Raw genomic sequence first — 72089 nt, forward strand, 5'->3', positions numbered from 1 at the left:
TACAAGTAGGAAACAGTGAGCTCATCCAGAACAAAAATTGGACTAGGAATGAAGTCGTAAGAACCTCAGTTAAAACTATCATAGTTAAACACAACTGATAGTTTTTGCTTTATTTCAAATTTTTGCTTTATTTCAAAATTTAAAGTCTCATAATGCTTACTTTTAAGTAATATGCAAAATGCTCTAGCATGAACCTTTAGCTTTGAAAATTGTGTTTTGAACTCAAAATATCGAATAGTAAAAGCCTTTGCAGATTTCTTTTTGAAAAAATTATATCGAAGGTAGCAAAACTCAGACTTCATGCACAAAGGTATAAGAAAACTTAGCATTTTTGTCTGTTAACTTTTCTGCGGAAAAGAATTGTTCATTTAGCGTTAAATTGGTAACGTGTATCCGATTAGCTCATTCTATAAATAACAATTTCTACTATCAGCTAAATTACATTATCCTTTCAACTTCCTAGTTTTTGAGTTAAAATTCCTCGGGTAAAGGTTGATCGTTTTTTTTTATCACATTTTCACGTGCGAATTCTATAAACTAGTTTTTTTACTAGTACCCTATTGCAATACCCTTGCTTGTCACAAGAATAATTGAAGTTGAAAAGGAAAGATCCTTCGATATGGTTAACATAGCCATCTCCTCTCCTCATCAAATCAATGGTATTTGTCGACCTTCCCTCAAATTATTTACTGCTGAGTAACAGGACTATAGCGCTTACCTTACTAAGCGTATTTCCAAGCAACTTAGATCAAAATCTGAAGTTTGACTGGTAAATAGGGCAGAATCTTTTGTGCTGCAAGGACCGAATAGCTGAAACTAAAAAGTAGTCATTCAGCATTGAGTATGCGAAAGCCTCAAGGAAAGAAAAATAACAGAAGACACTAACCAAAGTTAGCCAAGTTAAGTGCCATCGCAGCCGAGTAAAGTTCAGAGACAAAAACGCTGTTAACAAAATCCACTGGCGTTTATCGACGCGGAAAGGGTTAATTGATCAAATCTAGTTTAGATTGCGTTCCTTTCAGTGTAACAACCATCAGCAAATAGAAGCTTGTAAGTTTTATACGAGTCTGATTGGTTGAAACTGTTGGGGAATTGTTTCTTCTGTGATCAGCCCCCTTGACAGGCTACCAAAACATAAGTTTTCGTTTGCTTTCTATTTTCATTGGAAAGATGCGTCAGGACACTCCTAAGAATATTCTTCAGTTTTAAGGGTCAACGACTGAAGCGACGTAAAGCAGTTATTAATTAGTCCGCGAAATTTCCGAAATGATTCGTGCAATTTTGCCGTTGTGCGTTTACTTTAGAACTAGCCGAAAAAATGGTAAATTTTTTAGTTTTTCAAGTTTGGCAATGGTAGCACGAATCTTCTGAGCGAAACCTAGCAAGTTTTACTCATGCAACAGAGAAAATCATATAAAACAATTTCTCGAACTCAATTCTAGCAATGAACAAAAGATATATAATATTATTTAAAACTAAAACAAACCAAGAATTAAAAATGTGTCAAAAAGAGTTCCAATCAGTCTATTGAATCAGTCGCGTCTGTTCATGAAGCTGCCCACATTTGCCCAGTGAGTCTTGGAGTGGGCCAGTTTGTTCAGGTTTTTCTCTGTGTCTGTTTTGCCCCACGCACCCAATGGGACCACCAAAGCCGTGGAATTATCATCTGACCCGTACTGCAGTGCAATGTCTGTTAGGAGTCTAAATAGGGTAAAAATAAAACAGAAAAGCAAGTATTTAGAAAAAGTGGAACTATTCGCTAGAGCACTGTGGAGCGTTGCATTCAGGTTTCAAACGCAAAAATGACACATCAAACGAGAAAAGGTTGTCTAGCTGAAAAGACAGCTATTTCTTTCAAGCAAAAAAAAATGATGATTGATAAAAGTGTTAAAACGAGATTTCTTGCGTCTTAAGCAAAATTAATTTGAAAAGCACTTTTTAGAAGGGTTTGCCCAAAAAAATGTTTTTTTTTGGCGCGCGTTTTTTTTGCCATTCAAATTTAGAGTACAAAGCGTCTCTAGAAAAGAAAGGGAGTCCAAAAATGGATGAGAGTCACGAGTATGGAAGCAACCAAGAGTTCCAATTCCTGAGTTTTAAGAAGAATCATGAGCAAAATATATTTGAATAAGCGTCATTTCGTATAAAGATTTTGACTTTCAATTCACTGCATCGCATAGCCTGAAGGGCTAATATTTACCGACAAGAGTCTTGAGGATGCGCACAACTCATCACAATGTTGGCCATCTCCTGTTCTGACAGCACCTGGGAGACACCATCTGTCACTAACAACAGGAACTGGTCTTTGTGGTGTTTAATCTGAAACATTTTACCGATAAACATAGCCAAAAGAACATTGGAAAAATGTCAATGAAATCAAGACGTCTGAAAAAAATAACATACTTTTTGACACAGAGGCAAAACAGCAGCCCTATAAAGTGAAATAAGTTTTCATAAGGTAAAAATAAGCTTTGATAAGCCTTCTGCTGTGACGAATTCGATCCTACGACCAGGAGATTTAGAATCCCCTGTCTTCGCATCTGAGGCACGGTCCATTGACAGTTATTAAACACTAGCCACAAATAAAGCAGCTAATTATGCTAATAAATGGCCAATGCCATGCAGCAAAAGTGACACCAATTACAAATAGACTAGTTGCAATGCAACAAACTAAGTATCCACACTCACTTTTTATGTAAAAATTGGAAAGCATAAAATCTAATTATGTACTCAGAGGCGAAGCTGCGCTTCGCTCCATTTGCGATTCACAACCAGAAAACCGCAATATGAGGCCATTAAGTCGATATAATTTGAACCCGCAACCTATCAAGCTGAGAAAAAATAAAAGGCTGAAAAAATGTTGCCATGCAAACTTGCGCCATTATTTCTATCGGATTTATTTAGCTATTTGTGCAATCTGCAGTAAAAAAACCTGAATTTTTACTTGAAACAACTCGCCATTGCAAAAAATTGAGTTGAAAAAAATGCTTTAGAGAAGTGATATGTTTGGATTCGTGCTTACACGTGGTGAACTAACATGAGATTCGCTTAGTGTGTTGTTGGTATTGGTGTAATGGTTTATGAGAATTAGTTGTTTACCAAAATGAAACTTACTTGAAGGGAATTCGGAATCATAGCGTCGGTTAACATCAAAGGTTTAATTGCGAACATTTTTGCGACGCAAAACGAAATAACATGCAAGCTGCTAAATTCAGTTCATATTTGAACAGAAATGAACTTGCCGATAGTATAGACTTTGATTTGAGTTTGAAAACCAATCCGATCGGCATGATTCCAATTATTAACCAAAAATGATTAAATTTCTCCAAAATTGAACTTGATCTTGAAAGTAATCTTCCTAATAATAGATTAGACTAATTGGCTGAATTTGAATGAATTTTGGAAAAAAAACTGGTTGTGACTAAAACTTTGTTCGACCTAATCTAAGTTTTTTTCAAATGGCAATCATTTTAAAATAAAACTTAACTAATTTTTCCAACCATCTTAAGTTTGTTAATGTTTTTTGGAACTGTCCGCATACAACGCAATGTCTAAAGGGTTTGCCAGCCCTTAGTCTCAACCTAGTGTCCTACCAAAGGAGCGATTTTTCCGGGATTAAATTGCTGGAAACCGGATTTTTCAAATGCGAGTCATGACAAAAAAAAATATTTTACTTTGAAATATATACAAAGAACAAATGAACAAATGTTTAGCCATAGCGCGAAAGGAATGCAAATCAGTTCTCTTCGTAAACGTGCATAATATTCTGCACTTTTTCGTTTCGGACTCGGTATCTTTCTTTTTTTTTGTAAATTGGTGCCCGCTCGAGTCGTTTAAGAGACTAAGTGTTTGAAGGGAGGCAAGCTGGTTGGTTGTTTCGTACTCCTTTGTTAACCCGAGTTCCTCAACTTTTCTCATATAGTTATGAGATAAGATGAATAAAACATCCAGACAACTCTGGAAAGTTTTTTCGAAACGCTTTAAAAGCGGCCTGCTCGAAATCCAGCAAAAATTTTTCAGGTTTACTGTCCGGGTTAAGTTTTTAAGGGCTTCTAAGAAACGATGGTATGTTTTTTCCGTTTTAATCGGTAAGAAGGCATATATGCAAGCGGGGGTTATTTCTGAAAGACTAACAAGTACAGAGTAGAATTCAGAAAAGATTTTAGGAGTACCTTTGAAAGTTCCGTGAGCCAACCAAAAGTTTGAACTTTCGAGCACACGTATCATTTCTGGGTTGCTGAAGTTAAAAAAAATCCTTTCGTGATCATACTGACCACCGTCAAATCTTACAAAGTTCTCAATTAGCTCGAGTATTTCGAAATTTCTTGTCGCTGGTAAAACCTGTTCTCGCTGCTTGCACATGCGTTGTGCAGTTCGAACTAAATTTTCATTAGTTGGTAGGTAGGGCTAATTGAGTGGCAAGATTGTCTGTTATGGACTGGATTGCTGTGACGACTGCTACGGTCGGAGTATTACTCTCGCTCAGGTCCTTGATATTTTTCAAAACTTTTCCTGGTTTTCAGGTTTTCCTGTAGATATGTCGTGATTATGCTCACCCCATTTAAATGAAGTTTTCGCAATCCTTAGTTGTTGTTGCTCGGCATTTATGAGTCTGGTTTAGGCAGTTTCAATTAATAGTGGTTTTGCTCTTACGTTTAAGATAAAACTCCTGGCCTGATATCACTAATATTTGTTTGTCTTTGGAGGATAAAGTAAAATGGAAGGACGCTTTAAACATTTTAGCTCATAGAATGGTAAAACAATCGTTCAAGCGTAACGCAGTATGATTTTATGTACATTTTTTGAAATTCTTGCATTGCTTTCAATTAGCACCTTGTAGATTAGTTCTGTTTTAAACGCGCAAATGAGGGATTCAAATTCAGGCAAACTAATCGAAATGCGATTATTTTTGAGATGCTAGAGGCATCATGTAAATTAAGGCTGGCTTTTCAGGCCTCAATTAGTAGACCGAATTGGAATACTCCTGTACTTATAAAGAGGACTTAATATTAAACAAATTATCGGTAGTGAAAGGGAGTTATCGGTAGTAAAATTGTTATGGGGTTATCTTGTACGGGGTTATAAAGTAGGGGGTGTAAAATTTGGGGGTTAAATAGCGTGGGGTTAAAGAGTGGGACACCCGTCTGTACACAACCTTTATGATCTTTATGATAGATAAATTTCGACAAAACTACTCCGATTTCTGAAAACTTGATCAATAGCTAAATTCATTACGAGGCCAAACTGTGCACTGGATAGGCGCACAATTTTTTGTCTGTATGTTCCTGGATTCCAGAGACAAGTCTTTAAACATGTTAAAATTTTGTTAGAAGAATCGAGAAAATGAAAGAACCAAAGGAGAATAAAGGAAGCGTTCTTTTTGCGGAATCCGTTTACAATTCACAAAATGCACACTTTGCCCTCGTGATGATTTTTATTCAAATGAAAACTTTAAAAAAATACATTTTTGAAGCAGAATTTTTTTTGCCGTATTTGAAATTTCGTTATTGAACAGTGCATCGTATCGTACTTTCGATAGGTTAATTTGAATTGAACACCAGATTTGAATTGACCAGAAATCAAAAACCAAATAGCAAAAATGGCAAATCCAAAATTAAGTTAAAAGGCTTAAAAAAACTAGTAAGAATTAGCCAACTAAGGGATTCAAACCATCGAGCTAGGGATAATGCATGATTATCATTGGACTTCCTACTGGTCCAACTTTTCTTGTTGCCTTAGGAAGTTTTTACATCATCTAATAGTAGCTACCAGGCGATTAAATAAAACAAGTTTAATAAAAACAGAAGGGTTGAAATGAGGGAATAAAGAGGTTCACGTTTAACAAATGTTTACCGGTAGAACGGTCCTTTGGATCTAAGAAGTTAACTTTTTTTTGTTTTCCGCTTAATGGGGTAACTAAAAACGGGCCGTGCTGGCTTAATGGTGTTCTCCCATACGATTGCAATTTGTATTTGTAAATTTTTACAAATAACTGAACTAGATATCTTTTGGAAACAATTTATTATGATTATTATTAAAGCTGGTGTAATTTATGCTACAAAATTCCACGACATTGAAGTTCAGTTAACATGGTTAGCACACATTTGTGCAAGTTATGTTGGAAAAAGTTATCTTCTAATAACACAAGCATTTGATTTAGCAAAGAAAGAGACGCATAGGAGACAGGCTAGTCATTTTTTGTTCTCAAAATGTAAAGACCAACATGAACAATAGCACAAATCCAATAAGTTGTCTTAGGATGACCACAGAGAATTTGAAGATACTAACAAGAGGAGATCGCCCTTAATTGACTGCGCCCCAATCATGAAGGTCTCACAAGAAAAGATCCTTAAAAAAAACGAAGTTTACTTTTGAATTGACCTTCTATCAATTTATTTCCCGTTTGGAAACTTTTGAACAAAACTTTTCTCCCTGTTGTTAACGCAAATTTCATCTAGTAGCCAGCCTGAGAGAAGACCTCCGTTGACTTCAAAAACTTTTTAAAGATAAGAACGTCTTAGTAATAAGTTATTTATACCTTAGGACGTTTCTAGATTCGACATTTGACGTAATTTTGGCCATTGAGTAAGTTTGTCAACATCACGTGACGAAAAATATTATGCAGCTACTCACTTGTATAGATTTGGTGGAGGGCGTTGAGGTAACTCCATTGATATGTAGTTGCAAGTCACCCAGACTACGCGTCATTGACAGTCGGGCATTCACGAGAAGCTGACCTACATAGAAAACAATCAAAACCAGGTTAGTTGCATCTTCGCTTCCAAGAGTATTCAGTGATACACAAAAAAACTGTGCAGATGAGACAACAGATGCGCCGATGACTGGTTTGATTGATTCATTGTGGCGGTAAACTGCAAATTCAAAACTCTGGAAAACCAAGCAACCATTGATTCTTTAATTCAGTGACACGCATTGCTCGACTTTTATCTTTTTTACTCTTGATTGAAATAGATACAAAATTTGATCAAACGTATAGAGGAAACCCGTTCGGTAAACTCATAGAAAATGAGAAAGGATTGATAACCATTCGAGTATTGATACTCAGAGTACATGATTCGTACTCAAGAAAAATGTACAAAAACAATTAGGAATAATAGGCTACCAGTTGACATCATAAGAGGCTAATAGGGTATCAGTTACGCCTTCACTAAAAGTGATTACTTTCAGCAGAGTCGTAATCTTTCTGGTAGGATTTAACGTAGAGTTAAGCTCTTTACACCCCACAACAATATCTGCTCCGTCGTCTGCCGTGTTTTGCCTTGTGTATTGTGCTGCCTGTAAAGTTGGGTTATGGTATTTTCTCAAGTCGTTGTCCAGAATCAGGAGAACGTTACTTGTGCCACTGCTGCTTGTTTGATCACTGAGGTATCACTTATTTCCATTCCGTTGCTGTTTTCCTCATTCAGCCTAGAGATCGGCTCCTTCTTCAGTTTCCTAAATGAGCTTTTGTGCTTCGAGAGCAAATCGGTGAATTCGTCATGAAATTCCACTCCATGACGTGTTGCTCGTAGTCTTTTTTGTTGTTGTTTGGCGTCATCCAGTTTGTTTTGGCCCAAAGATTCGGCAAAATTGTTTTTCGTACCACGATATCCTTGTTCAAAACTTATATCTTTGCGCGCATTTCTTGAACTGCTTTAGAAGGCATTATACACGCGTAGTGATGTGTCGACTGATGTCACGGGTCCTAACCAAATTGTCGTTTGCTATGTATCTGCGTGGATGATGTGGTTCTATGTTGTATTTTGTGTACAACCGTTTTACAAAGGTTACGACTGCACTAAAAGTAATCACCTTTAGCGCAGGCGTAACTAATGCCATATTTGCCTTTTATGATTCAAAGCCTATTTTATTCGAAATTAATTTTTTTGTACACTTGTATTGAGTACCAATCAGGAACGAGTATCAATACTGGAATGGATATCAATCCATTCTATTTATCTATGAGTTTAACGAACGGGTTTCCTCCATAAGTTTGATCAATTTTTCTATCTATTTCAATCAAGAGTAAAAGGTTAAAGTCGAGTAAATGCATGTCACTGAATTAAAGGATCAATGGTAATAATAATAACAAATTGTTTTCATATGAGAAATTATTCAATAGACATTTGTCAATTTACATAATTCTGATATGGAAGGACATCAAATTATCAGAACCCTTAATTAAGCAGTACAATTTCTAAGAAGTACTCAGAAGTTTTAACTGTAAAGTACTATCAATTTTCCAAACCCTACAACCCCCTTTCTTTCAGAAAAAAAAGATCTATCATTTCTTAATTATTTGTGATGTATAAATTGCTAAAATTATGGCAAAAAAAAGTGTTTAATTGACTATATTTAAGATTGCTGACTGTATCAGCAAAACCTGCAAAAAAAATTTGAATAAAATTGAATAGTTTTCTATTCAAAGAATCAAAGGTTGCTTGGTCTTCTGGAGTCTTGACTTTTCAGTTTACCCCCCTAATGAATCAGTCAAATCAATCATCAGTGCATTTGACTTCTCATCTACACAAAAACAATTCGAAGATAAAAAGCTAGAAAAAAGACGTCAAGTTAAATAACACAGAAACCGTAAATCAATTATATTTAAATCGCGCTGGATTACAACAGTCGTCCTCCTTACTAAATTTCCCTGCACCTGAGGGACCGTCCATTATAGAAAATTATAGTCTGCTATCATTACTAACTGCGACACACGAGCTGGCTTTATAACAATATATAAAATAGTATTTTCAGATTTTAAAAAAATATATAATAATAGCTCTCTTCAACATTGTTGAAGTCTAGGTATTTCGAAGAACTTAGCAGAAAAAAAATTATTTGCCCTATGTCTGCAATTACGGGGCAAATAATAGTTTCTGCAAAAAAACGTCTCGTTTACAAATATTCTACTTCCGTAATAAGATGACTCAACTGACCTATACTGTTTGATGCAATGAATCCTCCCCTCGCCTGGATTCGATCCTGCTCTGCCTGGTCGGAGGGGGAGATGGGCGTTGAGAGGATAGGCAACTCCCCCTCTGCACAACACGGCTGAGGAGTCCCCCACTGAGCCGACAACCAACTCCTGGCTGTTGCGCAACACAGCCACTACTGCAGTTGTACCACTTCGCAATACTATACAAGAAAAATCGAGATCTAAACTTTTCGCGATATTATTTTGGGATAAAACTAATTTAAATATCCATAAAAACTGCAATTTTAATGGCCTTGTTTCGGCCAATTTTAACTATTCAAAGTGAACCCCACGCCATGAAGGTCTCGCATCAATTTACAGAGTTCGCATACATAAAACAATATCAACATTAGACATAGCCAACTGACAGTTGGAAAAGAGCAATGAATGCAAGGAAAGAGAAAAATAAATAGCTTTTCTTAAAAAAACTTCAAATTTCGCATTTTAAAGAATAAATATATTCCCTCAAAGCTCTTTGAATTTCAGGAAAATTTTGCAAAAATGGATCAATAGGTAAATTTTTACTTGCACTGGGAAATCTAAACATTTAAATCCTCTTCGAAACTAGAAGACGATCACTTGGTGACCTTTACACTTTTGACAAAAAAAATCAGCCGAACTGCGACAAATCACATTTGCGCCAGAACAAATGTTCAGACTTTTCCTTATAAAATACAAAAAACCGCCAATACCTATATAAGAGTCTTCAATACGTTCATTACTCTTAACAAAGGAGATCCTCACCTTAAAACCTTAAATTTACCAATGGATTTATCTTTTATCGATTTATTTCCAATTGCCAAAAACTAATTCCTGAAAAGCAATTGAACTAATTTTGTATCAATTCTTGGTATAGCTTAAGAAATCCTCCAATGGAACCACCAGATGAGAAACTTTTTGCCGGATGGGTTCAACATGACTCGTAAATACGGAAGTAACTAATCCTTGCCCCCTTCCCCTAATGTTAAATATGCAGAAAACGGAAGGAGAATAGGGATTTTTGAATAGGTTAAATTGTATGGCTTTTAACACCTTCATATGGCAAGTCTCTGTACATATATTAAACCCCTACAGATATTTTTTCCAAAACAATTCAAATCAAGCTAATAATCAATGAACTAACAAGCGATAACTAACATCTTTCAAACAATTCGTAATTGCCGTCAAGTAATGCTGAGTAGAGAGAGCGACTGAAGAGATTGTTCACATCTACGAATGTCTGTTTGAGACACACTTGTATATTGTGACTGTACTTGAGCCAAGAGTGCAAATGAGTAGGAATCTTGTCCAGGGCAAAATCGGCCGCATCTGCTGACCCGTGTCCGTCGAAGATGGCGAAACAGAGACAGTTCTGGCCCAGTTTGTTCACACTTATTCTGTCCTCGTTGACCAGTCTTCTGCCCAGCACACTGTGCCAGTAGGCCAAGTCCTCTGTGATCTAGAATTATTCAACAGATTTCTTCCATGATTTTTTCAGGTCCCTTTTGCATGTCCCACGCAACTTAAATTTGTACAAAATCGGAGTTCAATAACAAGGCTCCCTGTGACATGGGCAATTCTACTAAGAGAGACTCCACATATAAAGTTTTCTGAAGAGCTTTCAAAATAAATCTGGTTTCAGGTGTTGCGATGAATATCACTGATCGACTGCAGAGAAATAATTTTTGAAAGCAGAAGTGAATTACTTACATTAGGTATGGGTCGTCCCTTCTTCACACTTTGTTCCATATTGAGGCCCAGATTGAATTGACCATCAGCTGACCAGCTGTTCATACTCTGCTGACCCATTCCCCTTCCCCATGCTCCAGTCAGGTGGGGATTCAATTTCACACCCCTCTTGGTCATCACTCCAATCAGAGACCTTGTCTTCATCTTCATGTCATAGTTACGAAGTGCATTCAATTAAATACACGTTGCAAATTTCTTCACTAATCATTAAGTTGTAGTCAAGTTCAGCTGTGTTTGATATTCAAGAAAACGAGATAAACGATTTGGGTTTGACCTCGGCATAATCTAACTGAAATAGAAACCAACTACATAATCAATCAATAACATGCTTGCCTAACTCGGAATACTTCTGAGCATGCTAAATTAACTCAATTATTGATACGTATAATACCATTGAGAACTCAATTTCCTCTAACACGGATTTTCAGAAAACTTCTCACTCCGTTACTGCGCACGAACCAAATGATTCATTCATCACGCCAAATATTTCTCGAAGTGTTTTTCGCATCGTAATCTTACTGAGATAGCTCTAACAATAATTGTCATCGTAATAAACTGAAACTAGCTAGCAATGAAACTAGCAAGTCTTAAGGGTCCCAACTATTATACACGTACCTGAACCGGTTCGCAAAATTTTTCTAAGCAAGAAATAATAAAAAAAAAAACATTTAAAAAACGTTTAAGCTATTTCATTGGTTCGAAGAACTGTAGATTGGTTCGAAGAAAGTCAACTTTCTCTCAGTAGGCCACTCAAACTATGAAACTTTTTGTACACTAAAAGGATTGGTAAAAAGTAAGTTATTCGAATCAGGCTATTCAAGCGATAATTTAAAAAAAATGTAACATTATTCTTTATGATGAATCGATGGGCAAAAATTCCAGTATCAATTGAGGTTGGGTTTGACAAAAGACCATGAAATGACACTAACACAATCCGCTATCGGATCGGGAATTACAAACTTTAAGCAGTTTTTTAAAAGTGAAAAAATTTCAAAAAACGCCATGTAGAAGCCTAAAAAAATTCAAGCAGCCATAGTTGGAGGCAGAATTTGCAAACCCCGAGAGTACCCTGACAGCAACCCACTATAGGGTTTAGAATGTTGAATTTCATTAAGTTATGCAATCAGAGATTTTTGGAAAAATTTTGAGTTGAGAACGTCAATTTTTCAAATTTTTGTAATTTTTTTAAATCTAAGTTTTTTTTTTGAAATTGTATGTCTAAAAAACTAAAACTTAATGGTTATTCATATTTCGAAGCCAATTTCATAACCCTTGGAAAAACCCTGGCAGCACCCTACAAGGTTGCTAATTTCAAATTATGTACAACGTTTTAAATCTAAATTTTTTTTTACAAATCATAGAAAAAATAGAAAAACGTCATATCTAGGAAGCCAAAAAAGAATTGAGCAGACATATTTCGAGGCAAAAGTTTTCCATCCCAAGGATTACTCAGACAGCACCCAGCTATAGGACAGGAAGTTTCAAATTTTGAAGGAAGTTATGAAAAAATCACTCAGTGAAAAAATCTTAAGCTAAAATATTTGACTAATCCATTTAAGAGGTGGATTTTGCAACGCATGAGAGAACTTTGACAGCACCCTAACATAAGGTTGCTTATTTAAAATTTTGAGAAGTTTTTTATATCTAAATTTGCACTAAAGTCTTCGAAAAATCATAAAAAAACGTCATATCTGGGAAGGCAAAAGACTTTGAGCAGACATACTTGATGTCAAGATTCGTGAATCCTGAAATTTTTCTGACAACCTCTCAGCATAAAATTCCTAAATTTAAGTTTTGGTAAGCAATTGCAACCTTTTGGAAAAACCTGAGAGCATATAACTGCAGGGTTGTGCATTTCAAATTTTGTGAAGTTTTTGTTAATAACTTCTTTGAAAACTTTGAAAGTACCAAAAAAATCGTCAAATCTCGGCAACTAATAGCATTTGAGCGGACACATTTGGAGAAAAGATTAAAAACTCCTGGCAGTATCCTCACAGCACCCCACTATAGGTTTAAGAATTTCAAATTTTGGCGTTAGTCATTCAAATCTCGAATAGAAACTGAAAACGTTTTAAAAAATGTAAAGACAATCTGTCTAGGCATTTGGCCTTGACCTAAAGAAAGATCTTAAGTTGATACTTATCCGGGTTTTGGACTGAAAAAAAGCATCTAGAATATTTCGATTTTCGATTAAGCGTTGTCCCCATTGCCTTTTGTTAATCATTGTACCCTATGAAAATCGCTTTTACATTGCGTCCATAGACTTTTTGGCGTTGCGCTTAAAAATAGAAGATAGATTGATCTAATAATACGCCTAGTATCATCAAGCGTTTTGTGGGATACAAAAAAAAACTAGACAAAAACTCAATCGAATTGAAAACGGTCATATTGATAGCCTTTAAAATTCGATTGCAAACGAAATCGCAAGCTTACAAAAATATCTAAAAGTGTTAAAAACTCCCTCAACTATAAGCAGTTACATTAATATTTAAGACCATGAAAAGGTAGGCATATTTAGAAGAATTTAGAGCGGGGCAGGCGAAAATTTGACACAGGCATATCTGCACTTTGCAAACACCAGCAATTAAATGGAAAAAGAGAGTTTAGACACAGAGGTGAAGTAGCACTTCGCCTACAGAAGCAAAAACATGATCGAAAACGCTACTGGTAAAAACTGCATTTTGAGTCTACAAAATAAGTGGCGCACGCCAATTATGAGTGTACATAATTGCTAAGATGCAAGCCAATTAAGACGCATTCGCAGTACCAGTCAATTTGAAAAAAAAAAATTACCAACTAACATGCCTCGATTTATAGAGCGGACGCATTCAAACTAGTATACGAAAAAGTTCGTTAAACATACAACCCTGCCCAATTTCGAACCCTCTCATTTTGCAGCTGGTTTCCTTCCCTTCCTCTGCGCGACAGATCCATGATTCCTTGAAGCTAAAATGCTATTTGTAATATAAAAGTCTTTGTTAATATCCTTAGCATTGGCTGTACTTAATAGCTGGATCAAAATGAACATTTTCAAAATGAACACATTTTGTCGCAACAATTATCGCGACTTAGCTTGGAAAAAAAAGAAAGTTCATACTATAACAGAAGCTATGCTTTATTTTTAATACAAGAATAATTAAATGAGCTTTGGAAAGCAACAAATATTTTCCACTATGAGATTAGAACCCCAACCCCCAGAGTAAGAGTCTTAAGTCTTCAACTGCATCATTTAACCTTACAATCCACATACACCAGACACCAATAGGGCGAATGAAACACATACATAGGTGGAGGGATCAAATTCCAGGAGAAGGAGACAAACGTCACCCCCACTCTAAGAACCCCGCTGCGTACTGGTCTTTTCGCCGTAATATTATTTTTCTATCTCGAGAGAACCATAACTTGGAGGCGAGATTCGCAACCCCCAAGATTTCACTGACATCTTCCAATCGAAGGGTTGAGAATTTCAAAAACTCAAAAAAAACATTGAATTTAAGCTTTCTGAAAATTTTCCAAAAAATCACAAAAAACGTCATATGTCATGAACTGCAAAGATTCGAATAGTCATAGTTGGAAGTGAGATTCGCAACTCCCGAAAGTATTCTGACAGTTCCCAAATAAAGAATTGGAAATTTCACAATTTAAAAAATTTATAAAATTTAAGTTTTGAAAGTTTTTGAAAAATCACAAAAAACGTCATATCTCGAAAACTAAGAGCATTTTAGCAGTCGCATTAGGACGCAAGGTTTCGATCTTGAAACTCCTGAGAGTAACCTTACAGTACCCAATTACAAGATTAGGAATTTCAAATCTTTGAAATTTTTAAAATCTAAGTTTTCTGAAAATTAAAAAGAAATCATAAAAGACGTCATATCTCAAAAACTACAGAGATTTGAGCAGTCATATTTGAAGGCAAGATTCGCAATTCCTGAGAGTACACTTATAGCACCCGACAGTGTTGAGAATTTTAAGTTTTGTAAATGGAGTTTTCCGAAAAATTTTGAAAAAATCACAAAAATCGTCGTATCTCGTCCAATATAGAATTGGGAATTCATAATTGGAGACCAAATTCGCAGCCCCTGAGGGAACTCTGACAGCATCCTACTAGTGTCTTGCTAATTTTTAACTCAGTGGAACAAACACTAGATTGAAACTGGAAAATCGGAAAGCATTGCAATAGACGATTTAGTTATGCCCACGCATAGATATGTTATGCCTTTAACAGTTGCAAAAAAAAACGCTTTAACATGGCAAGATACGTGTCACACGCATTTAAATATAGTATAGATAGATAGATTTCAGTCAAACTAAACTATCTAAATTTTACTAAAATCCATTAAACTCAGAACTGTCCCAAATGAGTTGCTTGTTTCATCCATCGACCAAAACTTCTCGATATTATTTTCACATTTTTTAGTTTTGATAGGCGCGTAGGGTGGTGGCGGCGCAGACCATTCAAAAGATCCGTCCTTTTTCATCTTCTTCATGTGGCTTCGGTCAGAAGCAAAGTCGGCTAAAAACTGTTCGGCTTGAACAACTCGGAACCATCTGTGATACATTTTCTGAAGTTTTTCGTCGCTTCCAAAAGACTTCGATATATACTCATCAAAAGCACATGGAAACAGCAGATTCGTATCCAAATCAAATACCACTTTTTCAGCACCTGTATTCGTTGGCGAGCCTTGTAATTTAAATCCAATCCGTTCAGCCAGTGAGCTGGTTGTAACTGCTATAACATGATAATCCCATACAACTGGATGATCCGCATCAGCTTCCACGTTATAAAAATGTGAATTTCATTTAATATATTTGAGTATTATTTAATAATAATAAAATAATTTTATTTTCACGCCAAGGATATACATATACATACCTTTGCAGTTTTTTTTATAAATCGCATCATGATGGGCTACCAGGTAGGTAGTTTGCCCTTCAGGGGGTACCTGATGAGCAAGCAAGTTCATTTCACGTAACGGCTTGCCTAAATTCAATTTTGAATGATTTTGTAAAGCGGGATAATTCGCCACACAAATAATTCTCGTGTTATCTTTCAGCATCATAAATAAAACCTTCAAAGCGCGCATAAATTAGTTCAGAGCATGATCAAATTGACAATTTTCAAGCCGCCAGAACTTTACATAAAACAGAGTCAACATCTTCAATGGGCTATTAAATTTTTTTGGCAAAAATCATTATTTCTTTCGCTGAAATATTAATATTCGGCACCCCTTCGAAAGTTGGAACAATGAGATACCTAAATTTAGCAAGTGTTTATATAGTTTTCTAATTCGCCTCAAAAACATCCTCAAATGGAGAGAATTTACAGATCGCAAAACCTCGAGAAGTACAGATGCAGAAAAAAAGTTGCTTAAAAATTGGAATTAGACTGAAGTATTGAGTAATTTTTAGCAAATGGGTTTCATAACATTGACTAGATTAATTCAAAGAGCCATTAGTTTTAAGCAACTGATTCGTTTTTTATCTATTTCAAAACCAGTTGAAATACGGCAGTAATTTCCCGGGGAAATAAAATAAATAAAATCTACTTTTTGAAACTAAAAGTCACATTTATAACTCACAATTGAGCATGAACCACACATACAAAACAGCTATTAGAAAAATGAAATTTAAAACAGTTTTTTTTCTTCAAAAAACAGTGATCGTAGAATTGTATGCAACTTGCACAGCATGTGTCAATTCATGCTTAATTGTAAATTTTGAGCTCGCAGTAGATTTTATGCTGGAAGCTTGAATGTAGTTAACCTAAAACATTTTGCCAAAATATAGAAACGGGGATGAGAGTCAGAACTGGTTGTTTACAAATAAGCCGAGCCAACAGATAGTTGGAAAGGTGCCAGTCATTGAACTCATCTTAAACAGACCGCAAAAAGGCTGAATTTTAAACAAACTTAAAGAAAAATGTATAATTTCAAAGCACATGGAATTTCAAAAATATTTTAATAAAATTCCTCATATTGGATTCATCAATAAATCATGTTGAAACAAAATAAACTTCTCACGCGCAAATTCTAAGACTGTTTCAAATAAAAAGTTCAGATTACAATGCACTTTGCTCTCGCAAGTGTAACACAAGAGACGAAGCTACTTTTCCTGAACAAGCAAAAAAAAATGGAAGACGGGAGACTTAGAATGCATTCTGTACACAACGCAGACTTAAACGAAAGACTTAATTAATTCAAAAGATATAAATTCACATCTTCAATTATACCGGAGGCTTTTTGGCACCAAATTGGGACCGTTTTATTGGCATTAGATACGAAAACTGCCCAACACTCGTTAAGACGGTTTGGCGAATGCTGACCAGCGAGAAAGCCACGTACTGACTCACAGAACTTCCAAACATTCTCTTCACAATAGTGCGAAGTATAGAGAAGATCTTCTCGCTGCATTATTACTGCATTCGAACTGCAATTGCACTATCTGTTTCATTCATTTGGATCTACTGCGATCAGCGAGAATAATTGTCAACGCTCATTCTTATCAAAACTTTCGAGGCGAAGCTGCACTTTACAAACGCATGCAACAAAAAAGTTACAAAAAATCAAAGCAATTCATAGATAAGCCTGGAAACGGCAAATCTAAACTCTCACTGCGAAACACCGGATTCCAAACTATTCATGACGCGAAGTGGCATCAGGGAGTTTTCTCCCTGCAAAAGGTTACAAAATCTAAATGCAGAAGGTTACAAAATCTCGTTAAAAACTGATGGGGCGGCGGAAAAACGCGACAACCAAGTACATGCCGATTAAAAAGAAGAACCTGTCGACAGGGGCGGATCTAGGATTTTCTCGAGAGAGGGGCGGATTTTCAAAAAATTTCGAAATTTTTGTCGACCTTTTTTTAGGTCGACCAAATAGATTTTTCCAGCTCTCCCAAAGCACTGTTTTGTCCCTGTTTTGGCCAAAATTTGTGCGCCGCAGGCAAAGTTTTGAAAAAACAGCCCAAAAAAGGCGTTTTTAGGCACTTTTTGGAAAATTTTGACCAAAAAATCGCATTTTTTCGGCGCGAGCTCCCCCTCAAAATTAGTATATATTGGCGCCTAACGCGCCTTTAGAAAATTTTTAGGTTCCATCGCCAAAAATGGATATTGGAAAATAGTACAAAGGGGGACCCTTTGGGTCGTCAGAGGGTCGAATCCCTGAGAAGAGAGCGTCCGCAAATCCCCCCCCCCCCCCAAATCCGCCCCTGCCTGTCGACATAAGTCACATGATATTGACTACTGAATCACCCCGCCATGAGTTCTGCATTTACCTTAGACACAAGCAGCAATTTAACGGATATATCTCATGCTATTTTATTTAATATATAGAATTAAAGCTGTATAGTGAAGCTGAAACCCAGAAATTATAGTTAAATTGGGGAAGAAAAAACTGGTACTATAACACGTCCCGGTCCAGAGGGTTCCCAATGTCATCCATCTCCTCAAAGTGGGAACCATTACAGCAAGATCGTTGACCCCTCTTCTCACGGAGGGCCCTGCAGTGCGTAGGGGCGAGAGCTTATATATATAAAAAAAATGGCATAGAGGCAAGAGAACAAAAAAGCCTTGAAGCAGCCTCGAAAACATTCAAGGCAACCCAGAGCCAATGGCTTCAACCCAGAGACTACGATTTGACGCCACAGCCAACGGTTTGATAAAAAACTCATTACCATTGCAGGCGTGCCAAATTTACACTCAATGTTTGTAAAGAAAGGAAAAAAATGCTTAGAAAAAGTTGCATCGAAAAACAATAAAATACAAGCATTGCCAGCCTGGTTTGAGTAAAAAAGCATTAATGATTGAAAGCTGATTTGATTGAAGAGCACCAGTGAAAACATAGTCAACATATAGTAGGAGAAGAGCCAATAAACGCAAGTAAAAAGAAAAAAAACAACGTTTGTTTTTTGAAAAAAAAATCTCATCTTTCGAATTTCGAAGACAAAAATATTTGGCTTTAAAGATCTTTGAGTTTACATGACCCCTCTTCAAGAGCAACGTTTTTGATTAAATTACTCCCATTTGAGAAAACTGGAGTTTTAGGTAGTAATTGAGCTCCGCTAGGAAATTGATTTTGTAAACTCTCGAAACAAATCAGTGAAAAAAAGGACAGTTGAGCATCCTCAAACCAAAAAAGTTTTTCTTCATAATCACTAAGCCAAAAAACTAATTTTTCAAACTTTTCTGCGTTTTTCAGTTATCATAATATGAAAATAAAGAAGCGAAGCTGTCTTTCACCTTCGCCAGCAAAATACGGCAAAACATAATCTAAGAACACAGCCGATTTGAAAGAGTGTAATAAAATTCAAAAATGATTGAGTGTTTGGTGAACATTTTTCACAATTGCATAATAGCACTTTGCGTTTCAAGAAACTTTGTCGAGTTACACTTTTACCATAAAAATAACTCAGCTAGAGACAAATCGATCAATCTAAATCTTTTTTATATTTCTCTGGGAATTCTGAAAAAAAAAATCCTTTTTTGAAGCTAAAAGACATTTACGTTTTTTGGGCCATTTTAGCATTCGATATTGGGGAACGTTATTTGCTTTCCTTTCAGCAAATAAATTTGAACTGTACTTAAAAAAATAAGTCAATCCGCGAAAATCTTTTAGAAAATACACAGAACCTTAATAAAAATTGAATAACCTTCTTCATCAACTATAAACAAAACTTCTATCAATATGCATATAACGGTTAGAATGACGAACATAAAATATAAAGTATTGAACTTTGAGAACAATTTGAGAAAAAAAAATTAAGGTAAGCTAAGCTGACAACAATTGAGAAGCAAAAAAGTGAACACAGAGGTGAATCGGAGCGTTGCATCACATGCGATACAAGGAAAACCTAGCATTGCAAGTTCCAAATAGACAGTAAGATGGAAATAAGCAGGTAGAAAAAAATTTAAACAAAATCGACAATTTTCTGTGGAAATACAAAAATTCAGAAAAACAGACGAGAAGCACAACTACTAGCTTTAAACAAGCTTGTTATGTTTTCCGAGCGTTCACTAAGCCGGCAACACGGTGTTAGATCCCAATTGATCCAAAAACAATAAATGGCATAGGAAATTGTTGTCATGAAAAACTTTTGGGCGCATAAGACGTTTGAACTTAAACTTTTATACTACCAACCGACCTGATTCATTCAAACTGCAAGTAATCAATTTTTATCTCTAAGTCGGAGCAAAATAAGTTCAATAAACCGATGAAAGATGAGCCGAGCCAAGCCGAAATCATTAAGGCCGAATAAAATTGCTAAGCGAGAAAAAAAGTCATGGATAGTAAATTTTAAAAAACTAGAGAATTTTATCTACAACACTAGCCAATACAATGAAAACTGTTTACAGCGCAAAATATAGTGATATGGCAACTATAGTCGCCGACAAACATAAGCCGACAAACTATAGTTCCACTTTTCAATTTTTCCCAAAAAAAATGTCAAAATCAAAATATGAAAAAAAAGGTCCGATCGGGACTTCTAACTCGACAATGAAGTGCAAATTCAACCGAATTACCTCCAGGCCAATTGAGAAGGGGCCTGGAAGATGCTAAGAATCGACAATGAGACAACATCAAGTTCAAATACAAATTAGGTAAGAATGGGAAAAGTCTTGTTCCCGATTACGAAACACTTGCTCTCACATATGTAAAGCACGTATAGAAAAAAAGGTCAGACCTTAGATTTCGAGGCATGCGGTTTCCCACTAAAAACAAAGGGGTCGTGAAGGGCCAGGCAGTTTTTGAGCTTCCACAAGAAAGCAAGCCCAATTTCAATGGTTTTTTGATTTCAGCAAAATATGTAGTTGCGATTAAAAACCACTTGCTATGGCAAGATTAAACGTATCCAACTTAAATAACAGGTTTCTAAAACACACTTCGATACAAAAATAGCAAAAAAAAATCTTCACAAAAACAGCTTAATTCAACATTGAATTTCACAAGTAAATCTTATTTGCTTACGTCTAAAAATAGATAATTGAATCATCAGATCGCTACGATAAAAAACATCAATGAACTCAAAGCATATGAAAAAATTAGAAAAATTTTTCGGAGAAAATTGAACATTCGAGTTTAATTAGGAAAAATACATAGCTTTTATCTTTGAATATCACGAATAATTCTCGGTTGATACTTGTTTTGATAACAACAAACATTATTTGAGACACAGAAGCGAAGCTGAGCTTAGCACCACTTGCGATACAAAACGCATAAAAATAAAACAGCATGAGGCTTAAGAAGTATCAAACAAGTCTTCCGAAGAGAAAATTGAAAAAGAAACTAGAATAAAAATTTTCCAAAATGAAAATAAGAAAAAATTTTCACGCTTAATTCTTTTATTTTTTCAGCAGGATCTTTTTCAAGAGGACATTTTTCAAGAGGATAAGAAAATATGGCGCCAGTCTTATCAATCTTTAAAACAACACTGGAAATTTGTTGGAAGCAAAAAATTAGGTAGAAAAGACGACGAAACTAAAACCGACAGGCATACGGCTGATAATCAACCGAAATGTACTGCTTCTATAGTGTCCACGAGTGCTTTATATGTAGTGAATGCAACACCCATTTCGTGAAACAAATCGAGTTTTAGTCGAAAACCATAGAGGAATACAACACTAACATAGCACTACAAACTATCAGACAGAAATTGAGACGAAACGTTATGAAAAGCTTTATCTAAGTTGAAAAAACGCAAAAAGGTCGACAAACAAAAGCTTAACCTAGCGACAAATTTATTTCTTAGTAAAAGAAATCATTTAAGCAAAAATGCATGCCAAAATAGACAACTGAACAGTAAATTTTCATCGTAACAAAAATAACGCAGCGGTAACTAATCAACAATGCTACTTGCAAGAAAACTAATCGCATGCGTAATAATGCCGTGCTCATTGACCACCGACAGCAAGAGCTTTTGAAAAGTTGCTGACAAAATTTATGGTTAAAACCAATTATGAAATTTTTCGAGGGCCAAATCTTTGGTATTTTTTGTGAACAGCTGCTTACGAAAAACAGATTAACACAACCGGTCAATTTGATTGAACTCCAGATATGCGAGGTTAGTTTTCGATAGAGGTCAAATAGTTTCAAACAACGGTACAAAAACGGTACAACTTTTTCGAGGGCCATAATTTTTGTGATTAAAAAAATTGGATATAATCGATCAAACATGGCAGCTCCCTGCGACATATTGATTCAATTGAACCCAAAATTTCAAAATTAGGAGGGCAGTTTTGGAGAAAACGAGAAAAAAATTCAACAATTTGGGTCACATATTTCCACTGAAGACATTTTCGAAGGCTGTGGAGAGTAAGGTAGATTAAAGAGATTAGAAAAATATGCAGGCACACCACAGATGAGCTAGAGTTCTTTTTACTGACTTATTTCTTTTGAAAATCGAAAGAGTAGTTTTCTTCCGAGCTACAAACTTTTCCAAGAAATTAGAAAAACTCGATAACGTCTAAAAAAATTTAAACAACCCAATCCCATACATTTTCGTATAACCTGATTTTGTCAAACGGGACTTTTTCGGCCTTCGAAACTACAGAATATTTATTGACCAAGTCGGTACAACCTAAGCGGAAACCGTTTAAATGAAAAAAAAACTTTATAAAGAAAACAAAAATACTCGATATCAGATTTGGTAAAATGACAAAATACAGAACTTTCAATCATAGTAAAAAAAATTAAATCAAGTTTACAAAGCAGGTCAAAAAAAAGTACCGGATAAAATTAATGCCATTTAAAAAAAACGGAAATGAGCCGATTGCAGCTAGGCCGAAAACCACGAATCCGGAAAAAATTCGAAGCGTTTTTCAAATTTATTAGAAAAAATAATTAAGGCCCAAATGGTTCTCCATCTTTTCACTATCGAGATTTAGAATTTCTTTGTTTGTATTTAGAACTTCAAAAAATTGTGAATGTCAGCAGCATAGCAGCAATTGATTCAACGAGCAAGTGAATTTGTTTAACTTGTTGTTAACCGGAAAAAGTCTACAATCCGATTTGATAACGCTTGCTAATCGCAAGCGTAAAAAACGGTCAAAGTTCAATAAAACGGTCAAAAACCTTTCCAAAATTCATAACTTATTCTGCAAAAAGCAGGTAGCCGCCACTTAAGCAGCAAAAATTCGGGTTTCTTGAGTGAACACAACTTGAGAATTGGCACGGTAGTTTTCGCATTAAGACTAAAAAGTTCCAACAAACTCACTAAGTTTCAAACATTTGACTTGATTGAAGGCCATAACTTGTTCTGAAGCAATCTGGACATCCCCAATTACAAATTTAGGCTTTCAGCAACCTGCTGTTTTGATTTAATCTATGATAACAGATTTGGCTGGATGGTTAACGAGAAATGAGAAAAAAAGAGTCAACAAATCAAAAATTCCGAGAATCACAGCTTTTTGTAGTTCTCGAGAAAAGTCAAAAACTAAAAAAAAACAATCAGTCAAAAAATCGAAAATTCGACTTTTCTTGGGGCCATAACTATTGGTGTCAGAATCATTTGGGCGTAGTCACATTAACAAATGAGCTTTCCACAACCCGTTCTTTGAATTGAACCCAAAATCACAGATATGGCAGGGTAGTTTCAAATATTCAAAAAGTGTTAAAACGGTTTAAAAAAATTTAAAATTTCCGTGGTCGATGAATTTTTGTGTAAAAAATTTTGTACGTGGGTGGTTCCCATTACCCGCTATCTCCATTGAACTCACAATATCAGAATTGAGATTTAAGCAATATCAGAATTGAGAAAACTACTACTACTACTAATGCGTTTGTTGTAGTAAAAGTTTTAGTAGTAGTAGTAGTAAAAGGGCCATAACTTTAAGTGTAAACATGTTCGACGTAGCCGCTTATTCAGCAAGCTTTTCACAACTGTTCTATTCCTTTAGGCCAAAAACTCAGATTTGAGAGGTGTAGTTTTTGAGAAAACGGAAAAAAAACAAAAGGTCAAATATTGACTTTTTCTGAGGCTGTAGACTTTTTCGAAAGCTAGAAAAAGATGGTGTCAAGTGATAAGTTTCTAGCGGACTACGCAGTCTCACAGGGAGGTTTACAGTCCTTAAATTGATACATCTCTTTTGATATTCATAAGAAGTCTGAAAAAAAAACTAAAACTTTTCCCATCAATTTGAAAACAATTTTCGATAACTAACAAAGAGAAATTTCAACAAACCGATTGCTCAACAAACAACTAACTTAAAAATTGCACAGATAAAAGTTTAAATGTTGTTTACCTTGAAACGATCCAAAGATAGGTCATTAAGCCGATAAAAAATAGGCCGAAATAATTTGGGCCGAGGCATTTTTTTAAGCGGAACAAAAAAACAAAGAAAAAACGAAGTCAAAGTAAGTAAAATTACATATTGTAGCAATTAAATCCAACACCAAACGCCACATCAAGAAAATGCGCGCAACAAAAATTGATTCCACGATTCGGCAACTAAACAGACAACAGATAAGCAGAGAAATAATTGGCCGACAATTTTATTCAAAACAGAATGCTTCCCGTTTAAAAAACAGGTCCAGGTGAGATTGAAAAAACAGGTCCAACTTAACAGACAACAGATAAGCAGAGAAATAATTGGCCGACAGTTTTATTTAAAACAGAAAGCTTCCCGTTTAAAGAACACGTGCCTTTGCCGTCCCAGGCATATTCGTTACCTCCAAGGTAAATTGGCCGGGAACGCATAGAAGTTTGAGTTCATTATGAACCGGGGTACAAGTGATTATGTTAAACAAATTGTTAATCCGAAAAAAGTCTATATTCCGGTTTGATAACGCTTGCTAATCGCAACCGTAATAATAAACAAACTAAGAAGCCAAAAATTTATCTTAAGCAGATTTCAAATTTTTTTTATGTTTATTTTTTCAAATTGTACAACGGAGGGCTTAAAAGGGTTATTTAGATTTTTGAAAAATTTTCTGTTATTGATCAATCGTTATAAAAACAACAAAACTTACAGATTGAAAAAGTTAGGAAATTAAGCCGACAGAATTAAAGCTAAACGACCTGAAAAATTTTTTCAAATCTGATAAAATATTAAAAAGACAACTATTAACGTAAGCAACAGAGCCAATCGAAGACTGGAAAAGAGTAATGAACGCAAGTAAACATTTAAAAAAACCTGATTTTGTTGAAAAAATCTCAACTTTTGAACTTCAAAGAAAAAAATAGATTCCTTTAAGCTCTTTGAATATCTAGAAGGATTTATGATTGGCACTTTTTGATAACACAAACCCAACTTGAGAAAACTGGATCAACAGGTAAAGTTTTTATTCCGCTGGAAATCTAAAAACTAAATTCCACTTTCGAAACTAGAAATCATTCACGAAATTTTGCACCATTTGCACGTTTGTATTTGGAGAAGGTTATTTACGTCACTTTCAGCAGATGAATGTCAATTGAACTCAAAAAGTGCATATATACCTAAGTGCATCAATATTTTAAGACTTTTTCCTGAAAACGAAAAAAAAAACAGCAAGAAATATCTACGTTAATTACTCTTAGCTAGGCGAATACAGTAACCATTCTATTGACTAACCATGCGTAAACACCAATGAGTAAGAAATATACTGATTACCATTTGACTATTCTGTGAACTAATATTTGCGGGAAGAAAGTCTTGCACCCGATTGCAATACTATTATCGTAAGGGTAAAGACAATAGGTAATTAATTTAATCAAGGGAAATTTAAAAACTAAAAACTACAATTGAATATGAACAATCACGTTATCTCGGGTCATATGCACGCTTATTTGAAAGTTGCATTTGCCTTTGATTTGAGCTTAAGAAGAAGGAGAAAAAAATCAAGTTCAATATCTTTCCTTTGTGTGAATCCTCAATAATTTTCAGCGCTTGACAGTTTATTCATGAAGTAAACGGAGCACAAAAGATAAATTGATTTATTCCGATAGAAATTCGAAAAAATAAAGTTCAATTTTGAATCAAGCGATTCATTTTTGCGCTAATTGCACTTCTCTATTGGAGAGTCTAATGTGCCTTCCTTTCAGCAAATGAACTTGATTCGCAATTGAAAAAAAACCCAAAGCAAACCAACAAAATGCAAAATTGAGCGTGAAAAACGTTCATTAAGAGGCTCGCTTCGCAAAGACTAGCCAGAACACGACAAAAAGCCGCTCTAGAAAGTGCAAAAAGAAAAAATAGAAACAGGCCTCGAACTAGCAAAACTCGGCTAGGTCTAGGATTCGATCTGCGACCTAATGCAATCAAAAATTTTGAGTCTCACGCACTAACCACTCAGCCACGCACTCTCAACCACCGCCAACACTAGTCACAAGCAAAGCAGCTACACAAGCTGATAAGTTGCCAATGTCGCAAGTAATAACTTGAAATATAACAAACTGAAGGCATCCACACTGACTTTGCATGAAGCAAATCACAATTCATAAAACCACATTATGTATAACTTGTGCTATTCAAAAAACTGCGAGATATACTGAGTTAAAAAAACTTCTGAAATCGAATTTTTATTGAGTTATGTTGTTTGAAACAAACAGCTTTCTTCGGTTCATTTGATGAATTAAAAATGCATCGACTGTATTAACTTATTACTATTCGAATGTCAAAACACATGCTATTAAAAAATTGTAAAAATGTCCCGAAATTGGCACCAGTATTTGCGGCTTACGTTAGAATTTTTTTTCGATTGATCATAGAATCAACTTGAGTGTGAAAAGAAGTTAACTCAAATTCAATATCACAACAAAACAAAAGGTTCAAACAAAAGCTAGCCATAACCAAGATAGCCCGCCATCCCCCCAGAGCGAGGTAAGGAGTAAGACCCCACACCTAGAGTGAGGCATGGAGGTAACCCCATCGAATGAAGAAGACAAGGAAAACCACCCACAGTGCGGTACCCTACTACTCCCCTCAACCGAAGGCTTTGTCAAACACTTTTCCCTTAAAAAAACGCCCGGCTTTAATAACTGATTTATCATTTCGCTCATGTCTCTTTACAATAAGGGTACAAAAATTGACTTTTACGTAAAACAGCATCACTTAAGTGTTTTCGCTACGCTCAGTAACACGTACAAACCGCACGATATCAAAAAAAATGACGATAGCGATAATGTGATTTTTTTTGGAATGTTCCAGTTTCGCCAGAAGATCCAAAACAAAATTTAATTGTTAAAGGAACATGAACAGTAAATAGTTTGCAGTTCGTAGGCATTAATTAAATTGGACATATTTATAGAACTTTAGAGGACATAAAATGTATTTTCACATCTAATGTATTATAAATTAATTTAAAACTACTGGAGGTTGTGCTATTTTCATCATCGCAAAACAAAAATATCAGTTGCTAAATGCAATACTTTATTAATCAACTATCAAATTATTCGAAACACTAGTCACGAAAAACATTTCAGTTCAGTAGACATGAAGTTAGGTTAAATGATCATTGAATTTGGCGGTTGGGCAGGACTAGAAGATTGCTGAGTTTTGCCTCCCGCTACTTTGGAGAACTGCTGATTGTAAGCGACATGTTAGCGGGCGGGCGGAAGGAACGAAGTAAAGTAGACATCAAATGGTGCGGAGGAGGGAGGATTACAGCAAACAGCAAGAGATTACCTGACCAAACTAGAATATTCTAGATCAACGGACGGTAACCAACGAATGAAGATAACCTAACTCTCGAGACTGGGATTTTGAATTTCTTCATAAGACAACGCAGCAATGTCCTTCTCGTTCCCGTTTTGATTTCTTCCCGTCTTCTAAAAAAAAAGTTGAATATTTACTTTTTTTATTTTACGACTGGTCAAAAATTTCGAAAAGCAGTGAATGTGATGAAATTATTTTTTACTTTTGATCGAATTGATCCCCTTTCAAACATTGGACTCATTCACCGCCCATGGAGTCTCACTTTGATGCTATATTAGAAAGAGGCAATATATGCTAAATTTGATCGTAACTCGAAAATGCACGAAAGAAACATTTTTTAAATTCTCGTCTTTCGAAGACTTGTTCGGTCGAAATCTCTTTCAGGAAAAATTCTAGCTGCACCGCTGGTCGACATAATACAGATATTGACTGACCACTCAAGTTGGATTCTGGCAGAGTTTCCCTGGGCACCAGATGCATGACCACAGTGTGACCCTCCTGCAGATTGAGAGCTGAAGAAACAAGAAAACCTAGTGCTATTTAGAGACTTTGAAAGTATTCAGACTCTACTTTACTTTATTTCACCATTTACGCAACTTTTTTTCACTATTCGCGACACAACTTAACCCGTTCTTAATCAAACTTTATATATCTACGTGTCTTTAATTTAGTTACAAAGACAACTTTTCAAATGAAGGCAAGTCATCATACTCTTGTTCTAGTTCAAAAATTTTACACAGAGTTGAAGTTAAGCTTCGCACCACGTGCGATACAGCATTAACATTAACAAAAAATAAAAAAAAGGTTGAAAAAAAAACTTAGGTCACCAAAGTTTTCGTATGTCTGTTAACAGATAACTAGGGACCCAGCTAAAGCTGGAGGCAGCTCTTTGATATTTTTGAGTTTGTTAAACTGATGCTAGAGAAAATGGATAACTTCAAAATTGGACTTTGCCCAAAACCTTAGGGAAATTGGAATCTTCTCAAAGACAAAAGAAAACAAATATTGACTTATCCGAGTCCATAACTTTGATGTAAAAAAATGAAGCGTAGTCAAGTAAACCAGGGATTTCTTTGACCGCTATTTCGATTGAACCCAAGATATCAGATTTGGTAGGGTAGTTTTCGCGAAAAGTCGAAAACAACAAAAAAAACTGTCAAAAAGTCAATTATTTGACTATTCCTAGTGACATAACTTTTTTGAGTTAGAACCGAAGTGTAACTCATAGAGTAATTTCGGATAGGGTACACCGTCTGCTCGTCACGCTATCTTATTTTCGGCCGGATAGATTCGTGCAACTTCTTAGTCTAATACCGATCCTAATCTTACTCTTATACTATCTAGTCTCAGGTTGTTTAACTAGTCTCTGCTAGGCTCAATAGATCTAGGGTATACTGGTTTATTGCGGCTGCTGAAGTGCTCGGGAGAGTCCAACTAATTTCTAAGTTAAATTCAAATCTCTCTGGTGCTGAAATTACAAGTAACTTCAGCACTTACAAATAAGTGGGTTGTTAGTTAGATGGATCATGATTGGTTAATATTAAATACTTTACATTGGTAAAACATTTAATTTATCCAATCATAAAATGTAGTTTAGATCAGGTTCCACCCATCCGGGTTTTACAGAGTTTTTTAGAATAGTTCTTCTGCAATTCGAAGGATGGATGATGGACGTTGGTGTTTGGCGAACATCTTACTTCTTCTGTTTCTTTTTTGTTAAAGAAGATCCAGGAAGCTGGAGTTAGAGACATAAGACGTTGTGTCTTCTAGTGACAACGACTAAGTCTTCGCAACAGACTCAAATCTGATTTCAGAATGGTTGGCTATGTCAGGTTTTTCTGTTCTGCGTGGAGAACTTTTCTGTGTCTGATTTAGTTTGGGAATGGCGTGGAGATTGTGCGTGGAGGGGATGCCTGGTTACTCGGATCTGTACATATACTTGAACATCGAGGTGGTCATTGGTCTAGTTCAATGAAGTCCTTTTCTGCGAAGTCAAGTCGTACTCTAAATCCTTTGAGTTGTGATTGTGAGTGGCATATCGATTGTGGTTGGTCATTCTCTCTCGAGCGTAGTGGGGTCGTTTTGTCTTTAGATGTTCGTCCTTGGTGTTGTATTCTGATCTATGTATTGCATAAATGTAATTTACATTTTATAAAACATTTATTAGTTTAATATTTTTTAATTATGATTTTAGTTAGTTGTTTTCACAAAAGCTTTTTGTTTTAGTTCGGTTATTTTGAAGAGTTACTCACACTTGAGTAGCTCTTATTAAAAATAAAGGTGTGGTCACAAAGCGTGGATGTAGCGCGGTGGGTTAGGCCGGCTATAGAGCATGCTCAGGACGTCCTTCCTGGTGGGTTAGGCCAGGAGTGGGAGTATGATTTCATGCGGTTTTTGTGAGGGGTCCTGTTATGTGACAACGTTTTATGTTGGGTTTGTTGTGGTTTTTCTTATGTCTTGTTGGTTATGTCCTTTTTCCAAAAATCAAATTGTTTGTGGTATGGGTTTGTCTTTCGACTTTTTTGTGTTTTATTATTTCTTTCTTAGACTTTATAATAGTCTTCAAAAGAATAAATTATCCAGTTTTAAACTGGGTTAATCCGGTTTGGGTACCGTTGGTTTCCTTTTCTTAGTCATGCTGTTATTCTATGATTTGTGGTATTTAGTAAGCTGCGTTGGTTAGTTTTGTTTAGTATATGATTCCTTTCCAACCGGGTTAAAGGAAAGTTTGAAACATGTTATTATATGTTAGAGTTGTTGAGTGTGAAAACTTGAAACTGAAATTCATTATTTTAAACAATTCTTCGTGGGCGAGCTGTGCGAGTGTGGATAGAATTTCTGTGCGAATGAATGAGAATATCAAAAGGTTAGTACTGCAATTGCATTTTATTAATTTACTGCATAGAATTTGGAAATTTACTGCTAGTTATGGGGGAATTTTAAGTTACAAATTTTCATTATAATTAGATTTACTGCTTGTGGGGGAAATTTTAGAAATGAATTTACTGCATTGGTATTAAATTTATAAATTTATAAGTGTAAGAGATTAATAGAATTTTTGAAATCTGTTTGATGAAATTTGCGATTTTTATTTGTCTTTTGTGGTTTTTGTAGGTGATCGTCGGATGAAGGCTAAAAATCTAAAGAAAACATGAATAAAGTATGGTGAGTTTTTAATATTTCAATTAGTTAGTTATATTCATTTAATTCATACTTACCTGTTAGTCGTCGGGGAAAAAACCGTGGGGGAAGATGTCGTGAATTAGTTCTGAAGTTGTTAGTAGTTTAGCTAAGATGCGGATGATATTTTTAGTCTGAAGCAGTGGCCAAAGCAATTGAAGTGCCTTAATAGTGGTTAGTTCTTCAGTGCCAACTGCAAACTCATAAGGTGTGTTTTGGATTAGATTATATAATTTGTGATTGAATTTAGTGTTGTGGATGAATTCTAAAATTGGGATTTCTATAGGTTGTACAAACTCGTGCGGGATAAGGAAGGGTCGGGATTCTTCGGCGTTGAAGGTCTTGGTGATGGGACAGAAGATGTACATTTGGGTTATGGGGTCATAATTACGAAGAATACCATGGAGGTTAGTGTCTTTAATACAATATGTGAAATTTAGGAAAAATGGTGAAGTGTATTTGGAATTAATGAATTGAAAACGATGGTGTGGTTGTCTAGAGGGTGTGTGTAGGTCAAAGTGATTTTGGATGAAGCGATAATAACTATATGTGTGGGTTTGTTTAGTGCGCAACATAATATCGTGTGAGCAGTGTAAATCTCTTTCGTGTGGTGCAAGGAAATGAAAGGTTAGTGAAAATATTTGGAAGCGTTCTTTAAAACTTTCGTATGCTTGTGTGTCTGTTAGTGCTTCTGAAATAATGTGATCAAACTTTCGGTCGAAGATGTTTAGTGTAAATATATATGGTGTCTTGATGAAAAATTTCTCGGTAATTTGTGGATTAGCGAAGCGATCGTCGTCTAAGAATTGATCTTGGTTAGCTCTGATGATGTTGTGATCATAGTATTCGAGTGTATATTCGTTAGCTCTAGGTGCAGTGTGTGTTTTTAGTGATTTTTTATATCCAACGTAAGTAAATTGTCTAGCGGTTAGTGGTGTAGTGAGTCGATATAGCATGTCCGTATTTCGCTCTATATCGATGTGAGTGTTAGATAAAGGTAAGCAAAGAGGGTTAGTAAAATGATAATATGAGGTCCAAGAGAGAGTGGGCATTAAAACGTATTCATCTACAAAGTTGCGTGTTTCGTTAGTGTCGTGGGGGGTGTTTAAGGTGTATTGTGGGAATGAGGGTAAGGTGATGGCTAAAAATTCTTTTGTGTTAGTATGCTTGGGGTGGTTGATGTATTCACGGGCTGTTCCTGGTTTTGCTGGGAAAGGATGGTTGGGGAACTTTCTTTTAAAAGTGCGGTAAGCTCTATTAGTGTTGAGTGAAGATTCAGTTGATGTGGATGATGGTGCTAATGATTCAGTATAATTTGAAGAGGGTGTAGGGGTAGGGGGGTTGGATGAATTTATTGTGGAGGAGATTTGGTTTATTGTTGGGGTATGGAGGTGGTAGGGTTGTTGTTGAAGGGTAATAAAATTATCTAGCTCTGGGGAGATTCGGGGGGTGTCTGGAGAATGAGATGATTGGTCAGAATGGTATGAGGAGTAGGTTGGGGTAACTTGGGAAGCATAAGAGGGTGTGGGAGTGATTGGGTCAGTGTTATTGGATAATATGGGTTGAAAAGGGGGTTGAGAAAAATTAGAAGAGTTATGAAAATTATTGGATGGGGATGGTTCTGAGTCGGCGAATTCATCGGGGGTTTCAATATTCGGGTTATTGAGTTGTGAGATGGAATATAAAACTGAGATGTGTGAATTAGTGTCGGAATTCATGCCTGATGTTACATTACTAGATGGGAAATCGGGTGGCGGAAAAGCAAAAAGTGGTATTATTGGGATTGGAGAGGTAAGATTGGTTGGGTGGGAATTTGATCGGTGTAGTGATCCAAGTTGGCGGCTCATCGTGGGCTAAAAAAATGATTATTTTGAGACTGAAAAGCGGTGGTATGGGGTTGTTCAATAATTTGTTCATAAGTATTATCATCTTGTGACTGGTGTGTCATTATATGTTGGATGGGACTTTGTGATGTGGTGAGTCGAAAATTTGGATTATGTGTGATGGCTAAATTTCGAAAATTTCGTGGGACTAGGGATAGTGGATGGTTATTTGGTAGGGGTGGTAATTGTGGTGCCGTTGGCGTTATGTCTACATTGTTATGTTCTTCGTCGTATGTATTTTGTCGTGTTGCTATTTTTGTGTTATATTCTTTTATTTGTGCGTCTAAAAGAATTTTGTTTATAGATGTAGAAAAGATTCCAAAAAATCCTGCAAAGAGTATGCGTGCTACGCTTGCTTGTCTGTTTACTTGTGTGTGTATAGCACATGTGTTGTAGATTCCTTTTAAAAGTGAGAAAAGAAATCCAATAAAGTTAAACATTGCGTATAAAATAGTCAATTTTTCTAAGATGTAGTAGGACCATCCTAGAAAATCGAGGATCTCATTTTTGAGTGTAACAAAGCTAAAAATGTTAATTGGTGATATATCTTGGGGACGGTATTTTTCACCGTTTAGATATATATAATCTTTAATGTCTTTAAAATATCCGCTATAGTCTTGCGTGTAGATATCGGCAAATCCTGCGGTTTCTGCAAGTTTGCGTAAATTTTGGTCTATTGATTGTCTTTGTATAGTGTCCATTTGTGTTAATAATTCTTGGAATTGTTGTGTTCTAATGTGATGTTGAATATCTGATTTTGAATAGATTCCTATTGATTGTAAGTCTATATTTGGGTTTCGAGCAATAGCGCGAATGCTTTCTGGTGAAAATTTTTTGAGTGATTGCATTAATGTGGGATATGGAGTGAGAAGGTAATATTTATTTTCATCAGGGTTTAGTTGTACTACATTGTGGCTGTTTTCTGATCCACATGGGACTGCGGTATCCCAGAAATAGGTTCTTCGTGAAAGTGTATCCACGAAATGTACTTTATTCTTATAAAAGATAGGGATTCTTTTATAACATCGTTTATCTTCAAAAACGTATAGTGGTGATACTTTTTTAGTACAAGTATAAAACCATAAGATGTTTCCTTCATAGTCTAAAAAATTTGATCTATTTCCAGATAATAAGTATCCTGCATAGGGTATTTTTAACACTGCTAGTGCAAGTGATTGTAATATTTGTGTTCGTTCTAATTCGCATAGTTGGTGTAGTGTTTCTAATTCGGAGAGTGACATTTCTTGAAAAATTCGGCTAATTGTATAGTCTAGTTTCATATCTAAATGAATATCATAGTGGATATTACCGAAATATGTAGTATTCATTAGTGATAATTCTTGTAAGCGTGTGCTTCTGGTGTCATGGGGTTTTAGATGTCCACCAGGTTGTCCGTTGCTTTTTTCAAAATTAACTGGTATATAGGATGTTCCTTCGTTTAGAGGATGACCTGTGGCATATGGGTCAATTTTTACTTTTCCAGTGGTCATGTCGAATCCTTTTTCGTATTCAACTAATATTTCAGAGTATTGTGTTCTGTGAAGTGGATTCCTGTATTTACATGCAAGTTCTGTTTCTTGATATATTTGAAAACGTGTCAATTTATTTTCTATATTGTCTATGTTTCTAAAATCAGAACTTAGTTTTCGTGATGGATGGACTTGTTCATATGGTATTGATTGTATAAAATATTTTTCGTGAAATTTTATCATACGAGCGTGTATTTTTGCTACTTGAAATGTTGTACATGTATCTTCGGGGAACCAAACAATTGTTGCTTGTGTTCTCGTTGTAGGGTCGCAATAACCTTGATCATTTTTACAAGGTAATCGGATTCCTTGATAGATCATTGTATTATCTGATAAATCTCGTGTTAGTTGTATTTTTTCGAGTTGTATTTTCCAATCAAAAAACATTATTTCTTGGTATCCTTTATTTTTTGTGTCTGCTTTGCAGTTTGATGGGTCATTTATACCAATGTGTGGTATCCAATGTTTATCGTGTAGGTCATAGGTTAATCGTCCGTGTGCGCCGTTATACGGGTATTTTTCGTCTAGTTTTATATGTCCTTGGTGTCTTTCAAGTTGTGATTGATGTACAGAGTCTGGAAAAACTTGAAAATTAACTAATTTTCTTTGGGAGTTTTTATTTTATGTCGCACCAGATGAGTTAGAACCGAAGTGTAACTCATAGAGTAATTTCGGATAGGGTACACCGTCTGCTCGTCACGCTATCTTATTTTCGGCCGGATAGATTCGTGCAACTTCTTAGTCTAATACCGATCCTAATCTTACTCTTATACTATCTAGTCTCAGGTTGTTTAACTAGTCTCTGCTAGGCTCAATAGATCTAGGGTATACTGGTTTATTGCGGCTGCTGAAGTGCTCGGGAGAGTCCAACTAATTTCTAAGTTAAATTCAAATCTCTCTGGTGCTGAAATTACAAGTAACTTCAGCACTTACAAATAAGTGGGTTGTTAGTTAGATGGATCATGATTGGTTAATATTAAATACTTTACATTGGTAAAACATTTAATTTATCCAATCATAAAATGTAGTTTAGATCAGGTTCCATTTTGCGCATATTTTTTGTCTGCGCCCACATAAATGGTGACGTAGCCGCTTATGCAGGGGAGCTTCACACAAACAGTTCTATCGATTGAACCCAAAATCTCAGATTTGAAAAGGTAGTTTTGAGAAATAGGTTGTAGACAGTGTGGTAAGTAAAAAAGACGAGTGTATTATGCAGGCACAGAGAGGAGTTTGCGGTCTTATATTCATATCCAATTTTGAATTTCCGTAGAGTAGTTTTCTGGAGGTTAGTTGAGAAACTAATCGGTGAGAGTAGTTGAGAACAAATGAAAAAAAAAATTCGATAGCCTCTCAGAAAAAAAAGTTTCAAAAAATCCAATCCCATACGCTTTTATAACATCTGATTTCATGAAACTAGTTTAACGTGCAAGCAAGACATTTGAAATTTATTTTAGCAACTGAATGTAACTTACGAAGCGAAACTAAAGCTGCAAATCTTTTAGAAAAAAAAAGATTTAAAAAAGTGTTTAAACTCCCTGAAAATACACTTTATCTACAGTGCGAATGACCATGATACTTACTTAGAGCACAAGAAAAAGCCTTGCTGTAGCACATAAGGTGGCCCTGGTGGCACTCGAACCCCAGACCTGGGCCTGCAAAAGCAACCGAGTTACCTCCAGGCAAAAAAGGAGCAACCTGGAAGTTGTTAGGTTTCAATAATAAAGCAAGTTCATTTTCTTGCAAGTGCAAAGGATAAAATAGTCAAATATAACTTTAAAAAAAATTAATTAAAAGGAACAAAAAGGAGTATATTTATTTCAAAACGTTTCAACTTTCAGTTTCATAGGAAAAAAGTCAATTAATTTAAGGAAACAGAAAAGAATTGACGGTTTCGAAGTTCAATGTGAAAATTATATGCCATCAAAGCTCTTTGAATTTCAAGAAAAACTCATCTTTCACTTTTTCATGATTCGATAATGAACCTTTTTCGATACAATTAACACAATTTGAGAAAACTGGATCAATAGGTAAACTCTCTATTCCGCTGAGAAATCTGAAAATTAAAATTTGAAAAAATAAGTCGATCAATTTTTTGTAACCTTTAAACCTTCGAGAGTGGAGGAATTTCTTCAAGCAAAAGAAAAAACTTGAAGTTGAATCAAAAGTCAAACTTGAGCCTTTCCTGAACCAAAAAAAATCATCACGACCTATATAAGTATTCCCTACGTTAATATTCTCATGTTATTCAAAAAAAGGTGCACATTGAAGCCGATAGATTCAGCAGAAAAACTGTTCACAACAAAAACCGACAAATTATGTTTGATGAATTTCATTCGAAAAGCCACTTACGTTCAAACAACAATAAAAAGCATTCGACTAAACAATGTAAATCGCTAGTAGAAAAACCGAAAACAGCCGACAAAATTCAACCAAAAACGAAATCGAAAAAACAACAAACTTAAATTTAAAATTTTTACCATTTACATATTGGAAAAATTGCAAGGAAACGAAAGCGGCATTGATAGACCGTTGCAAAAAAGTAATAGAGTGCACATGAACTGCATTAACTGCATGCATATGAAGTCAACTGCTGTAATCTGTAAGTTAACTACGGAGAAAAGTATAGACACCCGGTTGCAACACACACAGTTGCTATCGCATTTGTAAAAAAGTGAATATCAATTTAAACTCAAATTCATCTCTTTAGGACTGTAGAAAAGATAAGACCCGGCTTTTATCGTAGAAAAATTGTTGTCATTTCGTACCTTTGAGCGTCATGCTGGAATGTAGGAATCTGCCCTGATAGATGAGTCGGAGAATGGTGGGGTCCGAGGGCACTGGGTCATGCACCCACTGAGTGGGCCAGTGGGAGTGCACCTGGGCAGTGATCTCCCTCACCGTCCACTCTGGATCTACAGTGAACTCAGCCGTAGAGCCAGAGGAAATGATCAGACGCAGACACAGCACCTAAACAAACAATAAAAAGACATGATATGATCTTTCCCATTATTGCAGCCCCCCCCCCCCCCAATCCGAATTATTTTAGCTTCAAATAATTTTTTGTTTACCTTCTGTATAAAAATTCATAAGAAACAGAAATCATGTCTTTTTTATTATGATCAAAATGATATCCGATCACAATTTTGCGGATTTGGCCGATGGTATGTTTGATTTGATTTCCTATCACACAAAGTTAGAGAAAAAGAATTATATTGATCTACAAATGCTATTTGCATTGTTTTTGATGAGTAGCTGCCAAAACCCGACACCTTCCAAATATTTTTTTTTTAAAACGAAACTTTCCTAAATATCTAAGAATAAAGATATAATTGACACGACAGCTCTTCAGCAGACTTCAGACAAGCCGACAAAATATATCAATGATTTTGAGCCAGAAATTAAAGTACGCATACATATATTTGCAAGCAGCCGGAGCTGGCTTTAAGCTGTTAGTAATTTCGTCGAATTAGTGGCCTTGAAGTAAGAAATCTCGATTTGACAACAGTAAGTAAATAGCTACGAGGGTAAACAGTCTGAATCTCAGCGAGTCAGTTTCCATGAATGAGTTTGATAAGGTTCTGTAGCACCTTATTGTGACACTTGGAAAGGACAGAAAACGGGATCTTAGGATCCACTAAACTGCTGCCCTTAAAAGTCATAAATTATTATTATTATAAAATAAATAAATTATTTTTTAAAATCAGTGAGCAAAAAAAAACTAAATATAAAATGTAATAAGCTAACGGGCTTGGCGACTGCCGCTTCTGGCGATGATGATGATGACATTGTTGTGTTGACGTGCGGAGAACAAGAAGGAGACTTGGCTACGGCAGCCGATGGGCCCCCTCTTGGTGGAAGCGACGGCGGCGGATCCACCTCAACTATATTGTTATTGTTGTTCGAGCCCTCTCCGTGAACTCCACCTCCCCCTAGTTCTCCTGACTGTTCAACCTCAACCACTAGCGTGTTGTTATTTACGAGGAGCTGTTCTGAAGGGGTGCTCTTTTCTGGATGACTACTGATACTTTTCTGTCCCTGTTTTGATTGCACTGTTTGTGGGTTCCCTTAAATTTATAAACCAAATCAACTCAAAAAAAGTTCTACGCCAAACCAGTCTCTTTTCGAGCCCAAATTATGAACAATTCTTAAGAAGTCAAACCAAAATAGAGATAACTGGGTCGACAGGCAAACAGTGTAAATTTTTTGAAGTCCATTTTTGAATTTCAATACCGGTCAAATGAATCTTGTACCCCAAATGCAGTTAATCTGTGAGATTTTGCCACTTAAAAATAAATCAAATTTATAAAAATTAACATTCCATTTTCATTTATAGAAAAAATGCTAGTCATACATTTGGTATCACTTGCGATACAGCCAGTGGCGTGCTCAGAAAATTTTCTAGGGGGGCGGTTGTTCGAAAAAAATTTGCGGACTTTTTTAAGCCGCTACTGACATCAGACGTTTTTAGGCACTTTTTGAACGATTTTGCTAAGAATTTTGGTTGAGAATTTTGGAGAAAATTAACCAAAGAAAATTGCACCAAATTAATTCAAATGAAATTCTAAGCAACTTTTGTTCTCTTCACTTTCTGTCTAATCTTAACTCAATTTGAGAAAAACGTGTTTGAAAATTCAAGTTTTGTTCAATTTGTCCGGATAATTTAAATCAGCACAATGCTCAATCCGAAACTATAAAAATTCAATTCAAGTCGGAGCAAAATTAATTTAGAAACTGCATGTGTTCGAAGTCGAAGCTTGTCTGTTCTCGACAATTTAATCGAACTACTTGGAATTTTTTGGAAATTTAACCCTTTTTAAACTTTGCTGAAATGCGTAAAAGGCTTCCTGTGATATAATTTTCATATCAATTAACAAAGTAATTATAGCGTAATTCTTGATTAATTGAAAAAAGCCAAAATGACCCATTTTTGGGTTAAAATTTTTGTTGAGAATTTCGGAGAAAAAATGGCACCATATTAATTCTGGTGAAGTTCTAAGCAACTTTTGTCCTCCTCACTTTTTGTCTAATCTCAACCCAATTTGAGAAAAACACGTTTGAAATTTCATAATTTGTTCGTTTTGTCCGGTTAATTTAAATCAGCACTGTAGTTTCATCTTTGTGCAGTACGATCAGCTCCGAATTGAAAAGGGTAGTTAAATAGTATGAAACTGAACTGAATATTTTCAATTCGAAGTTTTCGATCCCCCATCGACTCAAACCCATACTTTTCTTCACTCGATGGAAAATGTAATTTAATTTACACGAACCATTCGGGTTTTGTTTATGCGTTGATACGACTGTGATTTGGCTCTTCAGCTTTCCACTAGCATCAGAAGAGACGCAATCATCACCATCGTCTACTGTTTCTTCCTGTTTCGACCCGTCCTCTGCTTTGGCCTGTTTGACGGGCATCATGGCAACATCTCCTTTAGCAGAAGTCGCCTCATTGTGCGAGACTCCGTTTGCCACCACCTTGTGTAACAAAGGTGACTAGTCTCATGACTGAAAGATCCAAGGGCCAAAAAAAAAACAAACCCAATCAACGACTTCTTCAGTCCTTTTTGACTGGCTGACTTTTATTCTGAATTCTGATTGGCTAACATAATTTCAGCCATTCGGCTGAAAGCACGTGACTTTTCGAATCCGAAAAACTTTATGGTTGTCAATTATTTATTTGTTGCACATGATTTTACTTGCAGTTTCGAATTTTTCGATCCGTGGAATACCCTAAAGGAAAATACTGAAAATTGGGTACCTCATTCTTCATTGGCGGATCATGTAGGGTTGCAGTTGTGCCAGCGACTGATGAATCCTCATTCTGATTGGTCATCAAACTGACCAATGGAAGAGTCCCGCTATATACTTTTAGTATTTGTCAAGTCTGGTTTGTATTCGTATTCAAATTATGTATCCGAAATTATGATGTAATATAACAAATGGCATCAAAGATTAACCTGAAATACAATCAAGAATATGACAACTAAATTATTTTAATTCTACTATTTGTTACAAGTTAGGATCTCACAGAAAAATTTGCACCCACCTACGGAACTCGAATTTCCAACCTCGAGATTATGGGTCTTATATCTGAACATTTGCGCCGTACCACCTTCCTGTCATCGAGCGCCAACCACGAACACGAAAAAAAGCAATTAAAAAACAACAATACTTCGCAAAAATCCTGATTTTTTAAAGCATTATTTGTGCGTTAGATTGGAAAAACTACGCCGTAATCTAGATTGGAGGGGTTCCAGTGTCATCCGCCTCCTCAAGGTGGGACCGGCTTCGACGAAATGGATGACATATCCCTCACCGACGGTTGGTCCTGCACTGAGCAAGACCGGGGGCTAATGAAAAAAACGTCGTAATCTAAGAAGCATTTAATAGTGAACTCATCAATACCGAGGCAAATCAGTACTGGGCCTCACTTTCTATAAAAAAATATCTAAAGACATCAGTACTGCCTGTACTAGGACGGGGCCCCTGAACGTTCCCCGACTACCTTCCACTCGAATTACTGGAAAATAACTAAAACCATTAAGGCAAACCGCAAGAAAACAAACTTGAGCGCGAAGAACAATTAGGCATTTTCCTGATGAAAAACATGACCTGATCAACACGACCTAAATAAGTGTCTCTTATAGTTCATTCACTTTTAAAGAAAATGAAAAAAAAAATGAAAAATTTTCGTTTTTATTAACTTTTCTCTAGCGCCATTTTCAAGTTTAACAGCATAAATTTCGCGCATAGTAATGCATATATTAAATTAATTAGCTTGCCTCAGCTCAGTTTGTAATGATTTCTAAACTGACTTAAATCGCCGCATACGCTACACATTAATATGAAAACGGAAATCTCCAATTTCGGATAATTATGGCGAGCGATATTTCCAGTTTTCTATTAGCAGGTAATGAATGCCAAATGAACATCAGCTAGCAAAAATTTCCAAAATTGAATTGAACAACGCTAACTGGTCACAAAAATGTCTCAGTAGATACGAAATATATCTGCTTGTACTTATTATAGCATTTGGGATAACTTATTTGGAAAAGGTATTGATTTTTTTTTCAAAAAAGGAAACTACTTCCGACACCTTAAGGTGCGAACGAAACACTCAGGTTTTGCTTCCTAAAAGCAGTATTATAAACATTTGGAAATGTTTAATTGAATTAGACTTCAAGAGAAAAAAAGGCAATTGGAAAAGAATCAATCAAAACAGAAAAAAAATTGAATTTGGAAAAATGGAAAAAATTGAATATATTTTTAAGCTTTTAAAGCTCTCTGAATTTTGAGAAAATCTTAGGATTGACATTTTTGATAATTCGCCTCAATTTGAGCGAAGTGGATCAATAGGTAACGTTTTTATTCTGTTGGGAAAGCTGAAAACTAAAATCCACTTTCGAAATTAGAACTCGATCACGTGTTTCGTAACCTACACACCTTTGCTGTTCGATAGAGTTCGTCTTCCTATTAACAAAAGAAATTAACTGAACTTGAAAGAAATCAAAAACAAAACCGCGAAAAAAAAACATATTTGAGAATGAACAAATTTGAAGACTTCCTGAAAAAATAGATATGCGACCCAGAGACTATGCGTCTCATGCACTAACCACTTAGCCACGGACGTTGAATAAATCACAAGAACGAGCCACAAAAAAAAGCAGAGAAAGATTGCTATGAAATTTTTACTGCTACAAATCGTCATTATAGCATAACTGCCATCGAATAAGTGAACACGTTAAATGAATACTTTCATCTGCGAGTTAGGTTAAAAAACCGGCTAGTGTAACAAGGATAGCAGGTTGCAAATTAACGCAGAGGCGACGCAGAGCTTTGCATCACTTGTGATACTACAATTGCGTAGCATTGCAAGCTACCAAATAGACAGTACTAAGCCAACAGCTTGTGGTTAAACATCAAGTTTATAAAAAAAAACTTTAAAAAATCAACGTTTTATTGGAAATGAAAAAAATCAATCTCAGAAAAACAGACGAGAAAGAAATATTAAATTTTTTTTGGTATATTCCGAGCGTTCACTAAACTAAAAACACGTGGTTAGACGCCAATTGATCCTAAAATAATAAATGCTTAAAGAAATTGTTATCGTAAAAAATCGATATTTTTTTGGAAATACGAAAAATTCAATCTTCAAAAAACAGGCGGAAAACTTAACCATTAGCCTGAAACAAGCTTTTGGAATTTTAAAAAGCAACCCGTCAAAATGCAAAAAAAACAAAACGTGCATAGTTATCGATTGAGCTGAGAACAAAAAATGCCACAGGAAATTGATATCATATGAAAATTTGAGCGCTTAAAAAGCTTGAACTTATAAATTTTTTACTAACAACCGACCCGATGCATTCAAAAAAAAGTAAAAACTTTTGGTCTTTAAACCAATGCAAAACAAGTTCACTAGCCCGACAAATAAAGGCCCGAAATCTTTAGTGCAAATAAAATTTCTAAGCGGGAAAAAAGCAAAAACAGGAAAATACCCTGACTGGTATATTTTCCTGTTTTTGCTTTTTTCCCGCTTAGAAATTTTATTTGCAGTTATAGTTAACCTAAAATACTACAGTAGTTAATCAACAACACTTGAGACTACAATGAAAATTGCTTGCAGTCTAAAAAAATTGTGGAGTGACAACTAAGCCGCCAAACTATAGCCCGACTATTAAATTTTTAAGAAAAAAATCAGTTTCAGACATTGAAAAAAAAAAGGTCCGACCGGATATTGGAACCCAGACCATCAGGTGCACAGAAAATCTCATTACCTCCAAGGCAAGTGACCAGATGCTTGTAAAATGCTATGAATCGATTATAAAGCAACATCAATTTCAAATGTTAAGAAGTTGAGTATAAAAGTCTGGTTCCCGATTACAAGACCTTTGCTCTCCCAAGTGTAGCAAGTGTAGCCGAACACATGTAAGGTTTTTTCATGTATATTTCGTTTTTTTTTTGCGCGTGGTGTGACGACAAAACTAACTAAATAAACGCGAAGAAAATAAGTTAATTGAACATAATTTATAATGTCTTCAAAAAAACAATGACAAAGAAAACGGAAGAAAAATAAGCGGAAGCGCTAAATGATGAAATTTTTAGTGCAACGGAAGAGCTAAGTGAAGCTTCCAAAACTAGCTTTCCTTTGAACCTTTATGACCAATTTTTATAACACATACATTACTCGATTGCTTTACTCGCTCGAAACTAGACTGAAACTCAAAAATTTGAAACCGGATTTCAATCACGACTGAAAGGCTTGAAATGATATATCACTCGAATAATTCCGATTATTGTTTGTCGTAACAGATTTCAGTGGAAAAAAATCTAAAGCACACACAAAGACAAAGTGCCTCCCCATTTTCAATGGTCGGATTAAAAATGCTAAGCTATTGTTCAAAGATCAATTATTTACCTCACACAATCTTACTGAAGCTTGCAATTGGCTTTCGCATACAAAAATATGCCCACAATACTCGAAGTTTCAGTCGTCTTTGAGCGAAAAAAAAATAAACGTTACTGCGCGCACATGATTGAGCTCCAGCTCTAAATTAGTTAATTTTGGACACCGGAAAAACACTACTGTAGCGTGAACAAAAAAATTAAAGTAACAGGGAAGGATTCAAACCCATGATAGTATGCTTCAAACCGCACATCCTTAACTGGAATGGCTACAGTGCCTAAGAGACCCTCGAAAAAGACAAAACGTTGGACGACGGAAAAATGGCTATACAAATTGGCTTTGCATCACTTGCGATACAACGCAAGAGCAACTATGCAAGCTAGCGAATAGAAAATGAGACAAATAACAAAATCGAAAAAATCTTTTGCTTGCGAAAAACAAACACTAGAATCGAAAAACCTTTCAGTATTTACCGAGCGGCTAATAGACAGCAAATGGGCAGGCGCCCATTGAGCCAAAAACGAAACAATTTCATCGAAAATTGTTGTCCTAAGAAATTTCGATCAATTAATTTTTTTAATTTTAAAATCTTGCAACACAAACTTCCTGAATGCTTAGAAAAAAAAACATTTTTTTTTTGCCTTTGAAGCGACAAAAAAGTAAGTAACAAGAGAACCAAGGAAAGAAAAAAAGGAGAGCCGAGGAAAATTTACGTCAGGGCTATTAATTTTACAAATTACAGGAGTGAATAAAAAACACTTGTATCTAATTGCTGACAGCACAATATGATTCCCTGATTTGACAACTAAGGCGACAAAAGATACGCAGACAAAAGAAAGTCCGGCAATTCATTTTTCACGGAAATTTGTTTTGTCAACTTCACATATACTGAAAAAAAGATCCTGTTGGGCCTCGAACACCAGACCTTAGGGTGCAAAGGCAAATGCGCTACCTCTAGGCCAACTGAGAAGGATTCGAGATGTTTCTAGGGCTCTCAAACAAAGCAACTTCACAATTGCTTACTGTGTCACGAAATGTCTTACCTGTAAAAAAAATGTTTACGAGGAAAAAGTCTTGTTACAGATTACAAGACACTTCTTTCCGATTACAAGACACTAGTTCCCGATTACAAGACACTACTTTGCGATTACAATACACTTACTTTCACAAAAATTACAAAAGTTCGTAGTTAAAAGTATCTCGCTCTATTTTCTAGTACAATATTTATTTTTAAAAAAAATTATAAATTCCAAATTGAATTTCATAAATATAATTTATTAGCTGAATTCTAATAATCGGTGATCATATCATCAGATGGCTGTAATAGCAAAACCAACAGAGAGCTAGAACTGTGTCAATGAACAAGAAGACCAAACAAATAGTTGAATTTCGAGTTTCGAAGAAAGAAGGTGAAAAGAAGGTTCATGTAGCAAATATGGTATATTTGCAAGTGAACGCAAGAAAATGAAATCTTCAGAGAGTTCATTTTTGTTAATTGAAAACGGAACCTGCCTTCATTCCATTAATCGATTAAATTTGAATTGAAAAACAAAAGATTGCCAACCTCGAAAAGTCAAATTTGAGTATCAAGACTACCTTCATCTTGACTATGTTCATTGACACCTAATAAATTGAACTAAAATGAAAAACGACGGCAACATTTGCAAAGGAAGGTATTGAAGGAAAAATAAACTGTGATACGTTTGATCAAAAATAAAATTAACTAGCAGCTAGCAACTCTAATCATTGAAATTCCGGAATTGTGCTTTTGGTGATAATAAATCAGTTACTGATATCTCTCCTGAAGAATCAAAATAAATTAATTCGTTAGCGACCGAAAAAGAAATTTAATTATCTCTTTCTGTCGCTTAATTTTTGCAGGTACTTGAAGTCTAGTATAGCACTTCAAATTACAGCAATAATTTGAAATCAAGATAACCATTTTCCCATTCTCATGGTTAATTGTAGTTTTTACTTGACCAGTTAGCACTAAGATAGCACTAAGTTCAAATGTTTATCTATTTTCACGACAACAACTGTATGGGTCTAGTAGAAAAAGACAGTGAAGTTAGGCGCTATTGCACTTTGATAATTAATATCAATTTTCTTTTTTAATCAAATTTTCTAGATCATACAGTCATTGGCGGCTCTTGTCACATGTATAATCAACAACACTTCGAGAGTAAGGAGCGAGTGAGAGGGCAAAGCTGAAGGATCAAGGCGGGGGATTGGGACTGGTTTGGAGTAGCATCTCGATGGTGCGACAAACTAAGGGGAAGTTGCGCTTCTCCACGATATCATAAGGGGAGCAGATCTTGTTCTGGGGAAGACCGGCGGCAACACATGCGTCTACGAAATGAATAGCATTCTGCAGTCGCGTCTTCACCAGCAGAGGACCCTTAAATGCACACTAACTTAACTTTTAGCAGCAATATCCGAAATACAGTAAAAATTGCAATCAAAAGCACTACTAGAACAAACCGAACATTAAGAACTCTGAACGATCTATCGAGGACCTTCTTTGCATGATAGCGAATACCCTGAGATCTAATCGCTTTTATACTTCTCATCCAACTTAAAAATGCAATAACATAAATACACTGATTCACACTGAGTGCACGCAGAAAGCTTTAATCAGACATACTGATTCCAAAGAAATGAATACTTAAGAAACAACCGATGCGCATTTTTATAGCTATCTCGGTTTCTAATATCTCAGATACTTTAAGCGCCTCACAAGTTCATGTTCGGAATAGACAAGAAGAGGAAAGCAATAACTGATAACTATCGCCTAAACACGATCACATTGAGCTAACACAGAATACTTCAGCAATTAAGGACCACGACTCGGATAACACGAAACCATGACTTAGTGAGTGAAAAAATCATTCACCCGAGTTTTCACGAGCAAAACGAAAAAAAAAAGTGGGTGAAATTGGCTATATCTGAGCCAACAACTTTCTGGAATAACTTTCTGGGCTGTCGCTTTCATGAAGTTCCTAGTTGCCCAGTTATTTCACCATTCACTCGTTATCAGCTGACTTACTTGTTGAGTTTGGTGCTGTCTGATGTTTTGTACTTGTGCATTAGGTATGCCGAGTGCGTTAATGAAGTTGCAGAGATGGACTCCATCTGAGAGGGAATCCTGCAGATCACTCTCCAATCTCACTCCCAGAATACTCTCTAACACCTACACACAACAATCAACTATTGCAGACATAATTTCTCACAGTTCATCCTTACGTTTATTCTTATTGTTTGTACCATTTCAAAATACCCTAGCCCAGAAAAACTGAATAAGCTGGCGAAGCAAGTTCATTTTGCAATTCTGGTAACTAGATTCCCAAATTTCGACAGACGCTACCTTAGACCCTAGATGGGTGCCAAACGATAAAGCTATGCTCGGCAAAACCTTCACGAAACAGCATGCATAATTCTATACTGGCCTTTCAGACAATTTGGCAAAAGAGCGTGACCTTTCGTTCATCTTTGTTTTGTTTTGTTTTGTTTTCTTCTACAGGACTTCAGTATATCACGTTGTTTTCTTTAATCTATTATGATTCAGCACATGTCACCATCCACACACTTTCATTCTTACATGCCAAACACATTTCTGTGCCTCAAGGAACCACAACCAATTTTCAGGCTTAATAGCATTTATTGAGACATGTGAGGCTTTATTAGACGATACCCTACAAGCTGTCAGATTAAATATTACAAAATGACCACAATTTTCCATTCCCAGTCTCAGAGGACGATTACAATAAAAGCAACAGCATTTCAACAGACAAAGCAATTTTCCATAAAGGTGATGAAATATTTCTTTTCTTGTCTCTTACCTTAATTACATTTCAGCTTAAATCAAATGACAAGCATCTACTAAGTCTAACCAAGATAAGGGGATGATATTGGAGTAGTCTAGTAGTGTATTAGTAACATATCTTACCATGCTGCCTAAAACAAGAACAAACTGTGTGATCATCACATCAGGAGGAAAAGCGTCAGGAGTCAACATTGAAAACAGTCAAGGCAAACAAGGCAAAATGTGAACGTAGACAGTGAAAACAGGAAAGTGAGAAAAATACAGCATTTCTAATTCATTTAACAAGAAAACATCGCACAAAGAGAAGGCTGAAGCTCATTATACTGTTTAGTATTCAGGCGTTTGAGAAGCTGCAAGCGTTAATAGCTGCTAGCAGACCTCAATCTAGCCATTCGAATAAGCACGAATTATTATGAAACTCAAGCAAATCTTATTGTTGCCAAGAGCACTTTTAACGACTAAGTCCCGGTGGGTACTGAATCCCAAAGAATTGATGAATTCAATGACACAGCAAGCCTTCAAGTAAAAAAAATTGCTGACTTTTACATATCAACCGTCCATCACCCCGCCCCGTCTTGCTAGCAAACTACTGAAATTGTTGAGAAAAACTGAAAAACTTTTAGCTAAAATTGGCAATTTATCAAAGATGTAATTTATGTAGATATAAAGACTTGTATCGAAATCAAACAACCAATTTATTTCGCTGGGAAATCTGAAAATTAAATTCCATTTTCAGAAATAGAAGTCGATAACGTTTTTCGTGAGCTTTACACTTTTAAATGTTGAATCTGAGCCAATAATCAAATTTCTGACGCAGCAAATACGAAGTAACGCGAAAATATCAAGCTATCAGTTAAAATATCCAAAAAAACGGCTCTATGCCGTTTTTTTGGATATTGTGAGAAAGCCTAAACTATACAATAGACAGATCAAAAATGCAACGAGAATGCTAACTTAAATATATAAAAACATTTTCCATCATTTTCCATATAAAAACGTTTGATTGAAAAATCCTGAAAAAAAAAACGAATGAGCATGAAATCTAGAGCGTTTATCAACTCGATCAATCTGCAACACAACTGCAACAAAACAGAGTAGCTAAAACTTTAACAAACCGTCAACTAGCAGCCGTCAAAAAATAAGACGAAAGACTACTTCGAGAAAACCGTTTTTTAAAAGGTCGGACAAAAATTAGATTTACCAAATATTAATAAGTTTCTCTCGATTTGTCTTGCATGGCTTTAATTTGGAGGAAAAAGTTTCAGGAAAAAAACTTTCAACAACCTTCCTCGTGATAATAGAAACCAAACTGGAAAGCCTCTATGTAGACAAAGTCTTTCTTTATAGTGTTACATCCGCTTTTAATTCAAATTGAGAAAGTTGATTCCCGCGAAGGTAAAAATATGAACAACAAATAGGCAAAACCAAAATGACTTACTTATTTTAATTTAAAATTTGATTCGACTTAGGAACACAACCGAGTTGCCCCTCATTTCAGCTACGTCACGCAGCTTATCTTGTTACACAGAGGCGAAGCCGAACTTCGCACCTCTTGCAATACCAGATAATATAACTTAGCAGGCTAGCGAACAGAAAATGGGATGGAAGCCACAAGGTCGGTTAAAAAAACTACGCCTCTAAAAAAATTATTCGAAAAATATCGAGAACCACAATATCCAGCGTTTACATAAGCATTCGAAAAAATTATCAAGGGGTAGCTCAATCAAAAATTTTTGCTTAGATGCAAGTTAAACAGAACACAAAGTTAGTCATGGAAAAAGTTTAAATATAAAGATTTAAAACACAAAGGTGAAGTTGCACTTCGCATACACAAGCAAAAACATGACCGATAACGCTACTTGGATGTTTTTAATGAACTTTTTCGTATACTAGTTACAATGGATCCGCTCTATAAATTGATGCATGTTAATTGAATTTTTTTCTCGAATTGGCTGGTACTGCTAATGCGTCATAATTGGCGTGCGTCACTGTGGAAATTTTGTAGACTCTAAGTTTTACTCATTCAGTTTTTCCCAGTACCGTTATCGGTCATGTTTTTGCTTGAGTAAAACTTTGAGCCTACAAAAATTCTTCAGTGACGCACGCATTAGCAACAGCAGTCAATTCGAAAAAAATACCAATTAACATGCCTCAATTTATAGAGCGGACGCATTTTAACTAGTATACGAAAAAGTTCATTAAAAACATCCGACCCTGCCCAGGTTCGAATCCTATTATTTTGTTGCGGGTCTTCTTCCCTAACTCTACGCTACAGATCCACGATACCTTGAAGCTAAAGTGCTATTTGTAATATAACAGCCTGCGTAATATCCTTAGCATTGGCTGTACTTCATAGCTGGTTATTGATCAAAATAAACACTTTCAAAAGGAACACATTTTGTCGCAACAATAATGTCGACTTAGCTTTAAAAAGAGAGTTCATACTATAACACAAGCTTTGCTTGTGTAATAAAGCGAAACAATTTCAACCGAATAACTGTTTCAAGCGAACGAATTTAGAACAAATTTTGCAACGCTAGAAGTGTGCCAAAGTATATGAGAAATTCGAAACTAATTGTCTGTTAAAAGTTGTCTATATTGAAAAAAGTATGCATTCCTATCTGCTAACACTAAATTGCACGCGTAAAAACTTTAATTTCTTGTCTTATATTCAAGCCATGCAATTACTAAGTCGAAGCTGCACGTATCAAACACATGCAAAAATATTGCAAGCGAGAGCTTTAAATGCATGAGATGGTTAACTTTGAGAAAAAAAACTTCGAAAAATGCATTCTATGTGACTCCAGTCCCATCTTGCAGTAAGAGTCTAATTAAATTTAGCCTTTCATTAAGCGGAAAAAACAGATACTATTAAAAAACCAAGGCTTAATTGCTATGCAGCAACGTGAAACTTATGTTTCAACCTATGCTTGGTACGGAACCGGTCTATCAAAGGTTTCTTTTTTAATACGCAAGCAGAAAATGCAAACGCGAGCTGAATAAAAAACAAGATAAAAAATTAGGTTCAGGATTCGATACCCGCTTCTAAATAAAAGTGGACAAATGGTAGGTCGATTTTTTTACCCGGAATATTTACCGTTTGAAAAAAGACAGGTCCTAATCAGATTCAAACCTATGACCTTTGCCGTCCCAGGCGTGTTCTTGACCTTCATGCTAAGTGTGCAGAAGACACTAAGAAATTTGAATTCATTATGAGTCAATCAAGTTACCACCAAGAGCTCAGATGAGTCCTGTAAACTAAGTTATTTACGGGAAAAAAGTCCAGTACCCGATTGCAATACCCTTACTTATCGCAAAAGTAATCACTAAGTCATGCATGTTGGGTTATAAAAATTCAACTCGTAATAAAATGGTGTTTTTAAATTAGGCTTCGACCAATGCTCAGTAGGAAACTGGTCCACTTATCTTTTTCCAACCAGTTGTCATAGAAATAATGGCCGACAAATTTGATAACTTTTGGATATTATTTTACCGTATTAAGCAGCTTGGCGCTCATGAAAAACGCGGTTCGACGAATAAAGCTGTTTAAGTCTGATTCTGTCCATTTAATTTCTTTAACTCAATATTTCATACTATCTCCTGATTTGGGCTTGAATAAACTGGCCTTCTTTTCGGTAACTACTTGTGAGCGCAGCTTATAAATTTTATTTGAATGGCTGGTCGAGCAAATCATTGCTAACTAAAACATACAGTACATTCGAGGGGACATTATGGCCCACCTGCTTGAGCGATTTCAAAGCGCGGCGTTCATCTTTGAAATTGAGTGCCTGTCTGCGTGCAGTTATTTTTCCCGCCTCGGCTGATGCCGGCACGTAGCTGGACCGGGAAGGGTCAGATGATATGGAAATTGATGAGTCACTAGAGGAGGGACTCAGGGTGCTTTCGTGACGCTCCACCGTGTCCTCAATACAGATGACTGCAGTCTGTGGTGTGAAGGTAGATGCTGATGTTTTCACACTTTGAACACCTACTGATGATGTTTGACTCTGCCAGCTAAGTCCATTTTGAGCATCACTTTTATTAGTTTGTTTCGCAGTAGGCCAAGCTAAAGAGACAGGTTAGTTTTCTATCACTTCTAAAACAGATTTTTAGCTCATGAAAACAATTTTTCGACTAAGGTAGCACTTTGCCTTCAAACGTATTGACGCAATGTATGAATCCATTAGAAGAATTGCAGCCTGTTTGTTAATGCTGGAAATTTATTGCAGACAAAGTGATTTACCTAATCTAGTTTGCTGATCATTTAGGCGGTTGGCTGGATTTGTCCAAGTATCTTTTTCGTTTTCAATCTGAAACAGACAAAAGAATCATTTTAACAAAACGATCATAATAAATCTGCTCAAAGCTTGAGAAAAACAGTTAAATTACAGTAACAAGTCAGTAAACATTGATTCATCGATTCAATCGAACACATCTAGAAAAGCTGGTCGATAGGAAACAACAAGCGGCCCGCCCCTATATAAACAGTGAACTCTATTCCTATAGCTACAAGTGATTCTCCTGGTAACAAAAAGCATCCGATGCGATCAACAGGCCTAACAAGCTTTATTTTTACAAGCTTTAACGCAATATTTCTGGCAAGAGCAAGAGCCGCAGAATAGATGGTATTCATCGATCAGCAGGAGTATAAACACATTCGAAATTAAGATGAAGATGGTGAGTTCTGTTTGAAGCTTAAGAACTTACAATTCGCGTGACAACACAATGCGATTCTTGGATAAAATCATTGCTTCCTGCCATAAAAGCTGGGCTTGAAAGTCGTTTCGGATCGCACGAGGTCGATCTTGTCTTAACCGGAAACTTCGGTGGGAGAACTTGCACTGCGACGCTTTGTATATTGTTCGGTCTCATTGGTGATTGATACCGACGTGCATTCGCCACTGCAGCTTGGCTTGGTTTCGGGGCTGGTTTGGGCGGGATTGCGCGTGACAAAGATGAGGAGGAATTGTAGTTGTTATAACTGTTATTAGAGTTATTGTAGTGAGGAGAGAGATGACCGCCATTATTGCTGATATGTTGGGAGTAGGAAGCGACAAAGGAGTTGTTCTGTTTCAATGTATTAGCAGTTGCAAGGTATCCCTGTAGTACACTGTATGTTCCTTGTTGTTGTTGTAGTTGAATACACCCTGGCACACTTCGTTGTTTTCCGAGTGGAGTTCTGTTATAAGCCTCGTGTTTAGACGAAGAAGGAGAATTGTAAGAAGTAGCTGTTTGTCTTTTGTAGTTAGTGGGTGGGGTGTTCGCAATTGAGTTATCAGACTGAAGGGGTGGGGAGTGAAGGGTTAATGTGTCACAGTCGAATACAATCTACACAAGACAAAGCAGACAAGCAGTTGTGGTGATTAATATGATTACAGTCAAGTATCAGTTGTTAGTGAAAAGCAGTTAAATTGAAAATCACTTCAAGCATTTTAATTGCAAATAAATCGATAGTTTAATACTAATTTAAGCAAAATTACTAATTTTAAAATTGCTTCTGTATTCAAATTTTGTCCTTTCCCTAATTGAAATTATGAAAAAAAAAATTAAAAATTCTACCGACAAACATTCGAAGACAAAGATGGTCTTTCATAACAGATTGTGAACTGCAAGTTTCAAATTTTCGACCGCAAACACTCACCGGACATTTTCTTTCTTCATTGTATGGAACTGCTTCACAAGTAGTCTGTTCTGTTTTCCTCGCATCAAGCGTCCCGTTTTCCGGCGTTTCACTGAAGCTGAGAGCATTCGATCTTCTTCTGATAGATGCCAAGATAGCCTCTTCTTCCCCCTCATCCTGGTCATCGTCGTCATCAAAGTTCTCGAAGTCGGCCAAGTTGATTTCGTCTCGTGCATTCCGACTGCGCACATCTCCATGTCCATTCACTGTCACCAGATTCTTGTGCAGAGGATTTTGGCTAAAACGAGTTATTCTGTGACAAAGTTCAAAGCACGATCTGCATCAATTACCCAATTTTTAATATGCGCAGGTATTCAAACATGCAATACTCAAATACTTGAAACAAACCGAAATAATAGCCTTTCAGTCAGAAAAAACTAACTAATTCACGGTCAAAATAGAACCCTACCGCACAGGTGAATTTTCATTGCTGGCATCTGTCAACGTCGAAGAAGTGGAATCTACACTGTCATGCGAGGATCTGTTGATCGCCTTGTGATTTGAAGCAGGAGAGGGCATCGATACCCTGCGCGATACATTATCTTTGGATATAATCGGATGTTGGGTATTTTGTGTCGTGGAATGGTCCACCTTGTGTTTGGAATGAATTTGAGCACTTTCAAAGCTATTTGACCGTTCTGTAGATTTGATACGGGTTGCCTGGCTGTGTTGTAAAACTTGGCAATCAACCGCACTGTACTTCCTGAAACAGATCTATGGTTCTATCTATTTGCAAATGACACAGCAAATGAGCTTTCTCTTAATATGAAAGACTCAATTAAACATAGCATACCCTCATCTGAGATAGATGACACTTTTCCCAATATCTCCCAGTTAAAATCTCGAAACAGAAAACTTTATCCAATTATCAAATTCTAAAACTTTTGCGCTTCATACCGAGCGACCTTACTCTAATTTCGATATCATTAATTAACTTCTGAAATAGCTCTTGAAAAATCGCTTATAATTTTTCATAAGCTCAACCTAAACAAACCTCGGAACTTCTGTCTTCAAGTTGCTGGCTGCATTGTTCGCATGAACAACAGCAGCTGTCAGTTGATTAGAGCTCGGGGGTCCGTTGCTGAGACTGTTTGACCTGGTAGTCTTCGTGACGTGGCCTTGGGATGGAAATGATCTGCTGGCCCATGCATTGCGCACTAAGCTGCCCTCACTCTCACTCGTCTGGTAGCCAGAGTCACGACTCGAGTTTTTTGCGCCATTTGCACTGAAGCCCCCATGCGAAGCACTACAAACGCAACACATACTAACTTAAAATAAAATTAAAGCAAAATCACCATTTACCAAAAACGAATCTTTTAAACAAAACTGAGAACTACCAGGATTCGTTCAAAGCACCCATTGGTGATAGACATAAATTTGGATTTCTTTGTGTCTTCTTCCATATGTAATCTAGCCAGTTTCGATTTGAGTGTTTCGCTGAGATAGATAATTTCCTAACTTGATTTTTCAGTAGGATAATTCAAATCCATCTTTCACTAACCCGAAATTGAATGAAGGCTGTGTGTTGTTAGGGTTGGCACTACTGTTAGTAGTGTTCGGATGCATGAGCAGTCCCAATTTGACTCTTTCAGTGACCTCCTGTTTGGAGAGATAGTTTAGCACGTGTGTCCTGCCTCTCCTCGCGATATGTAAAGGGGGTGAGTCTAGAGGGTTGTCGTGAACGGATAGTTCCTTCAGACACACTCGCATGCGAGTCAAGGACAGGGGTAGATGTCGCAATCTGTTTACAGATATGTCCAGTGTGTGCAGTTCCAGCTTACCCAATTCTGAAACACAATTGTCTGGAGACTATATTTCAAAAAATATACTTAGAAAACTGCGGTTGTAAACATACGGGTTAAACAAATTACGATAATAGGGCCTATTAAAAAGGAGCTCAGGAGCTTGAATGAAAGAAAGTTAGGAGCTTGAATGAAGTTACTCAAAAACGCTTCGCCAAAATAAAAAAACGGCGTGGGGGTAGAAACAGGTTGTTTTCAAATAAACAGAGCCAACAGAAAGCTGAAAAATGTCAATTCACTCGATTCAATAAGATGGCAAAAAGGCCGACTTTTAAAAAAACGTGAAGAAACAAATATTTCATCTCAATTAATCCAATTCAAAAAACTTGGACGAATAAATATTTTTCTACTGGAAATTCTTATAACAAAAATCAACTTTTGAAACTCAAAGACAATCTCGTTTTCTCGACATTTGAACTTTCGGTATTGAAGAGCGTAACTTGGCTTCCTTTTAGCAAATTAATATCAATTGAAATTAAAAATCAGAAGTCAAACCACCAATAATCAAATTTGAGCGTGAACAACTATTAAGACTTTTCTTTAAAAATCAAGAAAAACAAGACGGCCTTAATATTTGTCTTCATCTCGTTCATTAATACAAAAGAGTTAAAGTGTAGGTAAACACCTCTAACATGTTTCTACAGCCCTATTTTATTTGAATTTTCCAAAAATCGTACCTTCCGGCAGAGTTCTCAATGCATTCTGTCTGAGATTGAGACACCTGAGAGCACTCAGTCTGCAGATCTCATCTGGCAGAGTGGTGATCTCGTTGTGACTCACATCCTAAACAAACCCACATGTTCAACAGTTCAAATAGATTTATTGGATTTTTATAGAAAAATGTTTCCGAAAAGTAATCCAGGCAATCACAGGTGTCATTGCTCCGCTCTACAATTTAAGATTCGCTCTGCAACTCAAGCTTTATTCTGAAGTTCGAGAAGTCATCTCAATCGTATATCTTCCACGAGGGAGATTTTGTATTTGCTCGCAAAAGAAATATAAAAAAAACACTAACCAGTTTCTCGAGGTGAGTCAGTCTAGCGATATGTGGCGTCACTGACGCAATATTATTGCTGCATAAAATTAAAATCTTCAGTCTCGAAATTCTGGATAAGGCCTCTGGCAATTCAGTCAAAAGATTACAGCTGAAACAGAATAATCAGCTTATTGATTAAGTTTCATTATACAAAACATTTATTAGATCGAAACTTACCTAAGATTGAGAAATTGAAGGTGCACTAGGTTAGAGACGAAAGGCGAAATACTACGAATAGAGTTCTTTTCGCAGTTGAGTCCGTTCAGAGACATAAGTTTACAGAGCCCATCGCCCAGTTCGGAGAGACAATTTTTTGATATGTCTGAAACAGCATCATGTTCGCAGCAAAAAATTGGGTACAGCATACAATGTAAACAATGCAATTGCCATTTGAGCATTTTCAATTTCCGCCATTATGTTAGCAAAATTTTTCACGGAAAAAGTCTAAACGATTTCAATAGCCTTGCTAATCGCAAAGGTAAAGATGACTCATCGCACTTACCGACAAATCTAGTATCGCTGAGTTTGTCACCAGCAGCGAAGTAGACTTCATTTGGCACAGCGGAGAGAGACCTGTTGGCGAGAGCGAGCACCGAAGAGTCCTCTGCCTCTGAGATCTTCTTGTTAATCGGGATCATCACTAGAGGCGCAGAGGAGGACAATGTACCCTGCTGCCCGTGGCCCAACCTCATCCCGTAACCTGTTCAACACAGAGGAGAAGTCACAATTCGCAAGAACAAACAAAAACAATGAATCACCCAAAAAAGTTTCAAGATGATTTTGACCCAACGATGACGCTCAATACTCTCAGAACTTTGCTCAGATTTTAATCTAAGTACATAAATACTGCCACTCATTCGAAATAAAACATAAGCAGACAAATAGACAAATATGCCGATAATTTTTTTGAAACGGTTATTTCCTAGAAGAAAAAAAACAAGTCCAGTCAGATTCGGACCCAGACCTTTGCCGTCCCAGGCGCATTCGTTACCTCCAGACCAAGTATGACGGAGACGCAAAGAAATTTGAATTTTTTATGACCTGAACATAAATTCACCATTTGTAATTTTGACCATTCTGTGAACAACGTTAGCAACTGATTGCAATACCCATTCTAATCTTTGTTGTTATTCTAGTATTTTAAGGTCCTACTTAGCAGCTATGCCATAGACCAGGACAGTACATTAAACAGAACAGTTAACCTGAAAAAAGCCTACATTCTGATTTGATCCACTTGCTAATTGGGAGCTTAATCCAATCACAAGTTTCTACTGCCTTTATCAATACAACCGATATCCTAGGAGTACTGAAGTGAAACTATTCTAACCTTGTATTGTGCTTGTGCTATGCGGCACATTGGACGCTGAGGATGTTAAAGGCGGAGACAGAAGGGAAGTGCCTGGGTTAGAGAGATTGGTGGGTCGTACAGCGCCCAGCGATGGCAACCGGGGTCCGTCTTCGAGTAAGGCCATGATTTCTTCTCATGTCAGTCAGCATAGACACGCGATTTGATCACATTGGTATCTACACACATCTCACTTTTCCTCATCATAACTTTTCTGAAAATTGTAACAATAAAACTGGTGTAACAAGAAAATTTTGACCGGAAACGCGCGCCCAGAAACGCATTTTTTTTTCCTCAAAAAGTTTCCAACAAAGGCCCAAAAACGGAATTTATGACCTGCCTTTTTGCCTGTGACGCAGAAAATTTTGTCTTAAGAGCAGTTGACAAAAATTTCGATAATTTTTTGAAAAATTCCCCACGAGAAAATCGTAGATCCGCCCATGCTCATTCGTCCATTCCAAGCCAAACGCCAAAGAGCCTGGCAGAACATGGATGCCTGCATCATAGATACAGGTGGCAACACTATTTTATTAGGCCGATTGAGCGTATGCCATTTAAGTCCCCATACTAGGAGACATGGATAAAAAAACGTGGCCTCGCAATATAGCCCCACTTGCTGAATGATACCAACCCAATTTGAAAAATTCAAGCTCCACTTGTTTAAAGACACTGACCCAGTTTAAAAAAAATGGTGAAGTAAGTTACTTTTTATTCCGCTGGAAACTAACTTAAAAACAAAAAGTGAAGAGCAAACTTTTAATCCATTTCCACTTTTGTTCTCGGAAATCATAACTTGAACTCTTGTTGGAATATCAATTTTGTCGAACGGTTCCTTAAGTGTCGAACGGTTCCTTAAGTGTGCCTTCTAATTTAGCCGAAAAAGGAGCAATTTAAAAATCTGCCTAGACATTTTCGAAAATTGATTTGATTCGAACTTTTTTGAAAAGCTCAAGAACTCAATTACTATTCAACAAATTCTTGAAGAAATAAAATTAGGTAGACGCTGAATAAGCCATAAATTTTGAGTATTATGCGAGATTGAATCCCAAAGTTCCGGAAATGACTGCTTTTGGGGCGGAAATGACTGTTTTATAGGCGGAAGTTTCTGAGGCGGAAATAGCTGGTCACGTAATTTCACTACTTTAGAATTATCTGCTGATGGAAACGAGAATTTTGAAAATTGGTTGAATATAACAAAGTATAGTCAGCACTCGTAGACTTTAGCGCGACTAGACGCGCAAGTGAACCTTAAAAAATTAGAATGCGGCCAAACACCTTTCACAAAATGCATAGCCAACAGACAGTTGGAAAAGAGTCAATGAACGCAAGTAAACTTACTTGTTTTTTTTGAAACTTTCGAGTTTCAAAGAAGAAAATAAATGCCCTTAAAGCTCATTGAATTTCTGGAACAATTTACGATTGGCGTTTTTAAAATAAAACCAACCCATTTTGAAAAAAAAACGATCAATAAAACAAAATTTTTTAGTTCGCTGGAAACTAAATACCACTTACGAAACTAGAAGACGATCACGTTTCTCGTGGTCTTTACATTTTAGCTGTTCGAAAGTGCAATTTGTCTTTCTTTTAACAAAAAAGATTAAGTAAACTTACAACGAAATCAAAACTCAAACCACAAAAAAAAAAATTTGAGCTTGAACAAATTTCGAGACTTTCCCTCATAAAAACTGACATGTTTTTTCAAAAACCTTCAACTTTTGAATTTCGAAGAAAAAAAGATGGACTTATAGCTCTTTGAATTTGTAGAACAATTTATGATGGACACTTTGTTGAAATTAACCCAATTTGAGAAAAATGGATCAATAGGCAAAACTATTATTTCGCTGAGAAATCTGATTATTAATTTCTTTTCGCTTTTTTAATTAAGAGTGAAACAAATCATCCGTACACTGTTTCGATAAATTTGCTAAAAAATGGTTTACAGCGAGAAAAATTAAAATGTCAACTTTTTCGCACTAAAACTAATTACAATTTATCATATCTTTATTTAATTCTTTTTGTTTTCGAAGAGGACGAAAACTGATTCTTAAAATTCCAAAAACTAAAAAAGGCTTCAAATAGGAAAATTCATTAGCAGTATTTAGCAGACAAGTTAAATTTCTAGCCCAAAAGTCATGGGCAACATGGGTTCATTTCTTGAAAAACGAGTGATTTTCTCATAAACGTCGTTGACTGAAAATCTAATTATTGCTTCAAACTTGCTCGTGACGAGTGTACAAAAAAAACATATTTCGCGATCACAACCGAAGAGCAATGAGATGCACAAAAATTTGAGGAAAAAAATAAACAGCAGACATCTGGAAAAATGTCAATGAACACTTGGAAGCAGAACAAAATACCATTTTTTAAAAATACATCACACCTTTAATTTAGTGAACATTTTATGATTCAGTATTTTGATACACAGGCAAAGCAAAATTTTGCCCTACTAGCAATACATCACAAACATTTCACTGCAATTTAGTAGACAGAAAAGTAGACGAAATCTATCAAACAGAACATTCATTAAAAAAATTGAAAAAAGACAATCTCTACCAAATTTTTCAGAAACAAAATTTTTATTAGAGCAAACAAAATTTTTTATAAACTATTACCAAAAAAAACTAGAAAGCTTTAAACTCGAGATTTTTCAAATCGACTCAAGCTAAAGCACAAACGCATGAAAATCTATTGCCACCCTCGAAACAGGTCATTACGCCGCTTTTAAGCTCGCTAGTGTAAACACATTGGATAAAAGAATTTAAGACGAAGAGCCTTGAACCGCAAATGATACAGAATCGTATCTATTGAATTGACAAATTACTGAAATAAATCAAAACTATATTCAGTTCTAGGAAAACCAATTTCAATCTGACAAAAACTTCAGGCTGTGCAAACACAGCCGATAAAATCAAGCACGCTTATGATAGATTAACATTGATTTTTCCGGGAAAAAAACTCTTTCATAACAGTTTGACAAATTGACAAATTTATTTTAAAATTCGAAATTTTAGTGTCAGCACGTAAATGAAGCTGCGAATTGAAAAAAAATTTTGGAAACTGCGCTTTTTAACTTTTCTCCTCCAATCAAGCATTTCTATTATTTGAGGGTGGAACTTGCCTTCCATTAAGCAAATGAAATTGAGGTTAACTCAGAAAGAAATCAGAAGTAAAGCGCGAAAAGCCAACCTTCAGCAATAAAAACTGGAAAACAGAGGCAACAGAAAGCCTCGCATTGCTTAAGATACAAATAAATAAGCCAATGCCAATGTTAAGGATAAAAATTCATATTTTTCAAAAATTTCGAAGCATTCGCAAAATCATTGGCAAAAATTTGGATCAATAGGTACCTTTTATTCCGTTTAAAAATCCGAATAGTTGAATTCACTTCCGAAACTAAGTCATTCACGTTTCCACGCCAAATAATATTTCTTTTTTCGTTATTGAAGAGTGCATTTTGACTTCCTTTTAGCTTGAAAACTTGAAGAAAAAAATCAATCCACAAAAAAAAAGATTTGAGCGGGATCAAATTTTACGCGGAGGCTGAGCTGCAGCCATCACTCACAAAATATTAAAAACAAAAAGAAAACAAAATTTTTTAAAATGTCGAAAAAATAGGTCTACCAAAATGTTCGTATATCTCGACAAAAGTTCATTCTAGGCAAACAAGCCAAGCAAAACAAAACATTTGATTATTAATTTAGCAACGGAACAAAAAGCACGAAGAGGAAACAAGACCATCAATCTTTGAGCCGAAAAGTTCAAAAAATTTGAATATATAAAAACTTTGAAGTTTTAATCCCTCCTGAAACTACAATTAACAACACTTGCACTTGCGACCACGATGCAAGTTGTTAACAGCACAAGCAAAACCCGCGATGAAGTAACTAGGCCGACAAAACTTGAGCAGAAAAACGAAAGTCCGGCAAATCAAAAGCGACCACGTTTTTACCTCTAGGCAAAATGAGAACGAGCCTGGAAGTTGTTAAGGCTCAATAATAAAGCAAGTAAGATTTGTAAGAAAGAAAGTTGTTCACGGGAAAAAAGTCTAGTTCCAGGAAACATTTTCGCCTGCAAAACAAGATTCGTTTGTGAAAATCAGAATCTCCCAATAAATGTCTAGCAAATTCATTCAAGCTCACAGGTTTCTTTTGAAAACAGAGAAAGGGAGTTGCAATTACTGTAAACGTGGTTCAAAAGTGTTGCCACCATATTTCGCAATTTCATTTTGCTCAATAAATTAAATTTGGTATTAAATGATCACTTGTAATTTTTATTTTTGTTGAGGAGTGCACATGCTACTATTACAGCTATGATTAGAGTAGCTATTACAATTAAGGTCAGAACTACAACTCCGACCAGAAGCAAATCGAAGTAGAATTTCAACAGCTCTTCTGTCCCTTTCTTATTTCCATCTTCAGCACAGCCCTTGTACAACTCCTGATGCTCCGGGATTTCCAAGTCAGCTTCCGTAAAGCTCTTGTCTAATATTTTCTTCGAATCTACAAATTCGTCCAATCCTTGACAACAAGTCAGCGGATGACTATAGTTTTGGAAATCTAATAAAAAAAAAATTCAAATCAGGAAAAAATCATCATTAAATTTTATGGTGTTTTGCGCAGGTACAATTATAACATCGTTCAATCAGCTCAAAAAGTCAATCAGCTCAAGAATCCTTTGTAATCGAAAGTTAATAATAAAATTAACCCAAATTGAGAAAACTGCATTAAAACCGCCGGAAATTATTTTGAATAGTTCGTTCATTAACATTCAAAAAAGACCATGCGACAAATTTTCCATGAGTAGCCAGAACTCATTCACCAACTCATCTATAATTCATAAATGCACTCACGGCTTCTTTTCAAAGTTGCAATCAGAAAAAAATTACAACAGCTTAGACAAGGCTCTACTCACTGATTTCCTTAAATTCACAAAAATTTACCTGAACTGCACCATTACAGGAAAATAAAGACATGATTTCAAAACTTTGATCAAATCAAAAAGTCCATGCTGTGGCACCTAAGCCTACAAAGTTAGCAGAAATACGATAGGCGAACAAATTGATCTACTTCCTCTGCGCCAAATCGGATTGACATTTAGCTGGTGCTTGATATGCTAAAATAGTGAGGTGTCCGTCCACAAGATCTCAGGGAACAAAAATTTTTCAGAAAAAAGGATAGCCGGTTCTCGGGCTAGTAGCCCAGAATGTTTCAACCACACTGTTTAAAAAATCCCGTTGAAATGTTTTTTTTTTGGAAAAGATCTATAAAATTAAGTAAATTAATAGAATGAGAGATAAACATAGCTAAAATATTGGTAAAACTAAGGTCAGCTTGCTTGTTAATATTGTCAGAGGTCAGCTGATATTCAGAAATTGTCTAATTGAGACTGCGATCAAAATTCAGGTCAAGGCACGAGGAATTTTGAATTTTTAGTACGAACATTAAGTACAAGGGTTTTAATGCGATACCACGCTTGACTTCCTACAACTTTACTTTGAGTTAGTCAAGATATCGCGTTTTTTATCAAAATTTTGAAAAACTTATACAACATATATTCTTGGAATTTAAATTTTTGCTATTTCTTTTTCTTCAGGGATTAATAGCAAACAAATTGCCTTGAAACTGAAAGTACACAACAAATTGGCAATGCATTCTGAAGCGAAAAAAAGATAGAATGAAAAACTGAGTTTACGCCAGAGGTAGCTTTCTCATAGAGTAAATTCAGATGAGGTACACCGTCTGTTCGTCATCTTATTTTCGGCCGGATAGATTCGTGCAACTTCTTAGTCTAATATCAATCTAAATCTTACTCTTATATGTCCTAGTCTCAATAGGTCTAGTGTATCCTGTTATTTGCGGGTTAGGTTTATGGAACTGGTCCAAAGGAGAACAACTGTCTTATAAGATTTATTCAAATTGTTCTGGTGCTGAAACTACAAGTAGTTTCAGCACTACAAATAATTACCAGTGTTAGTTATGGAATATGATTGGTTAGTTAGTAATATTTTATAGGGATAGTTTAATCAATAATATAATTGGTTATAAATACTAGTTTAGAACTGGTTCCAAAACAATTTGAAAATAGCTGAGAAACTTATAGGACGAGGAATATAAAAAAATGAATAAAAAATAAAGTTCGTTAACCTCATCGTTGGGTTTTATCAGACTATAGTCAAGCTTTCCAATTTCTGCCTGAAAATATGACCTTCAAGTTCCTTCTACGTTTCGATATACTTTTATTTAAAAAAACCAAGATCTTGATCGATCGAATCTTGAGAGCATTTCATCGTTGCAGAGTAGCAAAGAAAAAGGTTCTTGCGTGTGCAATGCTGTGTTATTGAAATAATAGTGAAATTTTCACCTAACTTATTAGAACTAATTTATAAATATTAATGCGGATGATAACTTTTATTTCTGTGTTTTGACCAAGGGTAGACTCTAAATCGGCATAACTTATGACTCTGTCTATCCTCTCCATTGTAGTGCTTGCCTTTGTTGATTTAAAAAACATTGTTCTACTATTTTTGGAATTAAAAAATTCGCTGAAAAAAAAGGCAATAGGAAGAGAGTAAAAAACCTAAGGAAAGAGAAAAAATGATTCATTTAATTTTTAACATTCTTAGCTTCGAATTTCAACAAGCTTTCATGGCGGACTTTTTTTCATAAAACTGATTCAATTAATGAAGACTAGTTCAAAGAGCATATTATTCCGCTCGGAGTTCTGAATTTTAAAATCCACTTTCAAATTAATGGTAATCCACGAGTTTTTGCGCCATTTCAACTTTCGTTTTTGGTGAGCGGAAGATTCTTTCCTTTTATTAAAATAAAACGAAATAAACTTAAAATGAAAACAGAAGTCAAACCGCGGAAAATCAAACTTAAGCGCGAACAAACTCTGAGACTTTTCCTAAAACAATTAACAAAAAACATGATTTAAAAAGCGAGAAGTCACTCCCCGTTCATCTACACTTTGTTGATCAACGCTAGAGTAAATTTGAAAATCATAATATCAGCTCTGTTTTCATCATCGGAAGAAATTTCAAAATCAGGCTAAAATTCATTAACAGATGACTGGTTTGTACGATTTTCGGCGACACGAAGTCCCAAAACCATGCTGCTGCTGATAAAAATATACTTGCAATCAAAGTTTCACATTCAGCGTTAAGTTGTAGAAAATTTGAGGTACAATTTTTTTACCCCAATCAATTTCCCACAATTTAAACGGAAATTTTTGGCACAGTACAGATTAGAACGCAAACGAAAACTTACTGCGAAAAAAAAAACAATCATTCCTATTTTCTAGCTAAAATTTTTTTTGCGAAATAAAATGCGAAAAAAGGTCATGCGAGAGCTTCAAAAATTTGAAACGACTGACTGGCTCAACTTAAAAATTAATTCGCATTTTTAATAACAAAAAGAGCTCCCATGAAAACAATTATTGCCGAAACCCATATCAAAACCTAATTTAAAAAAGTGCATAAAGTGTCGCAATTACCTCAACTGAAAACAATCGAGATGAAAAACTCACTGAGGGAATCAGCTTTTAAATCACGCTTCGTACGGTGTCGAGTTCTACGAGTTCTACACGATACTTGATCCTCCGAGCTGCACTAAACAAATTGGCAGGTTTAGTGGGCAAAAAAAATCACAGATTTTTTGTTTTTCATGCGTCTCAAAATTTTGCTTTTGCCAGGCCTTGTGAAGATAGGCAGTAAAAAGGAGCGAGACTTCAGAAGGGTGACGCTGCACATCGCAAACAAGCAACAAAAACGGTGAAAGAGATCTTGAAATTCAACAAAATAGAAAGTAAAGCCAGAAAATACGGATGTGAAGTGCCTTGCAATATGCACTGTTTAAGCGGACATATTATGCACCATTGTTTATTATATCGTTTAAGTCACTCAAAATATTTTTTGAGCTGTACACTGATATACTAAAAATAAACACAAAACTTGAGTCGAGACAAGTGCTAGTTCGATTGGAAAAACAGATGGCTCTATAAACAACCTGTGTATAGTGTAAATAATTTATAAACTAAAACAATTTTCTGGCACAGAGGCGAAGCTGACCTTCGCACCACTTATTAGAGGTAGACGGATAATTCAAGCCAAACCTGTAAAAAAAAATTCCAGGAATCTTATTAATTTTTTCCGAATAATTTCTTCGACATATGAAAACAATACGCTAGGTCATCAAATTGAATCAATTTACAACAAAATTGCTCATCCTAGAACACACCAATAAGTTAAAACTAAAAATAATTCCACGCTATTATAGATTTTAAAAAAAAGAAACCTTGCATTCGATAAAATTAAAATTAAAAGCAAAGTTCTTTTTTTATTTTAAAATTTTTTTTTCTAACAGAAAGTTTTGGCGTGCCTAGACACCAGGAAAGAATTAGCTATAAACAGCCTCTTGAAAATTAGGAAAACTGTAATGAAAAAATCAACTGAAAAATTACGGAAATAAAACATCCGGCCAGTAACCCGACAAAAATTGGGACGAAATCATTAAGCCGACAAAGAAAAATCATTTTATATCAAAAATTTGCGCAATCCAGAGGTGAGCATAAAAACTAGGATTCCCTTGAAACGACTCAAAATTAGGTTACTAGGCCGATAAAATATAAGTCGAAATCATTTTGGCAGAGTAAAACTTATGAGCGAAAAAAATGAAAAATCAAAAAAAATCAAGGTTATTAATATTACAAGCAGCAGAAGAAATTCAAAACCTTAAACGCAACTACAACGTAAATTGCGTACAGCAAAAAAAAAATACGTTACATCAGAGCAGACAAATAATGAGCCGACAATTATTTTTCCAAAATGAATATTTCCCGTTTGAAAAAAGATGCTGTCAGATTCCAACCCAAGACCTTTGCCGTCCTAGGCGTATTTGTTAGCTCTAAACAAAGTCTGCATAAAACGCAAAAAACTTTGAATTTATTATGAACTGAACCTAAAATTACCATTTCTAATTTTGCCCATTCAGTGAACAAAGTTGGCTACGGTATAAAAAATACCCGATTGCAATTACCTTGCTGATCGCAAAGGGTAACCTTGCCGTTCGCAAGTTCATCGTAGCAATCCCTTTGTCCATTTCCAGAATAGCAAAGTATTAATTTTGATTTTTTCCTGCAACGTTCTTAACTCGTTCTTTTTCCATTAATTAATTTACAACGACATTCAGGGCTGTCCAATTACAAATAACGATGTCGAATTAGCCATAAAAGCGTTGAGTTGAGATGTTTTTTGATTTTTTCAGCGACCAAAATTACATCCATTAAATATCAAATTTAAAATTCTAGCGTCTATCTGAGGTTTGTTAGCCTAATCATTCAACAATTACCAAGTTTTTAACTTTAAGTTTAAATACTGAGCTTGTTGAGGTCCAATAATTAACAAGGATAATCGGTTGCAGTGCAAAAGAGCATGGAAAGCTCACACTGCAATGTGTTCATTAAAAAAACATATGCAAGCCAAAACTCACACAGGGAAACGGAAATAACAAAACTGGTTTAAAAAAAAGGAGTCGAGCGGCCACTAATTAAATTTGTTAAGGAGAGGCCATTAAGCTGACCATGCAGTCAATGACCCAAAAACAGCCACTCTAAACAAACTATCGAGCCGAAAACAAAAAAGCCAAATAAAATTGTGGACAAAAAATTTTTGAGCAATTAAAATTTAATTTTGAAGATTTGCAGTACAACAAGCTGAAATTTCGAATCAATCATTTTTGACTTTGAAGCAACCCAAATCAAGGTAACTAAGCCGATAAAACATAAATTGAAAACATTTGGACCGAATGAAGCTTATAAGCGAAACAAAACTTACGCGACAAAAATTAGCAGACAAACAAATGTCCGACAATTCAATTTTTCCGGAATAATTTCAAACATACTGAAAAAAGGTCCAGCCGGGACTCCAAAGAGTGGAGAGACAACCGCGATACTCTCGTTCACGTAGGAAGCATTCTTGAAGTTGCTAGGGTTCCTTAGAAAGTAACTTCAATTTCAACTTCAGATGTAAGAAAAGCTGTTTACGGGAAAAAAATCAAGTTCCAAATTAAAAGACACTTGCTTTTGCAAGTGTAAAAAATAAAATTAAAAAAAAACTTTCATTTTTTCTGTTGACTTTTTAAAGTAATTTAGAGCTTCAAAAGAATATATAAGAACTTTGAATAAAGCTCTTTGAATTTCAAGAAAAATTTATGACTTTTTGATAAAGTTAACCCAATGTGCGACAACTGGATATCAACATATTTTTATTCCGCTGGGAAATCTCCACATTAAAAATCACTTTTGAAACTATAAATCGATCTTGTTTATCGCGTCCTTTATACTTTTGCTGTTCGACAGCGGAGTTTGTCTTCCTTTTAACAAAGGAAATGAAATGAACATAAAAAAAATCAAGTCAAACCGCGAAATAGTAAATTTGAGCCAGGAAAACATCACGACCTATATAGGAGCCAGAAAATTCAGTAAGTTCATGACTATTGAAAAAAGAATAGAAACTAAATTGGGTTCAAATTCATTATTATCAAGTGCAAGGTCATCAAATCGGCCAGGGAATCGCTTTTTTCGGAAGACAACTCACGCATAGAGCTTTAGTATGATACCACAGTTGACCACCTGGAAGCTTTTGGTACGGCAACAAAAAAACTCTGTGCCTTAGTTCCTTCCCACTTCATGGAGTTATTAGAGCAACAACTTTGTTTAAAAATCTTACTTGAAATCTTATTCCACGTTATGTTCAACTGCTCAAAATCATGATCTCCAGATATTCCACAAGTAGCGAACTCCACAAACATAAAATTAAAAACTATTGAAGGCTTTGATTTGCCAAATTCTCCTTCGTATTGTTTGAAATTCTCTTCCATCTGTTGTGGTAAATCCTCGATGAACATTGAAAACACGGCAATCCAGGTGATCATCAAAATAAACAAAACTAAATATGACAGAGGGTTGCAAACTTTTTCAAATATTTTGCTGATGCGATAATACTAATACTACTACTATGGTTGTTATAAATGTTGATTTAAAAAATGTATTGGATGCTAGCGTATAGAAAATGATAAGGAAGCTTTTACATTGCTTAAAATTGTATAAAATTAAAAACTACTGAAATTTGTCTAAAAAGAGGTTCAATTTTGAGGTTAACAACAATGTCGAGAAACAGATAGAACAGCGTTATTTTTCAGAACAATGTTTGCTCACTTAAATCAAAAATAGTTGAGTAGACGCCAGCTGTCCCGAAAACAAAACTTTTGGCATGAAAAACTTTCAGCAATAGAAAATGGTACGTTATGAATCTTGTCTCAAGTTTTGTAAATCGAAAATTAAAAATTCGGAAAGCACAAACAATATGAACATATTTTCCTATCAATCAACGTAATATTTAATGATTAATTCGACATAACAGAGGCCGAAACAAAGCTCTTAAGCTGAAAAAAAAACGACAAAATAGAAGGGACATGAGTGAATTACAGGAGTGAATCAAAAAAACTTTTAATCAAAGAAACAATTGCTTATATTAGAACAAAAAATCTGAGCGGTGGCAACTAAGCCAACAAACGATGAGTTGAGACTTTTTCAATCGGAAAATTCTTTTGGTTTGCTAACAAACAGATACTGGCCGTACTCTAACTCAAAACTAATTCGTCTCAGGCACAGACTTATCGCTAGGTCAAATGTGCCGCAGAATATGTGGAATTTAAATAAATAAGATAGCTAAGTTGACAGCTTTAAAGCTGAATAGATTACCCAAAAATCCGAAAAATCAATTTAAAAATATCTGAAAAAATCAAAAAATAAACTTTTTAATGTTCATTTATTCGCTATTGCATAAGAACAAGCACATGCGTGAATCAAAATCAAAATAACAATTCGGAAACTAAACGGACAGCGCCAGGAATCCGAAAATGATCATAATTAATATCGAAATACTAGATATAGCAATATCAGTGGTGACTGAGTAGCAGTAGTTATTTTAGCACTGGGACAACCATGAAACCGAAAAATGATTGTATTTATAAAGAGCTCTTAATATATATAGCTTACTTCAGTGTTTACTGAGTGACAGAAATATGTATTAGTAGCGAGTAGTAAAAATTGAACTAGCAGACCCACTGCAGCTAAAACTGCATCAACAAACTAACAAGGCTCATTGGATGGCTGGCTAAATGGCTGGATTAACGAATGACGGATCGATCAAACGCGTGGCAATTAGATAACTGAATGAAAAGCTGGATGGATGGCTGGAAGGGTGTATGGTTGGCTCGATGGATGACTGGAAAGATGAAGGGAAGCCTGGTTAGATAATCGATGGCTAAACGGATGGACGGCTATATTGATAAATCGATGGCTGGATGGAACGATGGATGTCTGGACCGATGCATGGGCGGAGGGATGGACAGCTAGCTGAATGGATGGTTGGAGCGATGGAAGGGTTGACAGACAGGTGGATGGACCAATGTATGGCTGCATGGACCGATGTATGGCTGGACGGATGGATGGATGGCTGGATGGCGGGTTCGATGGATGACTGGGAAGATAGAGGGATGGCTGGTTAGATGGATCGATGGCTAAATGGATAGATGACTATATTGATAAATCGATGGCTAGATGGAATGATGTATGGCTGGACGGATGCATGGGCAGAGGGATGGACAGCTGGCTGAACGAATGATTGGATTGATAGACAGGTTGACAGATAGATGGATGGACCAATGTATGGATGCATGGGCCGATTTATGGTTGAAGGGATGGATGGATGGCTGATTCGATGGATGACTGGCTGGATGACTGGAAAGATCGATGGCTAAATGGATGGATGGCTAGATGGATGAAACCATGACTGGATGGAACGATAGATGGCTGGAAAGATGCAGGGGCGGATGGATGGAAAGTTGGTTGATTGGATCGAACTACGGATGAACCGATGGATGGCTGAAGTAAACAGATGGCTGGTTTGATGGATGAACGATGGGTGACTAGATAGATTTATGGCTAGATCACTTGATGGATTGCTGTTGGATGGCTTGAGATATGGATGAAAGATGACTGGATGCTTGGATAGATGATTGATGGATATACGACTGGATGGATAGATAACTGGATGCAAAATGCACTGAAGATGGTTGAATGCACTGAAGATGGGCGGCTAATTGGATGGATGGCTTCCAGGATAGCTAGTTGGATTAGTGGACAGCTTAACAGATGGTTGGTTTCACAGATGGATACATGGCTAGCTGGATAGATCGTTGGAAGAACGGATAGATAGATAGCTGGATGGATGTATCGTTTGACTGTTGAATAGATAGATGGCTTAATGGAAGTCTCGGATAAAAGGATGGCTGGATGGATGTATGAGAAGCTGGTTGGCTAGATAGATGGATGGCTAAATGAATGCATGGATGAAAGACTGGCTGGATGTACGGCTGAATGGGTGGCTTGATGGATTGGTCGATGGATGTCGGAACTTTATTAAAGATGAAGGTTTGGTTGGATGGCTGGCTGACGGGCTGGACTTTATCCTGCCCTGTTTTTCCTTGCACTGCCCTTCTTTGCTTTTTCCTATCCTATCTTGCACTGTTCTGCTCAGCCTTGTTCTGCGCTTTCCTGCCTTGCCATGCGATGCGTTGCCTTGACTTGATCGACCTTGCGCTGCCCTTTCCAGCCTTACGCTGCCCTGCCGCGCGCTGCCCTGACTTGCGCTGGCTTGCAGTTCTATGAGCTACCCTGACTTACCTTGCGCTGCCTGCCAAGCCTTGCGCTAGCCTGCCTTGTCGTAAGCTACCCTGTCTTACCTTCCGCTGGCTTGAATTGCCTTGGGCTGCTCTGCCTTGCGCTTCCGTGCCTTGCCTTGTAATTGGCCTTGCATCCATGAGCTAGAAAATCGAAATGTTTATCAAGTATTGCAATAGTAAAACTTAAACGTGCAACCAATCTTTCCTGTTCGAATAGCTTAAAAGTGAGCCATACTGTGTTACTTAGATATGGGGAGGTAGTTCAGACGCATTTCGATACAGAATAGAATTTCACCAAATTGAGCAGGTCGGCTGCATTTATGATAAAACAAAAGTGATTCAGTGATTTTGTGGAATAAGATGTTAGCCGAAAAACAAACTATTCAGAATTGATAAACCTTGTTGAAATGAAGAGAAAAGGAAGGAGGCCAGTATGTCGGAATAAAATCAGCATTCAAAAAACTGATCAACAAAATTTTAATGCGTTTTTCTCGAATGTTGTTCATTTGAGGAAACAAACAAAGGACAGCGTCGAACTGCCATTCAGAAAATTATCGATCAGAACCTTAGCGTACAAAACGTGGGCAGATGAGCGTTGAACCGAAAAAAAGCTTTAAAAAAATTTGGTTAAAAACGTTTTCAAAATAGCAACTCGAAGATTTACCCTTCTGAAAAAAACGCATTTAAATCTATTTCGCCCATGAAACCAGGCAAGACAAGGTGAAACCATTTCAGCCTAAGAAACATTTAAATTGAAAAAAAAAGCGAAAGAGCTTAAGAAAAAAACTATACAAAATCACACAGAAAATAAACCAACGAAACTCTCAAAAATTACAGAAACTAATCAAAAGATAATTCAATTCCAATATGTTTGATCAACCAGAAAAAAATTTCATGATTTAGAAAAACGATGCAAAAAATTAACAAACAAACAAAAATTCGATAAATACGTTTCTACTAAAAAACAGAACCTTTAGCATGACGTAACCTCCAAATTAAGCTGGCCAAAGTTTAATTTTGATACGCTCAGCTGCAACACCCTTGCTTATTGCAAGGTTGGCACCAAGGCGAAGCTGTGCTTCGCAGACACTAGCGGGAACACGACAAAAGGGAGTTCTAGAAAGTGCAATAAGAAAAAAAAATAGCCTCGAATTAGTGTAATAAAACTCGGCTACAGCTCGGAACCGATCTGCGAACTCAAGATTATGAGTCTCACGCACGAGATGGACGCTTAATAAACCACAAACGATAGCCACAAATAAAGCCGAGAACAGATGCTATGAAATTTCTAATGCTACAGATTGTGATTATAGCAGAAGCGCCACCAAAAAAGGGAACAG

At 36.0% G+C, this 72089-nt stretch overlaps 4 protein-coding genes across 8 annotated transcripts; all 4 read right to left on the reverse strand.

The window, feature by feature from the left end:
• Window positions 1–1431: 1431 nt before the first annotated feature.
• LOC134850963 (protein phosphatase 1K, mitochondrial-like) lies at window positions 1432–10984 on the reverse strand. Its single transcript, XM_063866796.1, is given in 7 exon segments — window positions 1432–1701; window positions 2198–2316; window positions 6631–6734; window positions 8934–8998; window positions 9000–9132; window positions 10109–10409; window positions 10661–10984. Coding segments are annotated over 7 exon segments (1080 nt in total). The 5' UTR covers window positions 10850–10984; the 3' UTR covers window positions 1432–1532.
• A 3975-nt stretch (window positions 10985–14959) lies between these two features.
• LOC134851303 (protein N-terminal glutamine amidohydrolase-like) lies at window positions 14960–17442 on the reverse strand. 2 transcript variants are annotated; one of them, XM_063867323.1, is made up of 2 exons: window positions 16929–17442; window positions 14960–15428 (listed from the first exon to the last, which is right to left on the reverse strand). In XM_063867323.1, the coding sequence occupies exons 1-2, from the start codon at window positions 17107–17109 to the stop codon at window positions 15016–15018; spliced, it is 594 nt and encodes a 197-aa protein (XP_063723393.1). In that variant the 5' UTR covers window positions 17110–17442; the 3' UTR covers window positions 14960–15015. The 2 variants fall into 2 exon arrangements, with proteins under 2 accessions (XP_063723393.1, XP_063723392.1); XM_063867322.1 differs by having other exon boundaries at window positions 14960–15470; window positions 16929–17441.
• A 9192-nt stretch (window positions 17443–26634) lies between these two features.
• Window positions 26635–39868, reverse strand: LOC134850965 (uncharacterized). The gene is made up of 6 exons (XM_063866801.1): window positions 39674–39868; window positions 39186–39390; window positions 37663–37982; window positions 36684–36885; window positions 27758–27835; window positions 26635–27436 (listed from the first exon to the last, which is right to left on the reverse strand). Exons 1-6 carry the CDS (start codon window positions 39746–39748, stop codon window positions 27381–27383), a joined length of 936 nt encoding a protein of 311 aa, XP_063722871.1. The 5' UTR covers window positions 39749–39868; the 3' UTR covers window positions 26635–27380.
• A 5014-nt stretch (window positions 39869–44882) lies between these two features.
• LOC134850929 (leucine-rich repeat and calponin homology domain-containing protein 1-like) lies at window positions 44883–57214 on the reverse strand. 4 transcript variants are annotated; one of them, XM_063866746.1, is made up of 14 exons: window positions 56987–57214; window positions 56162–56359; window positions 55837–55981; window positions 55639–55768; window positions 55301–55406; window positions 54323–54608; window positions 53816–54067; window positions 53231–53524; window positions 52783–53059; window positions 51849–52469; window positions 51385–51451; window positions 50882–51207; window positions 46365–46508; window positions 44883–45716 (listed from the first exon to the last, which is right to left on the reverse strand). In XM_063866746.1, the coding sequence occupies exons 1-14, from the start codon at window positions 57129–57131 to the stop codon at window positions 45534–45536; spliced, it is 3174 nt and encodes a 1057-aa protein (XP_063722816.1). In that variant the 5' UTR covers window positions 57132–57214; the 3' UTR covers window positions 44883–45533. The 4 variants fall into 4 exon arrangements, with proteins under 4 accessions (XP_063722816.1, XP_063722819.1, XP_063722818.1 ...); XM_063866747.1 differs by lacking the exon at window positions 44883–45716 and adding an exon at window positions 47158–47173 and having other exon boundaries at window positions 46412–46508; XM_063866749.1 differs by lacking the exon at window positions 51849–52469.
• Between the last annotated feature and the right edge of the window lie 14875 nt (window positions 57215–72089).

The sequence above is a fragment of the Symsagittifera roscoffensis genome, chromosome 7 (assembly GCF_963678635.1).
Source record: "Symsagittifera roscoffensis chromosome 7, txSymRosc1.1, whole genome shotgun sequence".
Classification (NCBI taxonomy): domain Eukaryota; kingdom Metazoa; phylum Xenacoelomorpha; order Acoela; family Convolutidae; genus Symsagittifera; species Symsagittifera roscoffensis.

Bases quoted from the DNA above. Each gene is read 5' to 3' on its own strand.
- LOC134850929 (XM_063866746.1), bottom strand. From the start codon at position 57,131: ATGGCCTTACTCGAAGACGGACCCCGGTTGCCATCGCTGGGCGCTGTA. The intron at 56,360-56,986 runs GTTAGAATAGTT...TGTGTTGAACAG, and splicing joins TAGCACAAGCACAATACAAG to GTTACGGGATGAGGTTGGGC. The intron at 54,068-54,322 runs GTTAGTGAAAGA...TTGCGTTTGTAG, and splicing joins CAGCCTTCATTCAATTTCGG to TGCTTCGCATGGGGGCTTCA.
- LOC134850965 (XM_063866801.1), bottom strand. From the start codon at position 39,748: ATGACCAATCAGAATGAGGATTCATCAGTCGCTGGCACAACTGCAACC. The intron at 39,391-39,673 runs GTACCCAATTTT...TTGTTACACAAG, and splicing joins ATCCGCCAATGAAGAATGAG to GTGGTGGCAAACGGAGTCTC. The intron at 27,836-36,683 runs GTACGAAATGAC...TTGTTTCTTCAG, and splicing joins TTCCAGCATGACGCTCAAAG to CTCTCAATCTGCAGGAGGGT.
- LOC134851303 (XM_063867322.1), bottom strand. From the start codon at position 17,109: ATGCAGCGAGAAGATCTTCTCTATACTTCGCACTATTGTGAAGAGAAT. The intron at 15,471-16,928 runs GTATAATTGAAG...ATAACGTGGAAG, and splicing joins TTGGTGCCAAAAAGCCTCCG to CTGATGCGGATCATCCAGTT.